General features: G+C 45.9%; 13 protein-coding genes across 13 annotated transcripts; 2 read left to right on the forward strand and 11 right to left on the reverse strand.

Moving 5' to 3' along the window:
• Positions 1-231: 231 nt before the first annotated feature.
• F5J12DRAFT_724348 (uncharacterized protein) lies at positions 232-507 on the forward strand (the record flags this gene model as incomplete). The annotated part of the gene is made up of 1 exon (XM_051741532.1): positions 232-507. One exon carries the CDS (start codon positions 232-234, stop codon positions 505-507), a length of 276 nt encoding a protein of 91 aa, XP_051597757.1.
• Positions 508-823: 316 nt separating this feature from the next.
• F5J12DRAFT_784634 (uncharacterized protein) lies at positions 824-4,111 on the reverse strand (the record flags this gene model as incomplete). The annotated part of the gene is made up of 15 exons (XM_051743080.1): positions 824-936; positions 1,095-1,123; positions 1,362-1,393; positions 1,425-1,613; positions 1,832-1,881; positions 2,120-2,170; positions 2,213-2,574; positions 2,620-2,693; positions 2,741-2,867; positions 3,056-3,080; positions 3,267-3,350; positions 3,386-3,508; positions 3,563-3,613; positions 3,661-3,907; positions 4,013-4,111. The coding sequence occupies 15 exons, from the start codon at positions 4,109-4,111 to the stop codon at positions 824-826; spliced, it is 1,656 nt and encodes a 551-aa protein (XP_051597758.1).
• Positions 4,112-17,522: 13,411 nt separating this feature from the next.
• Positions 17,523-18,882, reverse strand: F5J12DRAFT_895119 (uncharacterized protein; the record flags this gene model as incomplete). The annotated part of the gene is made up of 2 exons (XM_051747807.1): positions 17,523-18,304; positions 18,360-18,882. 2 exons carry the CDS (start codon positions 18,880-18,882, stop codon positions 17,523-17,525), a joined length of 1,305 nt encoding a protein of 434 aa, XP_051597759.1.
• A 436-nt stretch (positions 18,883-19,318) lies between these two features.
• On the reverse strand, positions 19,319-20,793 carry F5J12DRAFT_784636 (uncharacterized protein; the record flags this gene model as incomplete). Its single annotated transcript, XM_051743081.1, has 5 exons — positions 19,319-19,612; positions 19,660-19,703; positions 19,863-20,206; positions 20,632-20,710; positions 20,769-20,793. 5 exons carry the CDS (start codon positions 20,791-20,793, stop codon positions 19,319-19,321), a joined length of 786 nt encoding a protein of 261 aa, XP_051597760.1.
• Positions 20,794-22,470: 1,677 nt separating this feature from the next.
• F5J12DRAFT_271205 (uncharacterized protein) lies at positions 22,471-24,322 on the reverse strand. Its single transcript, XM_051738687.1, has 3 exons — positions 24,229-24,322; positions 24,166-24,174; positions 22,471-24,106 (listed from the first exon to the last, which is right to left on the reverse strand). Exon 3 carries the CDS (start codon positions 23,855-23,857, stop codon positions 22,493-22,495), a length of 1,365 nt encoding a protein of 454 aa, XP_051597761.1. The 5' UTR covers positions 23,858-24,106; positions 24,166-24,174; positions 24,229-24,322; the 3' UTR covers positions 22,471-22,492.
• On the reverse strand, positions 23,500-24,323 carry F5J12DRAFT_847319 (uncharacterized protein). Its single transcript, XM_051746377.1, has 3 exons — positions 24,229-24,323; positions 24,166-24,174; positions 23,500-24,106 (listed from the first exon to the last, which is right to left on the reverse strand). The coding sequence occupies exons 1-3, from the start codon at positions 24,308-24,310 to the stop codon at positions 23,862-23,864; spliced, it is 336 nt and encodes a 111-aa protein (XP_051597762.1). The 5' UTR covers positions 24,311-24,323; the 3' UTR covers positions 23,500-23,861.
• Positions 24,324-26,493, reverse strand: F5J12DRAFT_271204 (uncharacterized protein). Its single transcript, XM_051738686.1, has 12 exons — positions 26,066-26,493; positions 25,975-25,988; positions 25,770-25,920; positions 25,461-25,711; positions 25,360-25,400; positions 25,282-25,300; positions 25,202-25,229; positions 25,132-25,153; positions 25,041-25,076; positions 24,947-24,971; positions 24,766-24,883; positions 24,324-24,708 (listed from the first exon to the last, which is right to left on the reverse strand). The coding sequence occupies exons 1-12, from the start codon at positions 26,204-26,206 to the stop codon at positions 24,619-24,621; spliced, it is 936 nt and encodes a 311-aa protein (XP_051597763.1). The 5' UTR covers positions 26,207-26,493; the 3' UTR covers positions 24,324-24,618.
• Position 26,494: 1 nt separating this feature from the next.
• On the reverse strand, positions 26,495-28,564 carry F5J12DRAFT_271203 (uncharacterized protein). Its single transcript, XM_051738685.1, has 4 exons — positions 28,554-28,564; positions 26,904-28,496; positions 26,777-26,851; positions 26,495-26,722 (listed from the first exon to the last, which is right to left on the reverse strand). Exon 2 carries the CDS (start codon positions 28,305-28,307, stop codon positions 26,949-26,951), a length of 1,359 nt encoding a protein of 452 aa, XP_051597764.1. The 5' UTR covers positions 28,308-28,496; positions 28,554-28,564; the 3' UTR covers positions 26,495-26,722; positions 26,777-26,851; positions 26,904-26,948.
• Positions 28,565-30,604: 2,040 nt separating this feature from the next.
• Positions 30,605-31,613, reverse strand: F5J12DRAFT_895123 (uncharacterized protein; the record flags this gene model as incomplete). Its single annotated transcript, XM_051747808.1, has 2 exons — positions 30,605-31,233; positions 31,391-31,613. The coding sequence occupies 2 exons, from the start codon at positions 31,611-31,613 to the stop codon at positions 30,605-30,607; spliced, it is 852 nt and encodes a 283-aa protein (XP_051597765.1).
• Positions 31,614-34,872: 3,259 nt separating this feature from the next.
• F5J12DRAFT_784642 (uncharacterized protein) lies at positions 34,873-36,339 on the forward strand (the record flags this gene model as incomplete). The annotated part of the gene is made up of 8 exons (XM_051743082.1): positions 34,873-34,890; positions 34,937-35,023; positions 35,135-35,296; positions 35,347-35,477; positions 35,499-35,594; positions 35,631-35,835; positions 35,985-36,039; positions 36,227-36,339. The coding sequence occupies 8 exons, from the start codon at positions 34,873-34,875 to the stop codon at positions 36,337-36,339; spliced, it is 867 nt and encodes a 288-aa protein (XP_051597766.1).
• Positions 36,340-37,916: 1,577 nt separating this feature from the next.
• Positions 37,917-40,204, reverse strand: F5J12DRAFT_784643 (uncharacterized protein; the record flags this gene model as incomplete). Its single annotated transcript, XM_051743083.1, has 12 exons — positions 37,917-37,997; positions 38,090-38,125; positions 38,209-38,286; positions 38,318-38,470; positions 38,536-38,637; positions 38,691-39,070; positions 39,144-39,218; positions 39,274-39,426; positions 39,682-39,753; positions 39,804-39,849; positions 40,095-40,133; positions 40,172-40,204. The coding sequence occupies 12 exons, from the start codon at positions 40,202-40,204 to the stop codon at positions 37,917-37,919; spliced, it is 1,248 nt and encodes a 415-aa protein (XP_051597767.1).
• A 2,241-nt stretch (positions 40,205-42,445) lies between these two features.
• On the reverse strand, positions 42,446-43,639 carry F5J12DRAFT_952083 (uncharacterized protein; the record flags this gene model as incomplete). Its single annotated transcript, XM_051749822.1, has 5 exons — positions 42,446-42,694; positions 42,752-42,864; positions 42,896-42,989; positions 43,076-43,160; positions 43,260-43,639. 5 exons carry the CDS (start codon positions 43,637-43,639, stop codon positions 42,446-42,448), a joined length of 921 nt encoding a protein of 306 aa, XP_051597768.1.
• Positions 43,640-64,018: 20,379 nt separating this feature from the next.
• On the reverse strand, positions 64,019-64,718 carry F5J12DRAFT_724288 (uncharacterized protein; the record flags this gene model as incomplete). The annotated part of the gene is made up of 2 exons (XM_051741527.1): positions 64,019-64,474; positions 64,545-64,718. The coding sequence occupies 2 exons, from the start codon at positions 64,716-64,718 to the stop codon at positions 64,019-64,021; spliced, it is 630 nt and encodes a 209-aa protein (XP_051597769.1).
• Positions 64,719-65,345: the final 627 nt, after the last annotated feature.

Here is a 65,345-nt window from a genome sequence, read left to right on the forward strand (position 1 = left end):
AAGCCAAGCAATGATACACATGATCCTGAAATATCACTACTCTTAAAGTCAAAATTGCAACTGAAGGAGGTACACAAATGGCTGCAGTGCATGGCTGGGCTACAAGCCATCCTATTGGGAGCACTGCATATCATGCAGCCGAAAATGTACCTGCATGGATGGGAGGCAATCAGATGACTCAGATCAAAGGCTGCTGAACAGCAGGATGAAGATATGGAGGCCATCTTGCCAATGTGGAACTCAGTCTACAGTTCTATGTCAGTAATGGTGAATTGCACTTCACCTGCACATAAAGATATGAATGGCCAGAAGGTATGGCTGGATACCTTGCTTACTGTCAGCAACTATCCATGGCTCCACTTCTTGGTGCTGGAGCTCAGAATACAGCTGCAGTACAATCCAGGCACTGTAACTGCACTTGCAGGTTTGGCATTGATTCACCAAGTTGATGGAATAGATGGTGATCAGGCATGCCTGGCATATTACATGCAAGAGAATGTCCATTGATACATTCAAGTTCCACTATGTGAAAGGTGCACATATCAGACATAGCAATGGATTTGCAGGCAATGCAGATATAAACACATAGGCATATCAATTTATTGAGGCATATCAAAAGATCATTCTCAATGTTCAGGGTTGTCATTTTGCCAAAATCATGGTTCTTTGCATATCAATCTCTGTCATGCCAGGTGCAGTGGGAGATGATTATATCTACTCTACACAAGTACACAATTTGCATCTAGCCCCATTGGTGTACAATCCCAACATCTGCACCATGCATGTCAACCCCTCAAATAATTCTTCTACTTGTGCATTAAGGTCAGGGAGAAGTGCCTCTACTCTGCATGCATTGTTCTTGTAACTCTCCACCTATGATTCCAATGTCCCATGGAGGCCATCCTTGATGGGGGACTTGTCCAGTGACCAAAAATCCTAAGTATATTATCAGTATGCCCTGCCTATGACAGTTGAAATTCGGAGCTTGTACCCTGAAATACCTTTGCGCAATGGTCTGCACCTCATTGGAGCACAAAACATGCAAGTTGCTTGCATAGTTTGATGCAGCTGTCAACTACCACAGAAGCACAAACCTGCCATCTTCCTGCAGGTGGGGAGTCCACTGCAGCAGTAATTCCATAACATGTGAGCAGGTATCAGACATCTGCACCTCTGGAACTCAAGACAGGGCATTGCGGAAGCTTTCTTCTGTCCATCCCCCCATATGATGCAGCATGTATGATGTGAGAAATGGGAGCTGATAACAACTCTGCATGACTGCTATCAGGATGAGACAGTCCAGCATACTCTGAATAATAGTGTGTCAATGCCTTGCAATCTCTCTAGCACAGAACACTCACCATATCAATGCAGAGATTGCAATACCAATTTGCTGGCCATTTGGCCACAGTCAGCAGTTGTACTAGGTGCTGAATGGCAGTATCAATGCAGCAGCCCATGTACATGAAGATCATGTCCATGACTGACTGCTGGGCCAGGTATTGAGGTTGTGCTGCAAACTGCTGAAGGCCTATCGCAGTGAATGGGTCATAGAAGTTGTCCAAATCAGCAATTTGACAGAGGGATCCCTCTGCTTCCTCATGAAGGTCCATCTGTCATAGTTCCACATAGGCAAAATCTGTTGCCACCCATGCCATTGCATCCATAACTGCTGGATCAAACCAGTCATTTGGGTGGAAAGGGAAATGATACTGGATGGGATGACAGGTGAGCCTAAGCTGATGAACAGCCCAATATACTGCATGGGAGTCAAGTGAGGATAGGAACATTGTCTGGGGTGCTGACTGGCATGATCAGCTCCTGGACATACAAAACCATGCACCTCCATTTCCCACTTCTCCTCATCAGTCAGGTCATGGCCTGTACTGTGTTGAGCAGTTGAATTAATTGCATTCCATGAAATGAAACTTGCCCATTCAGGTGGAACATAGGTGCATAAATTTCTGTTGCAGTCAGTGCTGTTCCACATGGAATAAAACATCTGGCTGATCTTCAAGAATTGGCACCTGGGGATTGCTGATGTCTTCAGCCAAGAATCAGGTGTCTATACTATCAATGAGAATTACCAATGGGGTTGAATGGGCCAATGAACACTTACTGTCAGATGGGGGTTGCAGGGGTAGTTCTGAAGATATGTCCATGTCCATTGCTGTATTTGTCAGATGGCAATCCCAACATGTACAGAATCAACTTGACATATGGGTATCATTTCCATCTGGTGATGTGACTGAATGGTGGGAGTCAGATTCTTGCAAGGAGGGGGGTGGAGGTGGGATGAGGGCATTGTCAGTCTCATCTTCATCAGACTGTGGCAGGGGGGTTTGCTCCTCACTATCATCACTGGCTTCACTAGGTTGTGGCAGTGGCACCTCCTCAGCCATGTCCTCAAGATTGTTAGGAGGTGGTGGGGGTGGTGGAATGTCATCATCAGGAGGCAGTGGGGGGTGGTGGTGGAATGTCATTGTCAGGAGGCAGCAGGGGGGGTGGAAATGGATCAACCATTGATGTGGAAACCTCAGAAAGCCATGGTTGAGGTGGAAGGTGCTCTGGCATCTGGTTATGTTGACCATGGCTTGTCAACCATTGGATGGTTCCTACCTTTTTACCCCTCCTTGAGGGGCCTGCAGATTGCAGAGGGTCCTCCCCCCTGGCTTTGATTTGCCAAATATGAACTACAAATGATTAATGGAATTGTGGTATGAAATCAAATGAACCAAACCTCTGGGATTGAAGTGTACTCCATGGGGAATTTGGTCTGCCATAGTGGATGGATGCTAAACAATTTCACGTGTTGGAAGCTGTTGCCACTCCAAATATCAATGTTCAACACCCAACCATGGGAACATCTGCCACAAGGTGGGAGTTGCAAATGTCATGTTTCCATGCCCAGTATGAAAGATAAATGCTGGCTGCCTGGCATATAATCCAGTAGAAATGCCAACAACTACATAGCAATGGCATGTGTGCCCACAAATGCATGTGTGAGTCAAAATGAAATGATTGGGGCCCTGCATAACAGGGGTAGGGCATGCACCCTGACATGACCATTGCAGCCTGAACTGAATCAATGATTTCATCACCTCTATAATATTATATGTACATGCAGATCCAAACTCCATCTGAGATCATTGCATCCTTGCCCTCTTTCCTGGAGAAACACCTGGATCTGCCAATGTGTGCTTCTGCAATCACTTGGATGGGGGTGAAGGGACATCCACATCTGGCTGGGCAGGGGCCTGACAGACCTGAGGGGATTTCCAGATGCCCTCCATCATTCCATCTCCACCACTCACCACCAATTGCCTCTGTCCTGATTTGGAATCCATACCCTTGCCATTTCATAAAGAAATTCAATGGCCCTTACTGGCAGTTGCAGAATGAGGTTGGGCTACATCCTGTTTAGCATGTCCAGGGTTGATCCATGTCTGGCCTCCTTGCTTCAAGGAAGGCTTCAGCCTTACCTCTGGTTGCTTGTTGCCATGTCCAACTGGATTTGGAGGTGCATCCTGGGTGATTGGAAGACTTCACAAATGATCATCACCCTGGTGCTTGGAACCATCCTTAATCTTTGCAGTGAACTCAATCATCTCAGCTAATAAATGATAAATATGATAGCCTGTCAATGTGATGGAAACAGACCTGGCCTCCTTTTGGAAAGTGTTGGTAATTCATCTGCTGCACCTAGACCTTCCAATTGATTGACTCCATCGGAATCAGACACTTCTTCTTCAACATATGACACATTGGTTTCCTTCATTGCCCTCCCAGGGAATGGAGTTTTATTGTGGACCTGGCAGGTGTCTTTCCAATGCACATCATTGGGCCAAATCAGGGCAGTTGTCTTGTGCAGGAAGGGGGTTGCTTCATGATGTTGGTTGGCCTGTGGCTGCCCATCATCCAGCAGGTCATCATCATGGTCAGTTTCAATGTCTGCAGCTAACTTCCTTCAGTGGAGACATTTCAGGTGGGATGACTTTCCTCCATTACTGACCCAGCCATGCCAATCATGGCTCAGACCAGGCACATCTGCAGCTGTGAAGACAACCAGAGATGCCTGTTCAAAAGTCATCCATGTCACTGCCTTGGACATTTGGCTGCACTGTGTTTGTGCTGCCCTTTCCATTTCCCTGCTGATCTGACTTTTGAGTCCTCCCAGCTGGGGCTTTGGATTGGGCTGGAGCAGTTGCAGGCACGTGGGACCTGGATTTCTGGTCCCTTACAATCTGAAGGGGAATGCCACTGTCCTCTGCTGGTGGCTGCAACTTTCCACCTTGATCCAGCCACTTTTCAAAGTGAAATACATCATCCATGTTCTCTTCCTGTCATTGATGCCAGAAGCTCAAAAGGTCAGTAGCTGCTGAGACTGACATATGACTTGGGTCAATGGTAATGGAGAAATTTGGTGGGAGATGTCAGGTTGCAATCATTGCTTTTTGATGTGTTCTGAGCTGTTTGAATTGCACAGTCGACATTGCATTTCTGCAAGCTCATCCTTCAGGCTGCTGATCAGTGCAACCTACATCTATGGATCTGACACTCACTGTAGTGGGCAGTCATGAACCTGCACACTGTTTTCTGCAGTAAATTGCATGCCAGACTTGTGATTTCACCAATTGATACTGTGCCATCTTTGTTTGTCACCAAAGAGACAGCATCAACTTTCACAGTCCTTGTGGCCTTCTTTCCCAGCCATCTGTCACCTTGGGCATCTTCATCTTCATCTGAAATTCCAAACTCCTCAACTGCTTTGCCAAGGTAATCCTGCCATGGTCCCTCTAGGTTCCAAACCTCATTAAACAAGGTTCCATCTGCAATATCTTGGTTGAAGTCCATGCTAGGAAGGGATCAGTGGTGCACAATGATGCTTGATAAAAATCAGGACCCACATGCATGCCTCCACAGTACCTTCCACATTTTTCCACCCAGCAAAACACATGACCTGCATGCCACAATACCTCCACATCTCTTCTGCAAAATTGTGGCAATACTTGTACCCATATCTTGCTGTGTTTCTAAGGACCCACATTCTTTCAAAAACACTGTGACAAACTGTGCATCTGAGAACTCACCTGGCTTTTATTTTGGGGGTGGGTCCTTCAATCCCATTCCATTTGTCAGCTATGTCCTCTGCTGCTGCCAACTGCTCATTGGAGAGGTCCTCCTGCATGAATGCAGTGAGTGCCTGCTGATAGACACCAATTTGCTTGGTGCTTTCTTCATTCCCAGTGTCCTCCCTCATGCTGGAAAGTTTTCTCTGCACACAGTCATGATACAATTCCTGAACCACTGACCACACAGAATATTTGTGTCTGGACTGGAGCATAATTTGGGGCTTCCAGGCATGCAATGGCTTCTTCAACCAAGCTGTGACAAGCTACAAGTGATTTTTTAGTCTTAGAAGACCCATTCAGAGCTGCAACTGCATACCCTGGCCTTCAGCTGCATTTCTGCATGTGACAACTCCATGTTCTTGTCTAATTCATGCAGCTCCCCCAATATTGACTGCAAGATCATCGGTTTTTTTGTCTTTCCAGACTCTTTCCAATCCTTCTGTCTGTGAACCAGCACCTCCAATTCGTTGATGTCAAAGTTCTCCTGGTCCCCATCCCCAGTTACTGACTGCTCAGTGCCTTGTCCAATGATGTTACTCCCATCTTCTATGTCTGTCAGGACCCAATCATCATAGCCATCATCTGCATCATACTGCAAATCCATGAGGACTTCTGGAATGGAAGGAGGGTATCTATGAGCCCTACTACAATAAGTATTATATTGGCCTGAAGGAAGGCATTATGGTATCCATCACATCATTCAAATTGACTCCCAATTGCATCTCCTGCCTTGCTAATTGACTTTGCACCATCTTTCCACATTCATTATTGGGGTTTCAGCAGCCATTAATTCCATCATGGGTGAGGTGAGCCAATCACACTCATTCCATTGACTACTCTGAGCCCTAAAAGGTTAGTGCAAGATGGGTTTAAGTCAGCTGCATCAGCTTCACATTGATACTGAATCTTCAATCTATCATGCTGGGATCATTGACTGTGAAATGACTGTCAAGCTCTATCCAAGATATCTAAGATGATTCCTACCCACATCTGACTCAATCATACTTACCATCAACACCATAGCCATGGCCAAACACAGTGCAGGAAAGCACATGAGAATGATCAGGCATACACCTGGCCATCAGGTCAAGCAACTAGAAGTTAAAACTTGGACAACCAGCAGTTGGAGCAGATTGAGATTGGTTGAGGTTGTGATTGCACAACCCAATGCCACCTCCACTGTCCATTCACCCCACTCTTCACCATCCAAGCACTCCTGCTTGCCCTCCAAACAGCACATGCATACTGATGAAGATGCTCTTGACATGGAATATGATGATAATGCTCCTCCTGTAGAGCCATTACAGTTACCTCAAAAAAAGGTACCAAGGGATCCTTCATGCAACAACCCAAGCTCATTTCCATTGTCAGACACAGAATGATTACATCTGTGAATGGCTTCTGCACAAAGAGGAGTTCATGAGGGTCCTGTTGGAGCTGGAAGCACCTCCTGACCCATGGAACTGCATAAGTTGTGGAACAGATGGGTTGTACAGATGTGCAGATTGCTTGCACCAGCCCATGTTCTGCAGGGAATGTTGTAGAATGACTCACCAATGCTTGCTTTTTCACAGAGTGCAGCACTGGAATGGGGAGTTCTTTGAGGAATCAGCACTCCATATGGTGAGAGATGCCCTCATTACTTTGCATTGCATTTACAGAGCAGACTCAGACTGGTGCTCAGCTGCACCTCAGGCACACTGGAGCAGCTTGCCTTTCAGATCCATCCCATGTGAATGGCACTGGAGGGCCTGTCAAAATGAATGCCCCTGAATGGGAAGATGTTGATGATGTTCTACCCCACATGCATCAGCCCATTGGGTTGAAATATCTCACTGTCATCAATGTGACTGGGGTGCATTTCATTCCAGTACATTGGTGCCAGTGTGAAGCTGCAGAAAGCTTCCAGCTACAATTACTGTGAGCCAAGCTGCTTCCTGCTACATTTGAAAAACCAAGTACTGCATTTACATTTGCAGTCTTGGATGATTTTGAGAGACAACCTGGAATTTGGCAAATCCAGGATGAACTATTACTCAAAACTGTGACAGATGACTTCTGGTGTCTTTCCTCACCTAGTTCCAGTAAGTTGTCAGACCACAATGGTCAATTTCAGGGCATCTAAGGCAGTAATATGACCAGGACAGATACCAGCAGTTGCTGTGAGTTGCAAGGCAATGGCAACTCCTGAAACTATTGAAATGGAACAGCTTCCTGTGATGTGAGCAGGCTTCTAAAAAAAGGGGAGTTGGGGTTATTTTGTGTGGCATGTCCACAGCCTGGGATCAATGTCGACCTGGCAGAAGATCTGGATCAGTAAGTGTTGGGATTTGGCTCATCCCCTGTCATTAACCTTCTGAAGCTGGAAATATACCCACACACTAGTGATGGATGGAAATTTCAAAGCCAAACATATGCACAACAGGCATCCTGCAGATCAGGTGTAGTTGATGGATGGCCATGGATTCATGGTCACAGATCCAGATTATTGGGCATACCTGAAGGCCACACCCCACATCACAGAGGTACATTTGTTAGACTGCTTCTGCCATTCAATTACTCATGTGTTAGCTAGAAATTGGCATGCAACAATCATAAGGCAATTAATCAGGCCAATGCCCAATGGGGCAGACTTCACTCAGCTGGAATTGGTGCGACAGCATGTGCCTAGCACAGGTGTTTTTACCCACATTCTGTGGTCAACTTCCAAAAAGGGAAGGGTAGGATATCACATCAATGATGTGCCTCCAGCTCATGGCAGTTCAGGCAATTAAACATGGATTACTCATTGGCAAATGCATTGAGCTACAACATGGCAGGAATCAACCATGTCCTATGCTTTTATGATATCAATGCTCATACATGAAAAATTTACACACACAGGTCAGAAATAGTGCATTCATTGACATCCCAGATTCAATGCAGATTATGCTGTGAATTGGAATGTGGCATGTGAAGTTCTTATGAGACAGGTCCAGCATCAGATACAGTATTTTGCAACATGCTTAAGAGCACCTACTGATGGAAGTCCATCTCACTCATCTTCAAGTAGTGGCTCATTGACACCGCAATGGCCATGTCAGCACATATTGTGATGAATAGTGTAGATATGATAAACCATTGCCATGGCTGTAGTGACAATTCTCTGGCTGTGACTGTAGAAATGCCAACCATCAGGGTGAAAATGAATTGAGTAATGACAATGAAGGAGCAGAAGATGGGAAGAGCTTTCTTGTGTGAGAAAGTGTATAGCCTGAAGACAAAGAAAGCCTGCCAGTACATAAAAATAAGTTTAATCTGCTGGCTTGCAATCATCATTAGATGATCTACCTGTGTACAGAATGTGATAGGCCCACTGAACACAACAGTAATAGCAGTGATGAGTGCAAGGCTGAGTATTTGTGGGCTGCTGAGCATAGTTGGTCATCACTGTCTGCCACACACCCAGGAGGAGTAATGTCAAGTGTACAGACTGAAGGGACCTTCAAGCTGGTCAGACAGACATGGGAGAAAGAGAGGAATTAAGATTACATACATCTCAAATGTGACCTTTAACCAGTGGGATGATAAGCAGATTGGTGAAACACAAGAAACTTGGGCTGTTAAACCAGATGGATGAGTAACATACCAGAGTCTTGAATTTCCAGCTGTCTTTTGGAAACAATGAACATTTTGAGCAGTCTCCATATTAAATCTTTTGATAACCTTTTTGACATAGGGAATTTGATCAAGATAAAGTTCCTTTCTTGATTGATCTTGGTGAATTTGAATTCTGAGATATTCTTTTACTTCTCCTAAGTCACAGGATTCCCATTTCTTCATGAACTTGTCTTTCTTGGCTTTAAGAAGATGTTTGTCTGATCCTAGAAAAAGTCCATCATCAACATAGATGAGGAAAATGACAATGCCAGCTTTTGAAGGGTAGATGTAGATGCCAGCATCCACTTTTGATTGAATGTAGCCCATGCAAAGTAAAGATGTGTGCAGGGCTTTTTTCCATGCAAGTGCCACTTGCTTGAGACCATAAAGGGCTCTAAGCAGCCAATATACCTTGTGTTCTTGACCCTTAACTTTGAAGCCTTCTGGTTGCTCCATATATATTTCTTCATCAAGATTTCCATATAAAAAAGCAGTCTTAACATCCAGTGCTTCCATTTCCCAATTCTTCTGAGCAGTGAAGGCAAGAAGAATTCACACAGTCTCAAAGCAAGCAACTGGAGAGAAGGTGTCTTCAAAGTCAGTTCCAAATTCTTGTGTGAAGCCTTTAGCCACAAGATGAGCCTTGTAATGACCATCACTTTTTATAGCAAAAACCCATTGACACTTAACAGGTTTCTGATCTCTAGGGGGATCCACCAAAGTCCTAACTTGTCTTTCTTCTATGGATTTTAACTCATCCTTCATTGCATCAAACCATTTCTTTTGTAGGTCAGGAGTAAGTCTTAGAACATCTTTAAAATGTTCTGGGGATTCTTTGACTTGAGCAGTAAGGGCAAGTTCGAAAGGATGCATTTGAAACTCTTGATCTGGCATTCCTTTCAGAGATTCTGGAAGAGGAGTAAGAGGAGAAAGTGGAGATGGAGGAGTTTGAGCAGGATGTTGGGTCCACTCTCTAAGAACCTGAGGAGGTTGCATCTGAGGTGGTAAGACTGGTGAAGGTGGTCTTCTTTCCTCTTGTAGTCTCCTTTCATACTCTCTTGTATTTTGTGCATGTCTTTTGGCATTTCAAATCCACTCTTGAGCAGTATCACAATTTTCACAAATATCCCTTTCAACCTGAACCAGAGGTCTAGCTCCATAAAGATTATCAGGTCTTGATACAAGGATTATTCTTCATTTTGGACAAGGTTCTCAGTCTTCAACATGTTCAAGATGAGCTCTCTGAAGATTTTGGGAGTCTCCAGGAACAGGATAAGGTTGATGTGGGTGATGAATGACATGAGGGTTGACTGGTGAGGGTCAACTGGTGGTGCAGCAGCAGGTGCTCTTCTTGGTTGTTGAGCTCTAGGCTGGTCTGCAGCTCTACCCTGCTGTGGGTCTGGTGGAGTAGTAGGATGAGGTGGATTAGGCTGATGAGGCTTAGGTTGGATCTGATCAGGATCTGGTAACAAATGTAGGCTTTCAGAGTCAGAAGTGGAAGTTTGGTCATCTTTGGAATCAGGGTCAAAGGTTTCAGTCTTTGAATCCAAGCAGAAAGGAAATGAGTCTTCTATGAATTTAGCAGTATGAGATAAGATGATTTTTTGACCATGTTGGAATCTGTATCCTTTGGTATTAGGTTCATAGCCTAAAAATATCATCTCAATTGTGTGAGGTTCCAATTTATCTTTTTGTTGTTCTTTTGTAACCCAAACATAAGCTTTGCAGACAAAGGTGTGGAAATATAATATATCTGGAACTTTTCCCAAAAAGAGTTCTGCAGGAGTCTTAAAAAGAATCCATTTAAGTGGAGTCTGATTGTACATGTGGAGTGCACAGTTGAAGGCAAAGTTCCAGAAGCATTTTGGAACACAAGCATGATGATGTATAGCACCAGCTTTCTCCAAAATGGTGCAATTAAATTGCTTGGCTTGACCATTCTGCTGTGGTTGATCAGCAATTGACAACTGATGAGTAATACTGCACATTGAAAGGAGCACCTTGAAGGTATGACCCATAAACTCTCCCCCTTGATCTGAACAGAGCACAAGAAGATGGTGGCCAGTTTGGTTCTGGGCAGAAACCATCCAATTGGCAAAAGCAGTGTATGTGTCAGGATTTATTGCAGAGGTAGAGGCAAAAGCTGAAAGAAGAGTAGTCATCCAGCAGAGTAAGAATGTACTTGGAGTGGAAATAAGATTCCACAGGTAATTCCAACAGGTCAGCATGAACCAATTCAAGAGGTTTAGTAGTACATCTCCAAGAGGGTTTAAATGCTTCAGAAGACATTTTGCCCTGTGCACACCCTTTACAGGAAGAAGTCTCCCCCTGTGTAGATATTTCTGGAAGACCCAGTCAGCAAAGGTGATGAAGAACTGCATTCACCAGATGTCCAAGTCAATTATGCCATAAAAGTGCTGGCAATAATGACTTAACCAGAGGGCAAAGGACTGCAAAAGCATTGGTAGGTGGAAGTGGTACACCCACAAACCAGTGTAGTGGCAAAGTCCAAGAGGCTAATTTCACCTCTAAGACAATCCAGCCATCAGGTGCTTGGATCACCTCATTTGTTAATGTTGCTGTGCTCCTATACCTGTTTTTATGGAGCACATTTCTTGAACATAGCCTTTTTGAAAAGTAAGGGCTATAAACAACATTATGGAGAGTAAGGTTATGCCCTGATTCAAGGCAAATAACCACAGTTCCTTCTCCAAGAAGTCAAACTCCACTCAAGCCAGCAGTTCTTGCTTGACTCAGAGTTGCAAAGTAAGGAAATCAGTTTTAAAAGGAGTCACATGGTGTGAAGCTCCAGAATCCAACATCCAAATTGACTCACCCTTTGGTATGTTCTTAAAAGACATGTTAACACCCAAGGGATAACAGTCAAAGGCATCATAAGCATTGCAGTCAAATTCACCAGGGAAATTTCCCATGGTGGATTTGTTAGGGTCATACCCTACATCAGGAAATTTGTGAAAAAATGAAAAGCATAATGGTTTTACAGGTTTAGGATTAGGAACAGAGTCATGAAATTCTTTTAAGGACATAGGGCAACATTTTAAATTTCATCTGTGAGAACAATCATGTCCTCAAAGTCCTCAGGCAGACTGATCAAGAGACCTGTCTTCCTGCAGAGCCTCAATGCCATTGTCCTCAACATTCCCAACCTGAACCATGTTCTCATGAGCCAAAACAGAAGTTGCCACTCCTGTTGTGGGTTCCCCAGAGTTGCAATTACATACCCTGTCCTCCCTAGAAGAGGGAAAGGGTATTATCCCCTGTGAAGGGTTCACAATCTTCCATTGAGATTGTTCCTGTGGGGGTAAGTCCACATGGAGTGCACATAGGGCTGCTCAGCAACAAACAGAACATGTACAGGGTGAATTAGCATGTGGGATGTTGACTCAAATTTTGACTGACTCAACTCAATCAACAAGGGTTCCTTGAATTTCATCAAGGTACCAGGAGGAGAGATTTCCAGTAGATGTGTCTACCAGAAGCATTGGAGAGTACCCAACATTTTCCATAGCCATGGAGATGTCTTGTTGGTTAAGGTCAGGGTCATATGAATTGGACTCTCCAATAGTATGAGAGCCAATAAATGTTTCAAGGTCTGAGGTGTACACATTCTCAACTGCAGGAGGTGCAGGAGAATATTCAGGAGAGGGTTCATGATTAATTTTGATAACAGTAGCCTTGAAATTTTCAGCAGCATTTTCATAGTAATCAAGAGGGAATTCTTCAGGTATTTCCTGAACAGAAGCAAAATTAATTGCTTCAGCTCCTTCCCCTTCAATTTCAACTGCAGAGGCTTGGGCTTTGCCCTTGCCTTTGCCACAATGGCAGTTTTGGTTACCACCACCTTGGTTCTGTGAGGAACCTTGCTGCTGTTGTTGTTGTTGTGGGTAAGGTGTATATCTGCCATGTCCATGATGAGAACCTCCTTGACCTTGACCACCTCAACCTCTATGGAAAGATCCTGATCCTCCTCCTCTGTGATCTTGAGTATTATGAGAGCCTCTGCAAATATTACAGAGCAAGGGTTTGTTCATCCTAGCAAGAAGCAAATTTGATTCTTGCTTAACCATAATTCCTGAAGTAGATGCTTTTTCCTGTTGTGGCAACAGGGTTTTTCCTGATTTATGTGCCCAGATTTCTTTCATTCTTGGTATGACCATATCTGGAGATAATTGGTTGGCAGCAATGGAGGAAAGGATATTGATGGGTGCCTGATCCCAGGCTTGGGACATGGAGTAAACTAAGATGAGAGCTCTCATCTTATTATTCAGATCAATTCCTTGGCCATGTATGGCAGCCATTATCATGGTGATCTCAGAGATTTAACCATGATGTCATCTTTGGGCTTGATCTGGATTCAGATCAACCTCTGAAACTCCATAAAAGTTGTCATGGCAGAGGGATTGCCATATTTAGCCTTTAGTTCATCCCATTTTGTTTTAGAAGGTGTCTTTTCCATCAATAGACATTACAATCATTGGATCACAATATAAAGTAATAATCCCTTGAGCTCAGGTATCAGAGATAACCCAAGGCTCCTGCTGTGCAATGTCCATGGGTTTTGGCTTTGCACCAGAAATGATATCCATGATGCCAAGTGTTTGGAAATACACTTTCATAAGAACCAACCATGAGGCATAATTAAGGCCATTAAGTTTGGGAATTTGTTTTCCAAGACCTTTGAACATCTAATAGAGGTCCAGAATTAGATGATCGTATAAAAATGATTTTGAAGGATGTAGAGTCAAATTTGGGGGATTCAATAGATGATTTGCAGTGCATTTTCGGTCTGCAAGCAGCAGCTCTAGCAGATTGTGACTTTCAGGTTATGACAAGGTTTCAGAATGTGTGGACAAGGATTGTGCCAAGTTTTCATTACTTCAATTCCTCTCTCAGCAAATCACCATAAAGGGATGCGAGAGTTGTTGCATTCAAGGAGATCAAAATCTAAGGGACCAGAATAGTGGTACCCAAAGAAGCTCCACTTGACATTGTGTATAGGACAATCATCAGTGAATCCTAAGTAAGGATTCTTGCAACTATAAGGAATTGGAAAGTAATCATAGAGACAAAAACCAGGGCAATGAGATTGTATGAGTATTTCAAGAACATTATATGACTCATCTAAAATACAATCCTCAGTTTCCTCATGGTAATGGCCTCTGGACACATTACAGTATGTCCATTGTACTGGGGAGAGGATAATTGTGCATGAGTGGCATGAGATTGGCAAGCTCATGCAAGAGCATTGGTAGGTGAGAGGCAGCTTCATGGTTGCATGAAATAATCAAAAGTTCCTTCCTGAATGGTACATTCAAGGTCCCTAAAAACATCCTCCAAAGAGGGCCAGTAAGAGATGTTTCTGTTACCAGTTCCATCAACCCATCCAAGATGTTGGCTAGACTTCTCATATCTGATGACATGACCCATATTGGCTTCTCCTTTAAGTCACTGCATGAAAGCAAGTAGCTCGCTGTCAAACCAGTCTCCTCCTCTTCATCTTTGATGGAACCACTTGGGGACACACATGATGTTGGTGCTTCCATCAACCCAAGTTCCTTGGAAATGGCACTCAAGATATTTGTGCCAAACCTGAAGAGGCAGGATGAGCCCACAGAATGGGTTTCTGGAGTTGTGGAGGACATGGGTGTTATACATGATGTAGATGAAGGTGTCATGGGTGATGGTTGATGTGGGGATGGTGAATAGTGCAGGATCTTTATAAGTAACACTAGGCAAATTGCAACCATTAAAGTTAGCAATTGCATGTGGCAAAGATGAATGGGTGAGTTTAGGAATGAAGTCAGTGAAATAGCCATGATAGGAGATGTGGATGCCAGGACAGAAGTAAGGTGAGTTGAATCCTGGGAAGTGTGGCATTACCTCCCAAGAGGTTTTGATGATGGTTAATGGGACCAGGTAGGTAGCTGGATTCAGCCTTTTGAAGAATGCCATAGACAAAGGTACCACCTCTCTCCAAGACACATGATCTCTAACATACAACATCTCCATATACTCAATAACTTCCTTTACTGCATACTTTCTCCATTTTGCCCCCTCATACATTCCATCATGATGTTCAGTGATTTGAGTTTTGGTACACTTTGTGACAACAAGAGACATTCTTGTAGCAAATAGATTAGTTCCCATAACTGATTGAATTGAAGACAAACAAGATTAAAGTAATTCAAACTTGGTGAGGTCAGGATTGACCATGAGAAGTTCCTCAGTGATGAAGTCACCTCCATGAAGGAGGTCTTCAGTGAGGATCTTGTTCATCTCCTCAATCTCCTGATGATCAGGCATTGGAGCACAGCAAGGAGGCAGGGGATTGACCACACCTTCAACCATATAAGGAGGTATGGGATCCAAGTCTGGTTCTCGATCAATATTGTGAAGATGAAAGTGTAAGTAATGAGGTGGCAGAGGTGGAAGCATATGTCTAGCAAATAAAACATGGTGTAGCTCTCCATGAGCAGCAAATAGAGCATCAGCTTCTAGCTCTGTGATCCTGGCTGTGTAGCATTGATAGATTTGAAGCCAGGTAGGAAGTCCAAGTAGCATCATCCAGAATGTCATTGAAGTGACAAAGAACCTATGCAAATCACCTGCACCAAACTCTCCATAGTAAACTAATAAAATGGACTGATAACAGCCTGCAAGAAGTGACAATACAAAGGTGACTACCACCCAACTGAGTGCATCTAGGCCTACTCAATCCATAGTGATATGCCTGTCAGCAGTGATCAATCTATGCAAATCAAGTAAATAGCTCACACACCTAGAAGGTGGGGCTCATAACCTATTGCACAGAGGAATGGGAAGGGATGAAGAGCAAGACAGAACACTTGCCTTTATACTTGATTGAAGTGGTAGATTTGAAGTAGTAGTTCTGAGTTAGAGCTGGGGCTTGATAACAGAGTAGACTGTTCTATGGGTAGAATGATGGGGAGTACAGCAGAAATCCCCAAGTTTATATACATGTAGACCTATGCATGGACCAGTAGCATAAAAGGAAGGTACTACTATGTAAGGTAAGAAATAGTGGAGAATGTCATGGAACATGACATAGTGAATGATACCACACTGATGTCATTGTGGAGCTGCATGACTGAGCATGTCATGTGACATTACATGTGTATGAAAATGTGTAAGTCTAGATGTGTCTAGATGATCAGAACTATTAAATATTTCCAACAATATCATCCTCAGTCTCTGTTGTATATCTGTCTGTATTCAGTAAACATTGTGAAGAGTCGACTGCTGGCGAGCTGCAAGAACGGTTATGCTTGGCCTTATTGGTCTGATGAGTCTGGGATCAAATGTTTACCGAGACCGTACTATAGAAGAAGCACAACTTTGATATAAAATTGGTGAGCAACTACACACGGACTCGGGTCCGAGTCCGGTTTCAATCCCCGACATCGGTCCAGAGACAAATGTTCCAGGAGTCCCGATTGAGTCGTTCACGTTCGAGGCTCAAGCAGTCATCCTCATGTTGAAATCTGGTCTGCATTTGAGTGAATTATCCATGCAAGTTACTGCAAGGAACAGAGTATTGATGAGGAGCGGTCTACCCAGGACGTCAGAGAAAATAGAGGAATTAATGCTGCATACATCTCAGACGCGACCTTAAACAAATATGTAGGACAATAAAGCGAATCGGTGGAAATACAAGGAACTTGAGCCATTAAACAAAGTGCATGGGTAACATACCAAGGCCCTGAGTTCCCAGCTATCTTTTGGAAACAGCTTATAGTATACGCAGGTTTGCACCAGTGCACATCCATACAGGGTGCCTGAAAGCATGAGCGAAACAAGTACAGGTCCCAGTTGCGAAGTCACAAAATTTGTCATGGACGGTGACAATCTGGTGACAATGCTCGTTAGACTTACAGTCACCGACACAGTCATCACTGAATAAAATATGTGCCAGGCTCTGCAGTGCATGCAATTGATGTAATGATTTCAGCGCTGGCAAGTTGGGTGACACCTACAGCCAGCCAAGATGCGGCTGTAGGGCTCCAGAACTTACTGCAAGTAGCCTTCCTTGGACATATTGTGGGCGATATCGGCGTCCGATCCATCGTACACGTATCGAAGCTGGTACGAACAGGATTTTCATAAGAACTAATAGACAAGGCTCCTTGACAGTACTTCTGTCCGTCTGACTCCTCTTGCAACATTCGCATGCAATAGCCTACCTTCATACAAGGAGAAGATGGACAGTCAGTCTCAGACTGAAGCTTGAAGGTTCGGTTAACATCACGACTGCCTTCGGTTTAGCACTACCCACAATCATAGGGTGTACTTTCTGTGCGTAGGGCCGGGACTTTCCGCCCAGTACGGGCACTCGACACCACTTCGATATCAAGGAATGTGTGTATGTAAGTAGCTGTGATTTCATTGGGATGAGCCGAAGAATCGACATACTTATCGACCGTTGGCGAGAAGTTATGTTTGGGCTTAGCGACCTGATGAGCCAGCTGGGGTCAGACGGTAGCAAAATGTTCGAATAAACGATCCATGTGAGCTACTGCAGGGAACAAAGTACTACCAGGGAGGTTTGGGGACAGGAGGTAGGGACACAGCCACATGATGTCTAGTCGGATGGACGAGGAGTCAGATACATCATCCTAATGCTTGCCACGAGCTCAGCTCATCGCTCGGAGGCTCTCTCCCATTGTTCCACCGTGGTAAACAGAAATCATGTAAATAGATCGCAGAAACAAGTTATTGTATCTTCGAATAGGAAAGTATCTGTTCTTCGTGCTTCTTAAAGCCTTCATACGCATCCTGGGCGTCCTTGAAGAGCGTCTCCAACATCTGTCGCTCCTTGTCTGACAGGGACGAATCGTCCCAGTCGGAGGCGTCGAACTCGAGTTTTTTGTGACTCCTAAGTCGCCTAATGACGGCCGCCTTCCATATTTGCCAAGCCCTAGTGCTTGGAGGCAGGAGGAAATTCATGATATCTTCGGGATCGTCCAGGTCCAAAGCTAGGAGAACGAATATCACCATGCTAGTGCGGGTGCCCAAAACGTATTTTGGAAGGAGTGGTTTGCCGAGAACTTTCATCAGAAGATCTCTCTGAACTTTCTCCCTATCGAAGGACCACAACCACAAGTTGTACAACCATGAGACTGCCACAGAAGCCACGAACATGAATTGCCCAAAGAGTGAACTTTGAGGGACGAGGATCAGCTGTGCGATGGCCTGAATCACAAGAATGATAGAGCACATTCGAATAAGCCTGACACTTCGGCGAGCATCTTTGCTCCTGAAAAGTAGTGAGAACCTTCCCCTCGTAACCGCATTGACAGCACCCTCCTGGCCCTTTAACAGGGCAATTCCTTCTTCGCAGCCTAAAATACCGTCCCCCGGAGGCGAGCCTGGCGCTGGCTCTGGATGCGTAAAGCGGAACGTCCCAGAGCCGATTACAAGACACGATATGCCGCTAACGATGATGCCGAACAAGATCACTACGAAAGAGAACCAATCGTGATACCAGCCGCACGCTACACACGTGCCCAAGCTGACAAGGATGGGTACGCTAGCAGTAGAAAGGAGCACGACGCCTATGCAACGTGGGACATTCCTCATGGCGGGGAACGTGATGGAGGTTGGCGATGGTGACGCTGACAGGCTGGGTTTGCCTGCCCTCGATCGGGATGGCGTGCAACTCTGTGCACTCCTTCATGAACAAAGCGGCCAGATGACCCGTTTCCTGGAAAGTAGCTCCAGAGTGAACAGCTCTAAACTTGGGGCCTTTCCGGCCGTTATACTCGAAGAGCGAGCCCAGGTCAGTTTGCACCTGTTTCCGCTTATCTCGGGATAATGAAGGAACAGCCGAACTGGCCAGCCGGCTAAAACGCATCCCCATAATGTAGGATCCAGGGGAGTTGTACCAGCCAAACCATCTTCTCCCTTCGAAAACGTGAACCAAAGCTATGGATGCGACAGCTTCTTCACCACCGAAGAGACCAGCTACACCAGTGCTATTCAGAACAAACTTGGTGTTTTCGAGTGGGGTGTGGCCAGTTACCATAGCACGAGGGAGGGCTTGGATGGCGTTGGAAAGCGGGGGAATGTACATTGTAGGGATATCGGAGCGTACGCCAAGAGTACCAACTGTAACCGACTGCTGCCCAAGTCGTTGCAGGACCTTTTAACTCGCGGACGGATGAGGAAGAGACGTACGAAGCGCGTTGCGGGGCTGATGAATTGAGTCTTCAAGGGCGATTTATAAATGCAAGATGGACTATCACACGTGTATGCCATCCAACAAATTATTACATTGTACCATGCAATCAGCCGTCCGGACGACTTTAGACAGGGATATTCCCACCTAGTATTTGCGATTGATAAGGGTAAAACGTGACGCTCAACGTAAAGCTGAGCAGCGGCGGCTTTGCCAATGAGTCCCCCAAGCCATATATTCTAGGAATGATCGTGAGTACGAAATTCGATGCATTCCAATACACATGACCCCTGCAGGGTGCAGTTCGCGCGCTTACCACACCACCACATGATCATGAGGTCTTCATCCAGCTTCCTGCTGTTTTGCCATTGGTTATGTCATCGCTTTGCAGCCTATGTGGGCGCCCGCTTCTGGCGCTCGAATTATTACCTGAATGCAACACCTCCAGGCAGGTTTGCAAAGCCGAACGACAGCTCAACATGACATCAACACGAGAAACATCGATAAGGCCTACGTAGGTATTTGGCATCTGGAGATGCCGGATAAACCATCGCCGTTCAGCCCCTAGACCAGTACTTCGTCCGGCACAATTCAAAGTTGCCGTGAACGCACGCCACACGGTCACCTGAGAGACAGTGGGTCAGTGGACTGGAATCAACAGAAAAAACGTACCCTGCTGAGTTTTGTGCTAGGGAGAGTTTCGCTTTCCGAGGGTTCTGGGCATTAGAAAGGTAGCCTATCACTGTGACCGATCTTCCGGGCACAGCTTGGCCATCTGTAATGGAACGCCAAGCCGCATCAATCAAAGACCGCTCATCATGTGATCAGACACGTTCTTTGTGAGACGATGGAATACTTTAGAGTGATGGACGAACTTAAACCTTGGCGGTCAACGATGACCCAGCCTGGTGTAGGCCTTGCTCCAATTACTACACGTTGATACCCACCGAAGCATGGCATATGCATTTGTAGGGCTTGCGCTGCCTCGTGCCGGCATCCCTTGTCGGATGACATTTTGAGCTCAGAGACAGGGAAAGAATGGTCCATGAATGATCCCCACTGTTCCAGAAGAGTATCAGAATAACGTATGAGCGTAGCTTGCAGGGCGACGACCTGCACGGTGATAGACATGTAGCCTTGTCCGGCTGAGAGTGGTACAACAAATAATACTAGCCACTCAGGCATGTCATGCGTAACCATACTCGCGAGGACGGGTACCCTGACGTGCACAGAATAAGACTACCGTGAGTCGAGTGACGTTGCCGACTTTGGAAACGCCAATAGTCCTTGTACAGCGACTTCGTCATTGTCGTACCCCATTCGAATCGGACGGAGGAGGCAGTGAGACCGAAGAAGGCCAATCGGCAATCCGAGTGGTCGTGTAAAAATGTTGAACGTTCGTCATAAAACTCGTTTCTCACCTTTTACCAGCACTCGAATTGTATCACGACAGGATGCATGATACTAGTAACACGGATTTTGCAAGCTGACGACGTCGGGAATTGACGGGGGGCAAAGTCAAGGTGCATGCCGACTCGGAGGATTCACGCGAACCACCAAAAAGTTGTCCCTGCAACTTTCGCTCCAGTCTGCAGACACCATATCATCCTGGTCTGTGCCCTCCTTTTCTTTATGATGACGTACACTAACCAGATATCTGCCATCAGCATGACATCTTCCATGCCAAACTCAGAGCTCGACGAAGCCTTGCTCGACATGTGTACTGACGAAGAAGTCGTATATCATGTTAACCAGTCACATATTCTCACCACCACACGCACGGAATCGGTTTGCGTTCTCACACATAACCTGGTGGCAATGTCAGTTCCGTGCCCTGAGAATCGCCGCAGCAAAATCGACGCGTTGAGAAGGTACGCTCAGTCGGTGTAAACGTGCCCGCCATACGCCGTATACTACCTCTTCCAGAAGAAGACCATTTTATCGCCATGAAACATATACATGGTGAGACCATGGAGCAGCTATGGCCGCGTCTCGGACTATGGGCCACCGTCCACATCCCTCGGCAGCTCAGGTCGTTCGTATCTGCTCTGCGCACCGTCACTTCGCAGAAGACTGAAGGTTAACACCCCAGCCGGGTTCATTCGGAGTGGATCCAAGGGATCAACGGCCCCGTACCACACGCTTCGCCTTCTCTTTTCTGCGACTATCTCAATTGGTGGTTCGTGAAGGCCCGGCCGTCCAACTACCTACCCCCCCACAACGTCTGCTATCTCCACCTCGCGAACACCTTCTGGTCCATTGAGACCCAGCCCCGTGAAGCATGATCCTGGATTCGGGCGGCCGTCTATGGCTTGTTGACTGGAGTCATTCGGGCTTCTATCCGGCTTTCATGGAGTACTTGGGAATGGAGGAATCTGAGTGGGCGATGCCGTGGCTCGCTGCTCGGAGTCTCACATCGCGGCGGGATCGCATGTGCTGGTCTTTGTTTTGGTTGATCGCTTACGGATATTCTCGCCCGCATTCTAAAGGACGAGCTGCGCTTGCTATTGTATGACAACGCTCACTGAGGTACAAGCTGGAGAAGCTGGTTCACTCTGCGCTATTGACCTGAGCTACATACTAGTGTTATATCCCTGGCACTTGTTTCTCTACCAAAGCTTGCGCGTGCCCGAGAAAGAAGCCGTGGAATCGACGACGAAGAGAGAATGAACTGACGTTGTCAGACTGTTTCGAATTAAATCCAGTCCATATTGCGGCTGGTGACACTTTCCCCACTGAAGATATCTGACTGAAAGCTGAAACGTTTTGCAGGCCCTCGAACGCCTACAGTCCAGCTCCGGGCTTTCTCGTGGTACTCCTTCGTGAACAAGATGAATTCTTCGCAGCCCAACGAACGCCTGAGTTGCATCGAGAGAGAGAGAGAGAGGGTTGGACACTGCATCGCTTCCCATCCTCAACAACCCCAAATTGATCCGCTCATTGAAGCAAATAACCATGATCTCTGCGAAGCCTGCAAGAATAACATATCGCACGGAATCGGGTATGTCTTCCACCTTCCATGACGTCTCGTCCCAGAAATACTATGTTTCACATCCAACTTGATGAAGTCGACCGATCGCTGCCCATTCGTAAATGCGATACAAGCAGCGCAGCGGAGTATCGCGGGCACGGAAGGGCAAAGTATAGCGTATCTCGGGGAGGCCAGCATCGTCCATTCTCTGCTGCACGATGGAGTGATTGGACGGGATGGTCATGGTATGACATAGTTTGTGAAGAGCAAAAGAGCATGGTATGCGAGGATAGTTACTTGTGGGGTCAGATAGTGAAACATTGTATCAGATATGTATGAGTATAAACTATAGTAATTCCGATGAGACAAGCGATGAGATAGCAATAAGACAGGACAGCGAAGCGTCAGCAAGAAGACATGACTACCACTACTCTACTGGGTATATATATATGCTCGTGCCGATAAGAAAAAAGTCACGCGTGTACGATTGATATTGGATATCATGGAATTCCTACCCATGCCCTGCTGTGATGCTCAACCAGCAACCTCCTTCTCGCTACCAACAGTCTCCTCGTTACCAACAACCTCCTTCTCGTCAACAACAATCTCCCCCTTGTGCTCATCGAAAAGCTTGTATGCTACCATGGCATCCTCAAGAAGCGTCTTCAACAAGGTCTTCTGCTCCACAGAGAAACCGTCACAGTTCCAATCCGCATCCTCGAATTCAAGATTTCGCTCATCCCTGAGACCCTTGATCACAATCTTCTTCCACTTGTCCCACACTAAAGTGTCGGGAACCAGGAAAACCTTCGTGATCTCCTTAGCGTCCGTCAGTTTTAGGGCGAGGGCGACGAAGACGAGCATGCTAGTGCGAGTCCTGAGGATGAATTTGGTGAGTTTTGGTTTCCCAAGGACCTTTCTTAATATTTCGCGCTGGATTTTCTCCTTGTCGAAGGTCCAGAGCCACAGGTTGTACCCCCAAGAAGTGGCCAAAGAAATGACGAACATCAATTGGCCAAAGAATGAACTCTGTGATATGAGGATTAACATCACGAGAGACTGAGTGATGAGAAGGATGGAGCAGATCCTCAAGTTTCGGGAAGCATCCTTGGACTCGAAGAGTAAGAAGAACCTTCCCCGCGTAACCGCATTGACCGCTCCCTCTGCTCCTTTTAACAAAACAATGCCCTCGTCACAACCAAGAATGCCATCTCCAGGAGGTGAACCAGGTGCAGGTTCTGGATGAGTGAACTGGAATTTACCGAAGCCGATCACCATAGAAGCAAAGCCGTTGGCAATGATACCAAAGAAAATGATGGCAAAGCCGTACCAGTCCTGGTACACGGCGGAGAGGACGCAGGTGGAAACGCTGACGAGAATCGGTATGCTGGCGAAGAAGACGACGTAAGGTCTGGGGGACGGGACCTCTACACTAGCCTTGGGCGGGCTACGAAGCCTTGCAATAGTAACGCCAAAAGATTGTGTTTTTCTGCCCCCCGCAATGGCAGCTGCTCCTAGTTCTGCGCATTCCTTCATCAACAAAGCAGCAATATGACCCGTGTCTTGCATGATAGTTCCAGAATGGACAGCTGTAAACTTGGGTCCCCTCCAACCATTGTACTCGAACAGCGTTGCCAGATCGGCCTGCACCTCGCCATCATCATATGCAGGGACCGCTGATCGAGCGAGTTGCATGAAGCGTAGACCCATGGTGTATGAACCGGGGGAATTGTACCACCCCAGCCATGTCTTTCCACCGAAGACGTGAACAGCTGCCATGGACGTAAGGGCCTCTTCGCCACCTAAGAGACCAGCTACTGCGGCGCTATTGAGGATGAAATCAACATGTTTGAGCGGAGTGGGACCCGCAACCAATGCTCGAGACCGAACGGCAGGCATTAGGTTAACGATGTGCGGATGACAGGTACGGAGGGAGTGGGGTCCACCTTGAGTCTTTAGTCGATCGGCCCCAGCAGAAGCTGGCCTTTATCCCATCGCGCGCTGGCACAAGCCAAGACAATGAACAAGTGCTGTGCGAGCCCCCACGTGTTGCCGGCCAACTGTGGCGGTATATCGTGTGATTGAGTTTTCTCGTAATCCTTGTACAAGTTCGAAGTAACTTTTCACGCAGGAAAAGCACGTCTTGGTCTGGAGGGCATCAGTGTTGAATATTCAACTGCAAAGGAAGTTGTAACATTGGCACATACTACTAGCACCTGTAGGTAGTTGATCAGTGAAAGTATTACGGATCTTACCGCCACAGTCCACACCTGTGCTTGCTGTACAATACTCAATCAAAGCCCCCCCCAACCACAGCACGTTCTTGACCGCCAGCCGCTGTAATGTCTTCATGGACCAAGAGCGATCTCGTGCAGCACCTTGGTTTTCCGAATCGGATTTTATATGCACAGGTCAGAGGTAAACTAGTGTGTATGAAAAAGTTGTGGGTCCAAAACAAGCGAAATCCGACTTTCTCGACCAGCAGTACCACATGGATGACTGTTCGTTTAGGCCGAGACCGAATACTTAAGTAAAGCACAAACTTGAGGAAGATAGAAAGTTCTGAAGAATGGGAAAAGGGACTGGCTATACTCCAAATTTGGTTTCCCCAAGATTGGTACGGATGTAAATGTTGCCGTACTGTTCGAAATGAAAATCTTTTACATCCAAGGTCTAGAAACGCCTTCGAACTCTTCACACTCCTCATTATCAGCCGCCAGGGTTTCCTTGCGAACAGTGCAAACGATCGTCTGAGCCAATATGTCAATACATGTGGTTTCCTCCGTGACGATATGCTGAAAAATCACCTGTCCTTGAACAGGTGTCTGGTGGTCTAGTACGACGGGTCTACTCAACGACACTTCTAAGCCGTCTCCTGACCCTGGGTGCTGCGGTTCGTGAGAGAATTTGGCACGGGCATTCAGTCTGTTCATCCAGAAAGATTAATTGAAATGTGGATTAGAACGCAGAGGAACACGGAGTACACACGCTGCTAACAATGAGTTGGTGTACACTGGAGTTGCATGACATCAGCACCAATCACATATGAGACAAGCTGTCAAGACTGCAATGATAAACTTACAGCCAGACCCGACGATGAAGAATCCCAGCCAAATATCTGCAAATATTTGTGATGAGGATGTCAAATAGAACATTATGTAAATGCGACATACAGACGCCAGGCGCGACCAAGAACTGCAGAGCGGCTTCAGAATTTAGCGGGTGATGTTAGATTTAACGTACAGATATGCCAGAAGCAAGTGCAGATATACTTGCAAAAGACTTGGTTAAAACGATTGTTATACTATTGAGATGTCCCTCACCTGGTTATTATGCCCGTTGCTAGACAGGGTGGGACCGGGTCAGCAATCGGCAAGGTATCAGGACCGTCCTGTTCTCACCCGCGATGTAGAGAACCATCCGATCTACCACACGTGAAGTTCTTGTGAGACAGGGCCAGCATCAGACAAAGTAATTCATATCCTTTCCTTTGATCACCTACTGACGAGAGCCAGGCTCACTCGCCTTCAAGTAGTAACTCATCGACACCGCGATGGTTGTGTCAGCACATACTGTGGTGAACAGCAGGCACACGATAAACCATTTCCACGGCTGAGGTGACAATCCGTTGGCCATGATTGTGGAAATGCTAGCCGCCAGGGTGAGCACAAACCGAATCACGACAAGGAAGGAACAGAAGAGGGGGAGAGCTTTCTTGTGCGTGAAACTGTATAGTCTGAACACAAAAAAGGCCTGCCGGACACAACGGAAGTTTAATCTGTGGATTTTGATTCACGACTGGATGGTCGACCTGTGTACAGAATGCGATAGGTCCGCTGAACACTGTACTAATAACGGCGGCCATTGCAACGACGAGTATTCGTGGGCGCTGAGCATAATGGGTCATCACCGTCTGCCACACGCCCAGGAGGAGGGATGCCAAGTGTACGATTTGGAGGGTCCTTCGAGCTTGGTAAGACGGATGTTGGATAACAGCATGAATTAATGTTCCATACATCTCAAATGCGACCTTGAGCCCATGGACAACGAGCAAGTCGGTGGAGCTTATGAACTTGAGTCGTTAAACAAAGTGCATGGGTAACATACCAGAGTCCTGATTTTCCAGCTGTCTTTTGGAAATAGCTTATAGTACACGTAGGTCTGCACCAGTGAACATCCACATGGGATGCCGGAAAGCACGAGCGAAACGAGTGAGGGCCCCAGCTGCGAAGTCATATAATCTGCCATGGACGATCCTCAGTCTGATATCTGTGGAGCCTTGCAGTCATCGCTATAGTCATCGCTGAATATAAAAATGTGCCGTGGGTTCAGGTTCCGCAGTGTATGCGCATTAATAGACTGGTGTAATGATTACAGCGCCAGCGAGTTGCGTGGGCGTAGCAGCTACAGCCACAGTGTGGCTGGATTGCGGGCCGCCCGGTGCAGGGGAGAACAGGATTATCATCAGAACTGATAGACAAGTTCTCCTTGGCAGTACTTTTATTTGACTCCTCTTGCAACGTTCACATACCTTCATACAAGGAAAAGATGGGCAGTCGGGCAGGTTCGGTTAACATCACAGCTACTCGCAATTTATCACCACCCACAATTATAAACTGTACTTGCCGTACATAGGGTCAGTGCTTTCCGCCCAGTATGGGTACGCCAATAACTCGACGCCGCCTCGGTATGAAGGAAAGCATGTATGTATGTAGCTGTGATGTCAATGGGATCGGTCGAGGAATACGATACTACTAGTTGTCACTTGGCGACCTGATGAGTCAGCTGGGGTCAGGTGTTCAGTGCGGAGGTAATTACAGTAAATGTTTCCGGACGCCATGTTCAGATTGAACTGATCATTTATTCACGTTCATCCTCGTGTGGAAATCTGGTCTGCGCTCGAATGAATGATCCATGTGAGTTGCTGCAGGGAACAAAGTACTACCGTAAATAGAAACCATGAAAGCTTGTAGGATAACTCGCTACGGGCCTAGGGCATCTTCGGGCAAGGAAGGATTCGTTCCCTGTGCAGTTGAAAGCCCTCATACGCATCCTGGGCATCCTTGAAGAGCGTCTCCAACATCTGCCGCTCCTGGTCCGACAGGGACGAATCGTCCCAGTCCGAGGCATCGAACTCGAGTTTTTCGTGATTCCTAAGTCGCTTAATGACGGCTGCCTTCCATATTTGCCAGGCCCTGGTGTTTGTAGGAAGAAGGAAATTTATGACCTCTTCGGGATTGTCCAGATCCAAAGCTAAGAGAACGAATGTCATCATGCTGGTGCGGGTGCCCAGAATGTACTTGGTAAGGTGCGGTTTGTCGAGGACTTTCGTCAGAAGATCTCTCTGAACTTTCTCCTTATCGATGGACCACAGCCATAGGTTGTACAACCAAGAGACCGCCACAGACACCACGAACATGAACTGCCCAAAGAGTGAACTCTGAGGGACCAGGATCAGCTGTGCGATGGCCTGAATCACAAGAATGATAGAACACATCCGAATGAGTCTGACGCTCCGGCGAGCATCTGTGCATTTGAAAAGCAGCGAGAACCTTCCCCTCGTAACTGCGTTGACAGCTCCCTCTTGGCCTTTCAACAGGACAACCCCATCTTCACATCCTAAGATACCATCCCCCGGAGGCGAGCCTGGCGCTGGCTCTGGATGCGTAAAACGGAACGTCCCCGAGCCGATTACAAGGCACGATATGCCGCTGACGATGATGCCGAACAGGATCACAACGAAAGAGAACCAGTCGTCGTACCAGCCGCACGCTACACACGTGCCCATGCTGACAAGGATGGGTATGCTAGCGTAGAAAGGAGCACGACGCCTATGCAACGTGGGACATTCCTCATGGCGGGGAACGTGATGGAGGTTGGCGATGGTGACGCTGACAGGCTGAGTTTCCCTGCCTTCGATCGGGATGGAGTGCAACTCTGTGCACTCCTTCATGAATAGAGCGGCCAGATGACTCGTCTCCTGGAAAGTGGTTCCAGAGTGAACAGCTCTAAACTTGGGCCCTTTCTGGCCATTGTACTCGAATAGTGAGGCCAAGTCGGTCTGTACATGTTCCCGCTTATCTCGGGATAATGAAGGAACAGCCGAACGGGCCAGCCGGCTAGAACGCATCCCCATAATGTAAGATCCAGGGGAGTTGTACCAGCCAAACCACTTCCTCCCTTCGAAGACGTGAACCAGAGCTATGGATGCAACGGCCTCGTCGCCGACGAAGAGACCAGCTACCCCAGTGCTATTCAAGATAAACCTGGTGTTTTCAAGCGGGGTGTAGCCAGTGACCATAGCACGCGGCATAGCTTGGATGACGTTGGAAAGCGGAGGAATGTACATGGCGGCGATATTGAACCGTAAGTCAAGAGCACCAACGGTAACGAACCGCTTTCTAAGTTGTTGCAGGACCTTTGCACCCAACGAACGATGAAGAGAAGACGTACGAAGGAAGTTTTGATCAGCCTCGAGTATTCAAGGGCCCATTATAAACGCGAGATGAACCAGTACGCCACTTGATCGGCAAGCGTACTGAATTGTATCCATGTAGTCAGCCCTCCGCACAATTGGAGACAGTGATATTCCCACCTATAATGTCTGATAAGGCTAAAATACAACGCTTCAACGTAAAGCAGAGCAGCGGCACCGGATGTCCGTACATACGTGCCGTGCCCATATACGAAACTCGCGGCATTCCAGGGTAGTGGGCGGAATCTGTTTCAACAAATGCACTTGATCATGAGAACTCCATCCAACTTCCTGCTGTTTTTCCATCTCATTCCTTCATCAACATATCGTTGTTAACATCGCCTTGCTGTTTTGCTACCCAGGCGCGGTGATAGCGTGCCTTCCATTTTCTCGGGCCATTTGAGAAACCGAACAATTGCTCGGCATAAGGCCATTAGCACGAGACGTATTGATACGGCAGAAGCCATTTATCATTTGGAAATGCCAGACGAACCATCACCATTAAGCCCCTAGGTCAGTCGTCCTGCACAATTCGAAGTGGCCATCAACGTACGGCGAGACAATACATAAGTGGCATCAGCAGAAAATATGTGCCCTGCCAAGTTTAGCGCTGAGGAGAGTTTCACGTTCAGAGCTTTTGGGCTTTGCGCTACGGAGTGTACCGCACGTGTCATTCCATGGACGAGACAGGCTATCAATTTGACTGATCCTCCGGGTGGCTGTCTGTGATGGGCCCATCAAACGAAGACCGCTCACCGCGTGATCAAGCAAATTCTTTGTGAGACGCGTGACATATGCATGCTTGCGCAGCCTTTTGTTGGGATCCCCTACCTGATGATACTTTCAGGCTCAGAGACAAAGAAAGAATGGTTGGAAGATGCTTAGAAGAGTGCCAGCATATTGTACAAGCCTTGTCCAACTGAGAGTGGTCCAAACGTTCCAGCAGTTGAATCATGTCAAGGAGTCGTCACTCCGTGCACGCCACACGTAGCCATACTTGGCCATACTCAAGAGGACGGCAATGCAAACTTTGAAGACACTGACGCCCATTGATGGGAGCACCACCACCACCACCCTAACGCGTTACTTTTTACCATAGATAGTATCATTCGTCACTCTTTTGTCACAGCTGTTTTTCTTAAAAGCACGCATGAATTTGATAATCAGCGGGACACCGAACACCGCAGTGGTAGTACAAGGGACTATGCAATAGCACGAAAAACATCAACAGGGCATGAAACGGACAAAGAACGTAGCAGTCTTTGACATCAGCGAGTGAATGTAGACGTAAACGAGAACTCTGGCGCAAGAATAAAAGGGATTTTCGACGTGCACAGCAAGGGAAAGCTGAACAGAGCAAGCAAAAGCGAGAATGGTGATTCTACTTCGAGTGACGAGCGTGTTTACCTCCTCCAGCACCGGCAGCAAAAGAATTTGCATTGGTGGACCTGCACTTCTCACCAGCGGACGTGCCTTCAGTATTCTTCTCGATGATGTTAGTAAGTGCAGGGTGCTAAGGGACACCAAGCTTCTCCTCCTCACAGGAATCCAGAAGGGTAGCAGCAGCAACCTCATGCAGAAGAGGAAGGCCAGAAAACTTGCCAGGGTGCACATATTCCAAGTGGTAGAAGTTCAGGTGCTGTTCCATGTTGTATCTCCAGACCCCATCTTGCCAATCAGTTTGTTGAGCACATGGAGGGAGTGGGCACAATGGACAGACCACAGGGATGTTTTGACACAGACACTTCTTCAAGCCTTTCTCTGCATATGCAAACTTGATCTGGACCTGGTAGGGACAGTGTGTATCCATCTCTACTCCACAATTGTGATCTTCACCTTGATCATACACTCTGGGTGTTGAAGCTGAGAACAACTGCAGAAGCCACAAGGGAAGAGGTGATTGATGGGAGAGACAATTATTTCTTCAACCCTGTGAATGGACTGGAGGATATGCCCACCCATGTGGGACCATGGATTGTTGGTTGAATCATTGCATCATGGACAGATTACTGTAAGGGCTGTGCCCATTGAAGATGACAACTGTGAAGTTGCTGGCTCACAAATGAGAGCAGCAGAGCCTAGAAATGTTTGAGATTATCACCACAGAAAAGGAGACTTCAAAGTTTACTGTCTGTCATGCAGTAAGGGAACAGCTTGCTTGCAGTATCCACTCAAAGTAAGGCAATGTTTGAGACCAGGATCTTCATCTCCAGCATGCATTTCCAAATGAGATCCACTGCCACCTTGAGGGCCTCATTCTTGAGTGACCATGTAAGGTCTTGAGAGTTGATCTCCTTGGTCTTCTCAGCAGCAAGGTGGGCAGATGCCAAGACAACACTGGGGTTGACAAGCTCAACAAGTGATCCAATTGCTGTGACTTCTACCAGCTTCTGAGTGGTGATGGTGGGCCCAGGGACAGTAGAAGAAGTTTTGAGATAAGCACCAGTCCAAATCCATGTCAGGTTGAACTCGAAATCAGGGGACCTTGAGTTCAGAGTTGATTCAGAGGGGACAAGCACAAGGATGTTACCAGAGATCTTGATCTTTGACCCATTTGCCTGCAGGGTCTTGGTATGGATGTCATTGCACACAGCACTATTTTCATAGATGCTTGTGGAGCAAACCAGCACTAATGAAGTCATGTGGTCACTCAGATGGACAAGTGTGACGAAGGGATTGCCAACAATGAAGAACAGACCTGAGTCAGAACCAGATGAGGAATGAAAATTCTTTGTGAGTTTGTTGACTGGGGTGAAACCACAGACACATAGGAGTTGGTCATGCAATTTGGCAGAGAAATCTTTGTTGAGCACAAGTCAGCACACAGATGCTTTATGAACCCACTTCCCCTTATACAAGAGGTAGTTGAGAGGGTGGATGTCCTTGCCAGAGGGGGGAGGTGGATGTAATGGATCATCAGGTGACACCTATCACAGCTTCAGTGGGTGATGACAGACCTGTGAAGTCTTTTTGGTGACACCTAATCATAGCTTCAGTGGATGATGATGGACCTATGAAGTCTTTGCCAACAAATCCATTCTCCATCTTGTCCTCGAGCTGATCCTCAAAAGAAAGCACAGGTTCTTCATTGTCTTCATCAGCACTGACAGTTTGAAGTTCTTCATCACCAAGAGTATTGACCTGTGTATCAATGGACTGCAACTGAGGGGGTACATCCATTGCTCCTGAATCTGCTGAGTAGCAGCATACTCCTGTCTTTGCTCTCATCCCCTTGGTTGATGCTAGGACACTTCCCTGTGCTGAACACACACAATAAGTCAATGCCTTCAATGGAAAAGATAGTGTTGAAGTCATATTCTTCTGGGAACAAGGGAGAGGCAGAGAGAAAAGAGATTGCTGCCACACATCCCTTGGACCACATGACCTGCAAGTTGCAATTGTGGACAATGGTATCACCCTGCCACATACCATGGTTTAAGTGGTCAACATGTTCTGACCGAGTTCAGCCTATGATGACTCTGGTGTAGATCAGGATTTCACAAGTAGATGCCACTGATATTGCAAGCTGACTGAAGGCAGTTGATACCTTGCTTGCAGTTAAGGGCATTGTTGTGTCTGCTGCACATCTGGATCAGGTGCAAACAAAACTTCAATTTGATCCATTCTGGCATCAAGGAGGGAGAACTTTGAGGATGAGTCAAGCCACATTTGCTTTGCAATGCAGAAAATGATGTTCTTCAAGGCTGTCATGATGTTGTAGTAAAGCTGGTTTGGTAAGAAAGAGGTATGGTTGAGGCAGCACTGACAAAAGAGCAAGTGAGAACATGTGCTGATATAGCTGACCTGTTGAGACAGTGAGAGCACAGGATTGATGAAGGGCTCAACCAAATGATGTAAAATTTGGGCAAGCATCTTGATGGCCTTTAAGTCAATGACAGCATCGATGTCTGGGATTCCCCCATATCAGGTATATGGAGGTTTGGCTGGATCAATCTCTGTGAGGCAAATGATTTCCTGGATGAGTTCAACAGTGCAGGGAACATCCTGGGGGTCATCAGGGAATAACAACTTGTTTGCTTGATCCTTGTCCATGTCATTCGAGCCAAGTAAAGTAGTGAAGGAATGTCTTGGAATTGAGAAGTCACCCATTGTCAAGCAGGATTCCTGCAGGTTGAGTGAAGTGCTGTGCAGGCACCTTTGAAAACATGTTAGTTTAGTCTCAATTGTCATGCTGAGTAGCAGGGGAAACCATATGTTTAAGAAGATGCTTGTAATCGAAATCCATTGTCATCTTGTGTGGGCCAGTATGCAGATTGAGTCCAGGAAGTCCAGAGAGAATGCTGTAGAGTGGAGATGCAAGAGTTAACTTCATAGCCATGGAAACCTCATGACCAGCTTTGCAATGTGTTGTGTCACCATCAGTTGCAAATGACCACAGTGGCCCAATCAGTCTTGTGAGCATCAGTCCTCATACCAAGTATTGATGAGCTTGAGCATAAGGTCCTGCCAATTGATGTGGTCCTCCTCTTCACACAATGGCACTGCAAGGAGTGGGTATGTTCAGTCTTCACTGAAGCAGTGGGCAATGACAACCAACATTTCCTTACCAAGATGGACATCACCTGTGGAGAGCTTTGTGGTGAGCTGTTTGGCAGACTCATAGGGTTTCAAGGAAGGGGTATATGTTTCTGGCATGCTTCCAGCAGTAGCCTCTAACCCCATTTTCAGCCAGATGGTATGTGGCAGCCTCTTTGAGTACAATTTCATCTGTGAGAAGGCTTACCCCATGGAGACAAGTAAGACCAGCAGCAGTGTGGGGCTCAATTGCAACCATTTGAATATTGTTGGCAATAGTCATGCAGGTGATGGGGCCAATGGTTGGGGTTATCTTGACTGTGCTTGATTGGTGGTGAATGGTATGCAGAGTGGGACCCCATGTAGTCCATTTAGTCACAACATATAGGTAGCCTGCATGCCAAAATGCCAACACTTATATAGACCCCATGATGGGCCCATCTAAATAGATTAGCCATGACACATGGACAGGCCTGAGGGCCTATAGTGAGAGCAACATATGTATGGGCCTGTAAGCACAATTCCACAACATATGGGAGGGCCTGTGGAGGGTAAGGATGCTGCAACATATAGACAGGCCTGTGACCAAGCAAGTATGCTGAGCTACTGTAAGATGTGGATGGGCCTGTCCATGGTAGGGTGCACCCCAGTCACAATATCAGGATGGGCCCTACCTATTGTATCATGAAGAAGGTTGCAACATAAAGAGGGGCCCCTCTATGATAGATTACAGAGTTGGAAACATATGGAAGGGCCCATCTTTGGGATAATATATCCCTGTCACAACATATAGGACAGGCCCTATCCATAGCAAGATGTATGCACCTGTTGCAACATAAGGATGGGCCTGTCAGTAATATCATTGACAGCATCACAACACATAGACAGGCCCATCTAGTAAGATGCATCCCTGTCACAACATAAAGATGGGCCCATCAGTAATGTCATTTATAGCATCACAACATATAGATGGGCCCTTCTGTAATACCATTTATACCATCACAACACATGGGCAGGCCCATCCATAGTAAGATGTACCTGTTGCAACATAAAGATGGACCCTTCAATATATATCATTTACAGGGTCACAACACATGGATGGGCCTGTCTAGTAAGATGCACCCATGTCACAACATAAAGATGGGCCAGTCAGTAATATCAATTACATTGTCACAACGGATGGATGGGCCTGTCTAGTAAGATATGCCCCTGTCACAGCATAAGATGGGCCTGTCAGTAATATCAATTACATGGTCACAACACATGGATGGGCCCATCAGTAATATCATTTACAGTGTCACAACATATAGATGGGCCTGTCTAGTAAGATGCACCCCTGTCACAACATAAAGATGGGCCCATCAGTAATATCATTTATAGCATCACAACATATGGAAGGGCCCTTCAGCAGTATCATTTATGTGGTCACAACATAAGGATGGGCCCTTCAGCAGTATTATTTATATGGTCATAATGTATGGATGGGCCCTTCAGTAATATCTTTTATATCACCATAAAACAAGGACAGGTCCATCTAGTAAGATCCACCCCTGTTGCAACATAAGACAGGCCCAACACCAATAGCATGTATAGCATCACAACATATTGATTGGATCACAGTAAAATATTGAGGCAAGCATCCTGACATGCCATAATTTTCCAACAAGCTGCAAGCAGCTCACCCACTATACAACTCTGACCTCATCCACCCCAAGCATGAATACTATGCAAGACACATCTAAAACCCCCCATGGATGGTGAATGGAACTAACAGACTGCATTGTGTCATACATGAAAGCCAGATTTCAAGAGGAGGTATTCAGCAGACCTTGTGCCCTTCCAGATATATCAACTCCATTTCCAGTGTTATGTGAAGTGGATCACATATTGTCAGTAATCTCACATGCCTATTGCTGCCCAAGTAAGTCCATCATAATGGTGTGATGGAAGTTTTCATCTTTCTGCAGTCAATGTCAGGAAAAAATTGGGGTGGAAAAACCTGCAATGCAGAAGCTGCTGAGAGATACACAGAAGTGACTGAGCCATCCATTCTGGTGACCAACTCAAACACCATCCATGTTTGGTATTTGCTGGATGCTCTCAGCCCAAAATGAAGGGTAAGGGAATGCAGAATCTCATATTCTACTGACTTAATGGAATGGCAGGCTGATGTATGGAACTGCCTTCATCTTCTGAGGGAACCACTGCAGGAGAGTATAAAGGCTTCCCCACAGGCATGGCAGATGGACAAGTCATATTTCTGCAATAATGCTGAGTTGAAAGGTGCCATCAACCTGTCACCCACATGGTTTCAACAGGGTCATGGGGTGGGTGATTATTTCTTGCCTTGTGAATAAAGTGCTCATCTGTCTTGAAGCCCCAAAATGGTTTCCCAGAAGCCTCATGGCTGCTCAAATCCAGGATGGAAAACACTTCTACAAGGGAATGGGTTGACCAAATGTCCAACACCAATGCCCTGTTATCTGCAATCCTGCATGTCATCCATCTGTGAATGTATGCAGATGGCAGGGAAGCATTGATCTGCCTTGGTGAACAGGCAGAACAGCAGGCAGATTCAGATATGAGCTTCATACTGCCAATATGGAGCTCCACATATAGCAGCATGTCCGTGATGGTGAATTGAGCAACTTGTTATCACAGGGATATCAATGGATGGGATCCATGGTATGACATGCTGGTAACCATGGGTGACTACCCACCCTTGGACTTTGTCATTCCAATGTTGAATCTGCAGCTGCACTACAACCCAGGGACAATCATTGCATTTTCAGGTTCAGCATTGGAGCATGGGGTGGGAGCTGTAGATGGTGACAGAGCATGCCTGGCATACTATATGCATGCCAATGTACATCAATTGGTGCATGTTCCCATGTGTCAATCACTGTGGGTGGATGACCTACTACCTATACCAGTTGCAACTGGAGAACTGTTGATTTGAAGCTGCAAAATTTAATGTAAGATTTAGTAGGCAATGCAGATCTTGTATTTTATTAGGATATGCTGGCTCTTGAACTTCAGACAGGTGGTGTTGCCAAGATTTTGCAAATGGGTGGGTGCTTTGACATCATAGATTAGGCAGGTACTCAGAGCTAAAGGGTGTGCATCATAAACTGCAAAAAAAGTAAACCTACTCAGGCCATCATGCAGATGGGCAGATTGTCAGACATTGCATGGATGGGTGGGGGTTCAGACATCATGTGAATGGGTCGTATCTCATAAATGATTGACATTCATAGCAATGTATATACAACCAACTCCACAGTCAAAAACATGTAAACTATTGAAGTGGTGTCACACACCAAAGGTGTTTGGTGAGGTGGACATGGATGTAGCTGATGAATGGAGGTGAAGACCATAGCCCTCATGCGAAGAAGGACAGCCAGCAATGTCAGCAGTCATCCCTCACACAAGAACAAGTTGTCGATGCCAAAGAAAAAGGAGGAGGCAAGTTAAGTGCCAATAAAATTCTTAAGCGCCTGTGTATGGCATTCCAGTTTTTGACATATCTCCACCAATTCTGCAGACACTGAAACCATTCCCACACTCGCTTGTAGTGCTCAGCCATGTGATCCTACCTTCCGAGATTGGAAAGGATTTGCACACTCCACACGTTTCTACAGCACTCCCTCCAAAAGATGCTCATTTCACTAATTCTTCTGATATGGCTGCCTCCACATCAGTCATTTTTCTTGTCCCCTTTGCTAGGGACCATGGCTACATATATCTACCAGGAGTTCCTACCAGCTTCTGTCCTGAAGCATCCTGGTACATCCCACCCTCATCTGCCCCCTCTCAGCCCATCCAGCTTGGACAGTGTGTTCTTTTTGTCAGTATGACCTCCAGGAGGATGTTCTTTGGTCGCCTCAGGTCTGTCATTTGCTTGGAAAGGTCTTATGTGGTTGTTTCAGTCTCTCCAGTCCAAGAAGCATATGGATCCTTCCTCCCTGCCCCCTGCAACATCTTCATACCAGTCTCATCTGTCATTCTTCCAAAATTGTGACAGCTACAGTATAATCTACTGTTCTCCACTCTCCCTGATCACATCCATGATGAGTATGATGCACATCTTGCCTCCTTGTTGCAAGATACAGCAGAAGACACTCCCCCTTCATCCTCTCTTCCAACAGAGCCTCATTCATGAAGTTTTTATTTGCTTCACTGAGAGGATGGTTTGGGGGGGAAAGTTGCAATCCCCTATGCTCCTGTCACCCCACAGACCCCCAAAGCTTGACCCCTGTTGACATCTGACTCACCCTGTCTGCTTTTGGATGTACTATATCAGCATCAGATCAGCACTGCCTCTCTGTCATCCCACTTTGGCCTAGAAGTGATCTCTTTGAGATGTGACATGCACAGCCTCCCCCTAATGTGATTCCAGTGCACTTTCCCAGTTCCTGACATTGCTTGACTCATACTGTGACATTCTGACTGTCTTTGACTCACCTGTTGCCAATACTTACCAATCTTTTGACTTTGCTTACTGATTCTTTGCTTTTTGGCTTACTTATCCTTACCAATGCTTACCAATGCTTTCCAAGATGATTACCCATTGCTTACATTCCTTACTCATCAGTTACCAATCACTTACCAAGTGTTTGCACCTTGTTTTCCATAGGCAATGCCCCTGTACTGTATATAAGTCACTGTACTTAGGTAGCAAAAAAAAAAGAAGACATCAGAGAGCCCCTCTTGCTTGCAATTTATCATCTCTCAGTAAATCATTCATCAGCTTTGATAGTTGAGACTTTATTAAGGGTCTAGCTATCATCTACTTCGCTTATCATCATCTATCATCCATATACTTCACTCCAAGCCCTCCCTGAGCTCAGTACAGCTTAGGACATTGAATTAAGTCACCATCCATCCTTCTGTAGGCTGACAGTGGTCTACCCTATCGCTTTCTATCACATTCTTGCTCCGTCTTCATCAGGAGCACCCCCAACCCTCAGCACTCATCTTTGAGTGTTGTAGCTTGCAAAAACCCTCCCAAAGAACAGGTTCTACCATCTAGGTACCGCATAGGCACACCACCACTCGCTTTCATTGTCTTTTGTGTTGGTTTTGGTTGGTTTTCACCACTGAACCTCACTTTGACTCACAGTGGCATGCCCAACAACCTGTGCAATGCCCACCACCTAGTGTAGAAATGGTCAATTTGTCAACCCCAACCATTGACAACATCAGCATATTTCTGAATATTTTTGATGCAGTAGTTTACCTGCTCCTCAATATGGCCATTGAGATGGACTGCAATTGGCACCTCAGGCAATGGCCATAAGCCCTGGGCCATCATCAACTATTTGCAGTGACAAGAATAAGCAGCATACCTTAAAAAAATCCCAGGCCACAGAAAACAATCCCTTGCCTTGCAATCTTTGGGAATCCACTGTGTATTCCTCAGAATGATATAGCCACCAAGGGACTGCAAAGCCAGAATTGGGATCAGCTGTGTGTGTGGGGTCCAATGCAGGACAATGGCACTGATATTGTTGGTTATGCAAAATGCACTAAGGGGAATTAGCTGCATTTGATTGTGGAAGCTAACCTCATCATCTTGGTGTCTGAGGTATGCATGGTAGCATGCCAGGAGGGGAGGAGTATAACTGGCATGCAACACCATCACCAGAATCAAGCTATTAAGCTGATTCTTAAGGAATTATGTATCAGTCCCACATTGTGAAAAATTGATGTAAAACCTACCAAGTCCATTGCTGGGTTTGCAAACCAATGTGTGGGCCATCCTGTGATATTGGCAGTCTGCTTCAGATGTACAGAGGCCACCTCGATCTGGCCTGCCAAGTAGAGGATACCCATCTCTACTGCAGACTGGTGAGATGGGTGTGATTGGCTGGTGATGAATGGCTTGGGACAATTTTCAAAGGCAGAACATGGATAATGAATGACTTCCATCAAATTGAGCATATTGACAAGTGAAAGGCCCTGAGAGGCTGCACCATACTGGTCCCTTGCAGCTGTGCACAATTCTCTCACAATGACATTTGCAGCCTGCACAAGGTGCCTATTGAGGGTGGGATTGAACAGCATGTCACTGGGAGTGGTGTTTCCATGGTAGTGAGATACTGCAGCATGTAAGGCATGCAGGACTAAAATTATCAATGTCAAAGGTGTATCAGATTAAGTTCATGCCCATACCTTGATCACAATGCAGAACAGGTGCCAATCCCCATTGTTCCATTTGAAGAGATTGCTGTGTGGATGGAAGTTCACCTACATAATCGATGGATATCACTGATCACATGAATAGAACCAAATAAATGCTCACTGTTGTATATTTCTTTGAAAAGATCCCTCATCTCTGATCGTTTGGGCATGCCAAAAGTCAAACAGTTTGTGCCATTGTCCTCATCTGCTGCCAAGTCAAAAGATTTGATGGGTACATTTGAAATGAGTGGGGGAGGCATTGGTTCCCTCATATCTTGCAATTGAGCAAGCAGGTTAGTCAGAGAATCAGGTTGAAGAGATCAGTCCCTCAGATTTGATGATTTGCAGGTGATGGGCAGAGGAGACAGTTCCCACACATTCTGCAAGTCTGCCAGAAAATTGACCTGCATAGTAATGTCTTGTGCAAGTGTTGAAGACCCATCCATCCTGTTTAATTTCTTGTGTGTGACTGGTGGTGCTGATGGTTCCCATGCATTCAGCAATTGCTTGAGTAGATCCACATTCATACCATCTGCTGGGGGAGCAGTTGGTTCCCATTCATTCAGGAACCAATTCATCAAGGTGTTGTGTGGATCTATTACTAGAAAATTAGTTTGTTTGTTAGCTTGAAGGGCAATTGTGCCAACTCACTGGTGTCACACACCAAAGGTGTTTGGTGAGGTGGACATGGATACAGCTGATGAATGGAGATGAAGACCATAGCCCTCATGCAAAGAAGGACAGCCAGGAATGTTGGCAGTCATCCCTTGCACAAGAACAAGTCATCAGTGCCAGAGAAAAAGAAAGGGAGTGAGTTAAGTGCTGGCTAAAGTTCTGAAGTGCCCGTGTATGGCATTCTGGTTTTCAACATATCTCCACCATTTCTGCAGATACAGAGACCATTCCCACACTCGCTTGTAGTGCTCAGCCACATGATCTTACCTTCCAAAATTGGAAAGGATTTGCACACTCCACACATTTCTACAGCACTCCCTCCAAAAGATGCTCATTTCACTAACTTCTTCTGATATGGCCACCTCTACATCAATCATTTTGCTTGTCCCCTTTGCTAGGGACCATGGCTACATATATCTACCAGGAGTTCCTACCAGCTTCCATCCTGAAGCATCCTGGTACATCCCACCCTTGTCTGTGCCCTCTCAGCCCATCCAACTTGGACAGTGTGTTCTTTTTGTCAGTATGACCTCTAGGAGGATGTTCTTTGGTCGCCTCAGGTCTGTCATTTGCTTGGAAAGGTCTTATGTGGTTGTTTCAGTCTCTCCAGTCCAAGAAGCATATGGATCCTTCTTCCCTGCTCCCTGCAATGTCTTCATACTGGTCTCATCCATCATTCTTCCAAGATTGCAACAGCTACAGTATAATCTACTGTTCTCCACTCTCCCTGGTTGCATCCATGACGAGTATGATGCACATCTTGCCTCCTTGTTGCAAGATACAGCAGAAGACACTCCCCCTTCATCCTCTCTTCCAACAGAGCCTCATTCATGAAGTTTTTATTTGCTTCCCTGAGAGGATGGTTTGGGGGGGAAAGTTGTGATCCCCTATGCTCCTGTCACCCCACAGACCCCCAAAGCTTGACCCCTGTTGACATCTGACTCACCCTGTCCACTTTTGGATGTACTATATTGGCATCAGATCAGCGCTGCCTCTCTGTCATCCCACCTTGGCCTAGATATGATCTCTTTAAGATGTGACATGCACAGCCTCCCCCTAATGCAATTCCAGTGTGCTTTCTTGGTTCCTGACATTGCTTGACTCATACTTTGATGTTCTGACTGTCTTTGACTCACCTATTGCCAATACTTACCAATCTTTTGACTTTGCTTACTGATTCTTTGCTTTTTGGCTTGCTAATCCTTACCAATGCTTACCAATGCTTTCCAAGATGATTACCCATTGCTTACATTCCTTACTCATCAGTTACCAATCACTTACCAAGTGTTTGCACCTTGTTTTCCAAGGGCAACACCCCTGTACTGTATATAAATCACTGTACTTAGATAGCAAAAGAAAAGAAGACATCAGAGAGCCCCTCTTGCTTGCATTTTATCATCACTCAGTAATTCATTCAGCAGCTTCAATAGTTGAGACTTTATTAAGGGTCTAACTATCGTCTACCTCACTTATCCTTGTCTATCATCAATATACTTTGCTCCAAGCCCTCCCTGAGCTCAGTGCAGCTTAGGACATTGAATTAAGCCACCATCCATCCTCCTGTAGGCTGACAGCAGTCTACCCTATTGCTTTCTATCGCATTCTTGCTCCCTCTTTGTCAGGAGCACCCCCAACCCTCAGCACTTGTCCTTGAGTGTTGTAGCTCGCAAAAAACCACCCAAATCAAAGGTTCTACCATCTAGGTACTGCATAGGCACACCACCACTCACTCTTTTTGTCTTTTGTGTTGGTTTTGGTTGGTTTTCACCACTGAACCACACTTTGACTCACACCAGCTGCAATTCTGCCCTCTGCCAGAGTGGTTGGCTCCCTTTCCTGCAGGAACTGATCCAGCAAGCTTTTACATGAATCTATAGCAAAAGAACATTTGTTGTTTAGCTTGGAGAGAAATCATGTTCACTCACCAGCCACAATATCCATGTTTGACCCTGCCATATCTGCCCTTCCACTTGAGACAATTGGTGGAGAGGTTGGCTCTCACAACTCACACAGTTGTACTAGTGTCTCCTCCAGATGTTTAGACTGCTTCATGCAGGAGCTAGATTGCCTTGGCTTGATTGGTCTTACATTAGCTGTGGATGGCTTAGGTCACTGGATCCAACAATGAAGATAACCTCACCTTGATGACAGAAATGAACTTGGTGGGACTGTTTGGTGGACATATTCAACAATGATGGGTTCACTGATAGGTTGATGATCAATCAAGATTTAAACTTGTAGGAACAATGGTGAGAATATCATTCACACCATGGGAAGCAAGGTTGGACAATGGTGGACAGAGCCAAATTTTGGGTAACAGCAATACATGGGAGATGAGCAGCAATATCTCCCTACATAGATAACTACCAGTCACTTCCACATGCCAATACATAGACCTGTCCCACTCAGCTCTCCACTCAATTGTCTTGCTCAACCATCCTGCTTAACTATCCCTCTCTCTGATATCAAAGACACCTCTCACAACCACCATGGTGTCATGAGCTACCATACATGGCATACACTTGTATTCTAATGTGTCACACTAGCCTAAGCCCTCTATAGACTGTACACAAGTTCCAAAAAAGGTTTCTGCTCTGACTGTTTGAGGGATTCAACAACTACTTCTGCTTCTGATTGCTGCCTGTTTGCTTGCACAATCTCTTTGCATCAGGAGATGGAACATCTGCATCTGGCCTTGCAGGGGCCTTTCTGACATGAGGTGATTTCCAGGTGCTCCCAGGGACACCCTGTTTCACATTTGTGGATGTTGCATTTGCAGTCACAGATCCATTACAGTTGGACTTGGATGAGTATTTGGCCCCAGGTTGATGTTGATTCATGTCTGGCTCACTTGATTCTGACAGAGCCTGCTTAATATTCAGTGCAAACTTGTTAGCCATAACAGCTGATTCAACATGACTGACCTCAGTTGGGTGGTCAGTGAAAGGAATGCTCTCCAATCCATCTTCATCTGCATATTCTGAGTGGTCCTGTAGTTCAGTTGTGTACTCATTCCCTGAGTGCAGATCAGGGTTTGCTGCAAATACAAGTTACAGCAGGAAGCTCACTATTCAGGGATGTTGCTGATTTCTTTGAATTGGATAGGGTGGGCAAATAAGTGTCTTCATCAGCTTCATCATTGGATTCATGGCTGTTGCTTTCCTGCCCATTATCATCAGTTAGCACTTTATTTCATGGACAATGCACTGGGGTCTTTGCATGGGCTGGAGGTGCAGAGAGCCACTTACTATGGGAACCATCAGCTGGTGGGGGATGTGAGCAGGAATGAGAAGGGAATGGTGTCTTGGCATGGTTTTGCCTCCTGCCAGATACCTGAAGACCAGAATTGCATTAGTGCTGATCTGTCATGCATGAAAATCACACATGGTGCACCTTTTCAGTGGAGGGACCATCTGTTCCAACATTGCTCACCTCAGCCTTGCTGTGATCATCCAAACTGTCATCCATGCTGTTGTCCATGCTATCATCCACACTATCATCTGCCACTCCCTCTTCCTACACTTTACCCTTGCCCTTGACATTTTTCCTTCCAGGATTCTTTTTGCATTTGGGGGCAGGTGTCTTTGGTATTTCTGCTGCCTCACAACCTGGAGGGGTACCAAAGTTCTATCCACTGGTGGCTGCAGCTTGCCAGAATGATTGATCCATTTCTGAAATTGAAACACATCATTTGGATGGGATTCCTGTTGCTTGTGCCAAAAGGACAGCAGCTGGGTAGCTGTTGTCATCCACATGTGACTTGGGTCATGGTTGAAGGTAAATCCTTCAGGAAGATGGTGGGCTGCTATCATTTCCACTTGATGATGACTGAAATTCTTGAACAGCACTGCTGATGAGGGATTTCCACATGCTAATCCTGATAGCACTCATCAGAGATTGAGGACACTAAATACTCCAGCCACTCATGGTAGTGAGCAGTCAAAAATATGCAAACCATTTTTTGTAGTTGGTCCTGGCTAAGGCCTGTGATTTCTCCTATCCAAATCTCTCCATCAGCATTTTTCACCAATTTAATGGAGTCAACCTTGCCCATCCTCATTGCTATGGTTGCTGTCTTTTTCTGAGCATGTTCAGGACTTGACTCACTGTGAGTCAAAGTGTGGTTCAGTGGTGAAAACCAACCAAAACCAACACAAAAGACAAAAAGAGTGAGTGGTGGTGTGCCTATGCAGTACCTAGATGGTAGAACCTTTGATTTGGGTGGTTTTTTGCGAGCTACAACACTCAAGGACAAGTGCTGAGGGTTGGGGGTGCTCCTGACAAAGAGGGAGCAAGAATGCGATAGAAAGCAATAGGGTAGACTGCTGTCAGCCTACAGGAGGATGGATGGTGGCTTAATTCAATGTCCTAAGCTGCACTGAGCTCAGGGAGGGCTTGGAGCAAAGTATATTGATGATAGACAAGGATAAGTGAGGTAGACGATAGTTAGACCCTTAATAAAGTCTCAACTATTGAAGCTGCTGAATGAATTACTGAGTGATGATAAAATGCAAGCAAGAGGGGCTCTCTGATGTCTTCTTTTCTTTTGCTATCTAAGTACAGTGATTTATATACAGTACAGGGGTGTTGCCCTTGGAAAACAAGGTGCAAACACTTGGTAAGTGATTGGTAACTGATGAGTAAGGAATGTAAGCAATGGGTAATCATCTTGGAAAGCATTGGTAAGCATTGGTAAGGATTAGCAAGCCAAAAAGCAAAGAATCAGTAAGCAAAGTCAAAAGATTGGTAAGTATTGGCAATAGGTGAGTCAAAGACAGTCAGAACATCAAAGTATGAGTCAAGCAATGTCAGGAACCAAGAAAGCACACTGGAATTGCATTAGGGGGAGGCTGTGCATGTCACATCTTAAAGAGATCATATCTAGGCCAAGGTGGGATGACAGAGAGGCAGCGCTGATCTGATGCCAATATAGTACATCCAAAAGTGGACAGGGTGAGTCAGATGTCAACAGGGGTCAAGCTTTGGGGGTCTGTGGGGTGACAGGAGCATAGGGGATCACAACTTTCCCCCCCAAACCATCCTCTCAGGGAAGCAAATAAAAACTTCATGAATGAGGCTCTGTTGGAAGAGAGGATGAAGGGGGAGTGTCTTCTGCTGTATCTTGCAACAAGGAGGCAAGATGTGCATCATACTCGTCATGGATGCAACCAGGGAGAGTGGAGAACAGTAGATTATACTGTAGCTGTTGCAATCTTGGAAGAATGATGGATGAGACCAGTATGAAGACATTGCAGGGAGCAGGGAAGAAGGATCCATATGCTTCTTGGACTGGAGAGACTGAAACAACCACATAAGACCTTTCCAAGCAAATGACAGACCTGAGGCGACCAAAGAACATCCTCCTAGAGGTCATACTGACAAAAAGAACACACTGTCCAAGTTGGATGGGCTGAGAGGGCACAGACAAGGGTGGGATGTACCAGGATGCTTCAGGATGGAAGCTGGTAGGAACTCCTGGTAGATATATGTAGCCATGGTCCCTAGCAAAGGGGACAAGCAAAATGATTGATGTAGAGGTGGCCATATCAGAAGAAGTTAGTGAAATGAGCATCTTTTGGAGGGAGTGCTGTAGAAATGTGTGGAGTGTGCAAATCCTTTCCAATTTTGGAAGGTAAGATCATGTGGCTGAGCACTACAAGCGAGTGTGGGAATGGTCTCTGTATCTGCAGAAATGGTGGAGATATGTTGAAAACCAGAATGCCATACACGGGCACTTCAGAACTTTAGCCAGCACTTAACTCACTCCCTTTCTTTTTCTCTGGCACTGATGACTTGTTCTTGTGCAAGGGATGACTGCCAACATTCCTGGCTGTCCTTCTTTGCATGAGGGCTATGGTCTTCATCTCCATTCATCAGCTGTATCCATGTCCACCTCACCAAACACCTTTGGTGTGTGACAATGCTCCTTCCTGATGGGTTTCTGAGTTGCTTTGGCATATTCACATGAATTGCATGCACCCATGGTGGAATGCACTTTGTCCAGTTTAATTCTGGTGATTGTGCCATCCTTGAGCATGCACCAGATGGCTTCAGGAGTGATATGGTTGAGCCTGACATGTATCTCCTCCATGGTGAGGGATTCCATGGCCTTAGCTAGGCCTGCAAAGGCATGACAAGCTCATTTGAGGCAGTAGAGCCCTTTTTGCATCAGAATTTTGGCTACTTTCTTTTTTTGAGTGTCAAAAATATGACAATGCTTGTCTCAGAATAATGCTGCATACCCAGCAATGTCAAGTTTGCTAACAGAAACAAGCATAGTTCCCATCTTGGGGGCATCGAGCATGTCCTTGAGTTGAATGTGGGTTTGCACAGTGCTGTTTGGGAGTGAGATTGCAAGATTGCCTTTCTTGATGGCATGGAAGGTGTGATTGTCAGCAGTGGTAATAGCTTTGGGAATAATTGGCTTGTAGTCTAGGAATTTGCTGTGGTAGGAGGACATATGATGTGAAGTGCCAGAGTCAAACAGGATGGTCTCCTCTGCAGAATTTAGGCTTTTGCCTGCAAGCAGAGCATGATCAAAGGTGTTCATATATGCATCTTCTTTGTCAATAACAATATCCTGGGGGTTTGGAATTTCTTCCTCCATGATTTCTGTTAGCCAATCATCATCCTGTGGGTGCACTAGCCAAACTCCATTGGGTTTGGAGTCAGCACTGGTCTGTGTGCTCGAGCTGGCTGATGCACTGGCTGCAGTGGCTGCTTTTCCAGAGCCTTTCTCCTTCTTTTTCCCTTTTCCCTTGTTCTGGAACCACTTGGGTGCTTGCCCAGCTCTTCTGCCACCCTCTTCCCAGCATTGCTCTTTCATATGACCTTTCTTTCTGCAATTTTCACAAGTAGACTTCTTTCCATCCTTTGCTGAATAGGCTGCATCTTTGGAATTTCCAGAGTTTCCAGAATTCCCTCTCTTTGTCTGTGTTTTGTGCCTATCATATTCATCAGAAATTACTTTGATTATAAAGTCCAGAGATAGGTCCTTTTGCATGACTAGGGCTGAAGATGTCATAGCTGCAAGGTTGGAGTCATATGAAGCAGGAAGTGAACTGAGAATGATTGCTGCAAAGTCATTGTCTGTGATAGATTGTCCAAGTGCAGCAAGTTGTTCACACAGTGCATGCATCTTCTCAAAGTGAGCATGGACATTGCCTTTTTCTGCACAGCAGGATTCTTGGAGTTTTCTCTGAAGATTGATTGTGACAATGTGAGAGTGGTTTTGGAAAAGATCAGTGAGGACACCCCACACACTCTTTGCAGTCTCTTCCTTCAGAACTCAAAGGAACAATGATTCTGGGAGTGACACAGTGATCACTTGCTTGACATATCTGTCATCCTTTGCCCATTGCTGGAGTTTTTCTGGGTATTCACTGACAAGTTTTTGCTCAGTGGCTGTGGGCTTCCAGGAGGAGTCTTTTCCCACTGAAGGGTCCTCTGGTTTCGCATCCAAGCCAGTCAGGTGTCCAATCAGCCCTTTCAAGCTGACAGCCCATTCAACCCAAGCCTTGTAATATAACCAGTTGCTTCCATCCACATTTAGGGTTGGGACTTGTAAGGAATGATCGTCTTTCACCATAGTGGGTATTCTTGCTGTGTAATAACTCTTTCAGAATTAGAGTGTGACGGTGGGGCTCATAACCTAATGGAGGTATGAGTCTCCACACTATGTCAGTACCAAGTAAATGAGTGGGAATCTAGCTATACCCTCCTCAGTGTATGAAGTAGTCACTGAGGTGGAAAACAACAGTGCAGAAAATTTATGGTATGGTAATTGGTAGGCATAGTGACATCAGAATTTAATTCCAAGGGACAGGGAGAAACTCTGGGAGGCTACCATAACTCCAGAATGCATTCTTGACAACCTCATCACTAGGATGGATGAGGTTCCCATGACCCTCATTGGCATGGACATGTTCTTAAAGTGGCATGAAGACATTAGCTTGATCAACCACCCATGGCCTGAGTGGAAGACCACCCTCTCCCCTGCCAAAACTGACATTGCCAACCACAAGTAGCTCAACATTGTCAAGAACTGATATGACTACCACTGCTTGGGCCTCCCTATGCCACATCTTCTGCTGACACCACCACCACCTGCTCATGAGACCAAAATGCCTCAGAATGACAAAGGAAAACAGAATGCTACCAAGGCAGAGGTTGAGCAGATGGTAGCTGAGAGCTCATGCAGGATGGAAGTGGACAATGAGGGTGAAGATGAGGTGCCAGAAAAGGAGGAGGACAAGGAAGAACCAGTGCAAGGGAGGCAGAAGTGCAAAGTGGCCATGACACTGAAGTCCCATCAATCCAGAGGTTGATCCCATCCTAGGAAGCAGGTAATGATGGAAACCGACAAAAAAGATGACATTCCCACTCAAGGCAAATCAAAATGCAAGCCTCATCCACCATTGGATGGACTATATGGCCATGCTGCAACTGCTGTGAGAACAACTCCTCCCCCCAACCCTGATGCCTGCAAGTTGTGCATCAGGTGCAAAGTCAAATGTGAGAAGAACCCTGGAAAATTGTGCATCCCTTGTGATTGTCACAAGATTCAATGCAGCCATGCCAATCACAGCATTCCCACTCCAACTCAACAGAATCCATCACAAGCCAGGACCAAAAAATGAGCTCAAAGTCTGTCCCCAATTGTGGATGCCCCAGAAACACAAATACAGATGGAACATCCCTCAAAGTGACATGTTTCGATGGCTTCTAAAGCCATCAATGCTGGCATTGGGTCTGCCAACCAGGGAGAAATGATCACAGAGGGATCTCCACTCAGTAAGTGCTCAATTTCCAGGCCATTACCACTGACTCAAATTTTATTCAGAGATTTGTATCCCTGCATTCAAATGCAAGGACTCCTGCCCAATCCCAGCTGCTGTACAAGTGGAATTGATCATTGATGCTGGCCCATCTGTTGTGCAGGTGGGAATGGAATATATGGTACCAGGTATGTGTAATCACTCCACATTATCACTAAGTGTGATCATTAACCCTTGTATTTGACACAGATGCCCATGCAAACAACACCAGCACCCATCCAACTCCCAATTGCTGCAACTCCCAGCACACTGCCACACATCTGCACCCCAATCACCGAGGCATCAGCAACCTCCAATGCATTCAAAGAGTGAATCTGAGACTTGGAATGCAAACTCCTCAATGCCAAGGCCCACCACCAGTACTACAAAGATTGAATGTTGGATTTCCAAGTACATCAGGATGAGACTGAGCAGAGGTTGGATATGATGGCTTGGGAGCTTGAGGCTCTGTGCATTCAGGTATGTGGATGACCAGTGGGCAAACACCTCATTGATCTCTTTGGCCTGCTGGAAGATGAGACAAGGGTGGATAGGACAGCAGGATGAACAAGGTCATCTATAATGCTACACCCCCACAGTATATATGATGTTGTGGTTACATTTCACATTTTAATTGACCACTACAGCTTCATTGTAAATACAACCATTATTTCAGAGTGAGAAAAAGAAGATAATGGCTAGACAGCCAAAATCTCACTCTACTAAAACAGCTGCTGATGTATCCCAATAGATGGAAGCTTAAGCAAATGAGTGGACTTTGCGATATGCAAATGCTCACTTGGGGCTTAAAAAATGAGATCTCATTCTGCTAAAACAGCAGTTGATGGATCCCAATAGATGGAAGCTATTTGGATAGGCAGAACCTTGGCAAATGAGCAGATAAATGTTTCAGTTAGTTGCTGGTCATTGCAGCCCACAGACACATGAGCCTTTCAAGACAAATGATATGCATACCCATGTCAGACCAGACATGTCCATGATGGAAATCAAATATGCTGAGGGTGAGAGAATGGGCTAGCTTGCCACTGGATGTCTCCTGCAAATTACCTGCTGACCTGCTCATCAGGTACAGGGCAGAATGCAAGGGTGGGGGATGGAAACTGCAGGTTCACATTGAGTTAACATTTAACTACAAATCCTCATCCAGGAAAAACTGAATATCAGTCACATTCATGGCCTGCCATTTGCACTTGGCATGCTCTGCCAACCTCGAATACATTGCCCACTGCCTCACTGCATAACACCACACCCCTGGAGCTCCAATGTCACTGCTTCCCATCTGTATCTTGTGCCATTCTTTTGCTTGAAATCTGAAGAAACTTATAGCCCATTGGAACTCTGCTTTTACAAGCTCTTCCTCTTCTTCCCAACACTCTTTGACTGATTTTGCTCACAGCCAATGAATGTGATAAACTAATTGAAGCAAATTCATCAATCTTTCAGCACTGTTAAATGGGAAGGGCAACATACATTCAGACATCCAACTCTTTGATTCTCTGTCCCATGAGACATCAATTGACCAAAACCATGGAAGATGGGTTCTGTGGTGCTCATGTGCATTTTGGGAGAAGGCCACTGTCTGCACAGCAAGGTCTTCTTTATGCAGCTCTAGATAAGATAATGTCCTAAGATATCTGCACCCACCCCGAGTGCAACCATTGCATCTCTGCATCAACTATAAATCTTGGCCTGTTTGTTAACTGAGACATTGATAGTGCAAATCATATCCCAGGCCTGCATTTTAGTAGAATAGCTCTTAGCTGTCCACACCACCCCCCAAAAGACAACCACCTTGTCTGCCAATGTAAGATGAAGGCCATGTAGCACATCATTAGCTTGACCTGTGTGAAGCTTCAGCTCCATTTCTGCAAGATTTTGAAGCCCTCAAGTTCAACATGTGTCAATGCCAAGAGTGGATGGAAGTGGCAATTTGTCCTGCAGTCCTGCTGGGGTTCCATCTGAAGCTGGCAACTCATCCCCCATGTCATCCAGCCAACCATCATCCAAAGCATATTCCTGGTCTGAATTTGCATTGAGAAATGCAGTCTGCTGTATGGATTTGCCTGCAGATGCATTGGATCCCACTTCAAGGTGCAGCTTCAAGTAAATTGCAGCATCTGTGATAAAACCCAATTGTTTGGATGCAATGTGATCAGCATGGCATGCCATAGCCAATTTTTTCAATTCCAATGCCTGTTCCCCAACATCCTGTCTGTCCATGTGAAGTGAGGTTATGGCCTCTTCTAAGCATAAACCACATGCTAGCCAACTAGCTGCTCCATGTAGGCTTCTGCTGGGTCTGGGTTTCTCCAATAACTCTAGTTCAATTGCATGGACTGTTGGTGCTTCTTGAGATATGTAAGTATTTTGCATGTATCCAAAAATGCAGACACCATACCCACCCTTAATTGAACTTTGAAGATGTCCATGGCAGATGGGTCATCCATGTGATCATGCAGTGCACAAATCTCTTGCATTTGCCAGCTATTTCACTGCTCTGCAGACAAGGCTTCATCTAGCTTGATATATGCCTGCCTCACCATTGGCACTGCTGCTTGAGTGGCTTTGAGCTTCCACAATAGGCTATCCACTTAATCTGGGATGTCAGAGGGTGTGCTGCAAGTGGACCCTCAGACTAACCAATCTGAATAATCTTCATGAAGTTGGAATCATTCATCTGGAAATCCAGCAGTTCTTGGCAGTGTGGTGAGGTCATCCCACATGCAGATGTGGATGCCACAATAAGGATGGACCACAACATTTCAATAATTTCTCCATCTACCCATCTGGCCCCCTTGATGAACAGTGGGGCATACTATGCATAACATTCCTTCTTGTGCCTGTGCACATGCCAAATGCTGATTCCAGGAATAATCCAAAGAGATGATGGGATATCAATCAACTCACTTCGACCCACATGCTTCCACAGATTCATCATGCAGGAGCAGTTAATGTCATAGAAGCAAACCACTTGTTTGATCCCTTCCAGTATTGTATCCCAATGCATTTGCCAAAGAGTAGTCCATGTTCAACTGTCTGCAGCCCCATCAGTGGGTGTCAAAATCAATAATTCAAGCTCTTACCTTTCTCCTTTTTGGAAGTCAACAACACAATATGGATAAAAGCATCCATGCTGTGCACATGCAGTCACCCCAATTCCTGCTGCATGAAGCTTTCTGCAGACAGTGTTTGCCTGACTGATAGCTCTATGGTTGTTGCAGGTGGATTTCTGTGCCTGAGCTTGGATCATGTTTTGCATGGGTTGAATGAATTCATACCTCTGCCATATGCAGAGTGGCCTTCAAATAGTCCATGTACTGCAGATTGGTCACCATATATCCCAGTCCATCCATCAACCATATTTGATCTTTGGATTTCCACTCATGCATGTGTTCTGCTTTAAAGTTTCTGTCCATTACTATTGTGTGGGTGAACTGCCAGCTGGAGAATGTTGGACATATGAGGATTGCATGATTGGCACTGCTTACTGATCCAAATCCTCATTGGTATTGACATTTATTTCAGGCTGGGGGCATGCCATGCAAAATAATGCCAGACCACCTTTCTCTGCTGACCTGGCTGTCCCACAGAATCCATTCCATTTAAGTAGATTGAGGTATCACCATTTCCATGCAACCCATAGAAGCTCACAGTATCTATCCTGATTGTCCCTTCAGACATTCCAGCACTCAGAACCAAAATGCCAAATCTTACTGGAATGAAGTGTGGAAACACACTGAGTGTGATCCAATGCAACTTGCTGTAATAGTTCATACTGGATGTTCCACATTCCAGGTTGTCCCTCAGGAAGTCATCCAAGACCATGAATGTGAATGCAGTGCTTGGCTTCTTGAATGTTGAGGGAAATAGCTTGGCTCTGAGTAACTGTATGTACCAGGTTTCTGCAGTCTTGCATTCACACCAATTCACTACAATGAAATGAACACCTGTGACATCCATGATGGTGAGATATCTTGTCCCTGCTGGAGGATGGAGGTGCTTGGGGTTTTCTTCAATATCTTCCACATCTTCCCACTCTTGATCATCCATGGGTAGAGGTTCACCTGCTGCTGGCTGGGCTTGTGCAATCACTTGGGGACAGGGTGCTCTGCCATGTCCCAGGTGAAACTGAATGCCAGTCTGTGGCTTGATGTGAATGTAATTCTGGGCAACCAACTGATCTCTCACCATGTGGAGGGCCAATTCCTTGTAGAAGTCCCCTGTCCACTGTTGGATCCTGTGGAAAGGCAGGCTCTCATGACTCTTCTGGCAACATTCTGTGCAGAATAGGGGCTGATGCAAGCAATCTGGACATCTGTATATCCTGTCATTGCCACACCAGATGCAGTTCCTTGGCTCCAGGGGAGGCTTCCAGCTCCAGGAGTATGTTCAAGGACTCCCCCTTCCATGGAACCCTTTGCAGATATAATTGTTCTGCATCTGACACACCATGTGAAGTCAGCTTTTGGGTTGGCAAACTGCTGCATACCTTTTTCCTTGGTAACTTCAGTTGCTGGACTGGTGGGCTCATAATTTCATGTCCATCAAAGACTGAATCTGCCCATTTATTATAGTACATGTTGGAGTGAGACCTTGAATGCTTGGATGGTGAGGATTGGGGAGAATGGACAGGGGTTGTTGGATCTGGCTGTTTGATCACAACTTCTACCAATCATGATCTATATCTACCTCCAGTTCTCTGAGTCTTAACTTCCAGCTGCTTCACCTGATGGCCTGGGGTAGGACCAATCATTCTCATGCCCTTTTGAGTGCTTCCCTTGGCCATCTGGAGGTTGCTGATTTCAAAGTATGATGGTCAGTTGTTAGAAATGCTACTGCTAGTGCAAGTTGCTTTATCATTTAGCTCTATTGATGTCAGTACCTTAATACATGTCAGGGCATAAATACAAATGCAACTACACTGGCCTTGCACAATGCACAGTGCTGCCTTCTTCATGCACATTACCACTCAATCCCTGCCTGCACATTCCCTTCCTTCTGCAACATTACCTGGCCAATTTGCCTGGATTATGATGATGAATTTGGATGCTATATTAACTGATGCAGGTGAACCAAGATGTTCAGTATCAATATAAGTATGGATATGATTGGGCCAGCTAACTGACAGCCCAGATGCAAACTGGGAGCTAATCTGCCTTTGGTCAGGATCCTGTCAAAGAGATCAGCCTCATTGGATATTTTGGTCACTTCATGGAAGTCTGAACAAATTCCTTGGCCTGGCCACACTAGCACTGAAATGCATTGAGACCAAATGAGGGCACAAAAAAACTTAGTGGCCAACCATCTATTATACATCATTATACATCATACCACATCATACTCCATGGAGTCACAGTATGAATCAGACACCTGGGATCAGATGGAAAGAGATGATGCTGATGGTGAGCAAGACATGGAACCATCAGATGTGGGGGAAAGGGAGGAAGAAACATTTGATGTGGAAGAATTGGAAATCCTTGGGCACTGATGGCAGGAATGGAGGCAAGCAGGGAAGAAGAAGAAGCCTGCAGTCCTTGCTATCCATATGGGAGGAGATGCAGGGATTGGACAGGAACAAGGAGTTGAGAGAGAGTGAAGTCCAGACCAAGTGCAAGGTATGCTCTAAAAGTTCTGATGTGGATGCTCACAATTCAAAGCACCCTTGTAGCTAATACAAGGATTGATTGAAAAAGCCCCTCTGTTCAAAGAAGCCCCACATTACCCTTAGATCTGGTTACAAATACTCTGTGTGGGCAGTGGTCCACAAATTGTACCAAGTGCAAATACAGGAGAAGCTTGCAAAAATGAAAGTAGAAGAAGGGGATACTCATGGAACCAAGCAGATCCAACAGCATCAGAATGTGTTGACAGCTTTTATTCAGGATGACCTGACCAAGGAACAATTGGCTGCAGCTGAAGATATAGCAGAAAAGTGGAATGGGCAGGAAGGCCCTACACCAGAGATGAAAGCAAGGTGCAATTGTATGGGGTCAACTTCCCAGTCTTCAACTTATTCTGGTCCCCAGGAATGCAGCCAAGGTATGGGTACAAGTATGTCTGAAACTTTGCAATGGAGATGTGGAGGTATTGCAGAATGCACATAGTGTGTATGGCCAGGTGGAAAAATGAGGAGGGGACTATACAGGCATACACATGAGTCCATCATATTCTCCTCTAGTCCTAGGTGAGACTCATGCCATGAAATTATGGACTTCAATAATGAAATTGAGGATGGGATTCCCTTCAATGATGTCTGCACACTGGAAGGAAGCTGGTGAGATTACCTTGGGGAAACATTTAAGGAACCAGGAACACTGCCCAAGCATGATGGTGAGTCAAGTCCCAAACATGCTTGGAAAAAGATAGCTGCCAAAGTGATGAAGGCAGGCAAGGTTGACCCCATGAGTTTGGTGAAAAATGCCAATGGAGAGATTTGGATAGGAGAAATTGCAGGCCTTAGCCAGGACCAACTACAAAAAATGGTTTGCAGATTTGTGACTGCTCACTACTGTGAGTGTCAAGAGCATTTAGTGTCCTTCTCAATCTCTGATGAGTGCTATCAGGATTGGCATGTGGAAATCCCTCTTCAGCAGTGCCATTCAAGAGTTTCAGTCATCATCAAGAGGAAATGATAGCATCCTGCCATCTTCCTGAAGGTTTTAACTTTGACCACAACCCAAGTCACATGTGGATGACAACAGCTACCCAGCTGTTGACTTTTTGGTATAAATGACAGGAATCCCATCCAGATGATGTTTTTGGATTTCAGAAATGGATCAATTGATTTGGTAAGCTGCAGGCCACCAGTGGATAGAACTGTGGTACCCCTCCAGGTTGCGAGGCAGTGGAAATACTGAAAGATAGCTGCCCTAGAATGCAAAATGAATCCTGGGAAGAAAAATGTCAAGGGCAAGGGTAAAGTGCAAGAAGGGGGAGTGGCAGATAATAGTAGTGGATGATAGGGCAGATGATAGGGTGGATGACAGTTTGGATGATAGTGACAAGGCTCAGGCTAGTGATGTTGGAACAGATGATCCCTCCCTTAACAAGGTGTGCCATCTGTGATGTTCATGCATGACAGATCAGCACTAATGAAATTCTGGTCTTCAGGTATCTGGTGGGAGGCAAAACTGCACCAAGATGCCAATCCCTCATTGTTCCCACTCAAAGCCCTCAGCAGCTTCTGGTTCCCATAGTAGGCAGCCTTCTGCATGTCCAGCCCATGCAAAGACCCCCATGCAGCATCCACAAAATACAGCACTAACTGATGATAGTGGCAGGGAAAGCAATGGACCATGATTCTGATGATGAAGCTGATGAAGATGCTTCTTTGCCCACCATATCCAATTCAAAGAAATCAGGCAACATCTCAGAATAGTGAGCTTCCCACTATAACTTGTATTCCACAGCAAACCCTGATCTGGACTCAGGGAGTGAGTACTCAACTGAACAACAGGACTACTCAGAATATGCAGATGAAGATGAATTGGAGAGCATTCCTTTCACTGACCACCCAACTGAGAAGGGGTCAATGAGCTGATGAAAAGATGGACAGCTGAAATCTGCCCTGAAGTACACATGCAAGGCAAGTTCAGTCATGTTGAATCAGCTGTTATGACTAACAAATTTGCACTGTGTGTCAAGTAGGCTCTGTTAGAATCATGTGAGCCAGACATGAATCGACCTAGGGCAAAATACTTGTTCAAGTCCAACAATAATGGATCTGCAACCACAAATGCAGCATCCACAAATGTGGAACAGGGTGTCTCTTGGAGTACCTGGAAGTCACCTCACATCAGAAAGACCACTGCAAGGCCAGATGCAGATGCACCTTCTCCTGATGCCAAGAGATTGTGGAAGCAAACAGGCAGCAATTGGAAGTGGAAGTAGTTGGCAGCTATCCTTGTCTGGGGAACAATGCTTTTGTAAAGTTTTATGGCATGTATGGTAGCTAATGACACCCTGATGGTTGTGAGAGTTGTCTTTGATATCAGGGGAGATGGATAGTTGAGTGGGAGGGTTGAGCAGGATAATTGAGTGGGAGAGTTGAGCAGGACAGGTCTATGTATTGGCCATGTGGAAGCAGCTGGTAGCTATCTATGCAGGGGGCTATTGTTCTCCTGTGTATTGTTGTTCCTAAACTTTTGGCTACATCTGCCATTGTCCAACCTTGCTTCCCACAGTGTGAATGATGTTCTGGCTATTGTTCCTACAAGTTTAAATTTTGGTTGAACATTGAGCTATTGGTGAACCCACAGTCATCATATATGCCTGCCCAACAGTCCTGCCAAGTTTGTTTCTGTCATCAAGGTGAGGTTGTCATCATTGTTGGATCCAGCAACCTAAGCCATCCACAGCTACTGTAAGACAAATCAAGCCAAGGCAATCTAGCTCACATGGGACAGAATCTGAAAATCTGGAGGAGATGCTAGTACAACTGCATGGGCTGCATGAGCCTACCCCTCTGCCAATTTTCTCAAGTGGAAGGGCAGATATGGCCAGGTTGAACATGGATATTGCAGGCAGTGAGTGTGTGCAATGTCTCTGCAAGCTCAACAACAAACATCTTTTGGCCATAGATTCATACAAAAACTTGCTGGATCAGTTCCTGCATGAAAGGGAGCCAACTACTCCCCCAGAGGACAGAATCATGGGTGGTGGTGAGTTGGCAAGATTGCCCTTCAAGCTAATGAACAAACTACTTTCCTGGTAATAGATACATATGAAAACTTGATGAATTGGTTCCTGAATGAATGGGAGCCAACTGCTCCCCCAGAGGATGGTATGAACCTGGATCTATTCAAACAATTGCAGAATGCATGGGAACCATTGCCTCCACCTGTCACTTGTGAATCATCAAATGTGAGAGACAGGTCTCCTTGACCTGATTCTGGGGCTAACCTACTGGTTCAATTGCAGGATATGAGGGAACCATTGCCTCCCCCACTTGTTTGCAATGTACCCATCAAATCTTTTGACTTGGCAGCAGATGAGGACAATGGTGGCCACCCTCTGACTTTTGTCATGCCTGAATGATCAGAGATGAGGGATCATTTTGAAGAAATATGCAATGGTGAGTATTTCATGTTTTCCATTCATGAGCTGTTATATCCATCAATTATGTAGGTGAACTTCCATCTGAAGAGCAATCTCTTCAAATGGAATGTTGGGGATTGGCACTTGATCCACATTTCCATCAAGGTATGGGCCTGAGTTTGAGCTGATACATGGCTGACCTTGATAATTTTAGTCCTGTGCACCTTACATGCAGCAGTATCTCACTGCTGTGGAAATGCCACTCTGAGCAACATGCCATTTGATCCCACCCTTGATAGGCACCTTGTGCAGGCTGTGAATGCCATTGCAAGAGCATTGGGTGAGGCTGCAAGGGAACAGTATGGTGCAGCCTGTCAGGGCCTTTGTCTCATTAACATGCTGGATTTGATGGAAGTCATTCAATACCCACATTCTGCCTTCAAAGATTCTCCTGAGCTATTCATTGGTGGCCAACCACACCCATCTTGCCAGTCTGTGGTAGAGATGGGTGTCTGTTGATGCACATTAATTATATTTCTTACACTGGTAATATCTTACATAAGCACAGTCATTTCAGCACATTGTTTTTCCTTCATGCACCTCAGTCTTCTCCCAATAGGAGCCTGAGTATCTTCTCTTGTTAGTCTGTCACTACTCAGAAACACCCCTTCAGAAGGTTATGAGCCCCACTCAGCTCTAACCACTGCAGTTTTAATTCCAGTTGCTCTCTAGTTCTACAAGGTCATGCTAAACAATGTTGAATCCAACTCCATCTATCTCAGTTGGTCCTCAGACAGGTCCTTCTACTGCTACAGTCACTACTCTGTCATCATCTAGCAAGGTTGCTGCTCCCTTGAGTCAGCTCCATGATATTCCTTCACTTGCAGATGATGGAGGAAACTTTCAAATGTGGAACTTCCATGTACAGAGGGTTCTCAAGATTCAAGGCCTGTGGGAAGTGGTTGGTGGCTCAGCCACAAAGGCTCCTGATGCTGCCACTCACCCAGACAAGCATGTGGAGTGGATGATGAAAGATAGGGAAGCCAGTGCACAGATTACCCTGGCACTCAAGGACAAGCCTCTGAGTGGGGTCATGTATGCAAAAACTGTGTCAGAGACCTGGAAGCACCTTAGTGAACAGTACAAGGGAAAAGGGAAACAGACAATTGCCTACCTCATTGGAGAACTTTTTCATGGAACCCTTGTCAATGATAACCCAATGGAGACTCAGCTAAATGCAATGCAACAGAAGGCGCTCATACTGAACTCACTTGTACAGACTCTTGATGAGTCACTGGTTGCAATTGCAATGGTGATCTCCTTACCTGCTTCATACTCAGTCCCTTGAACCATTCTCATGTCAACAAATGACAAGTTGACTGTGGACTCTGTAATCTCACAAGTCCTCATAGAGGAGAGGACATGCCAGGGCTCACAGGGTCACTCAGCCCTCACAGCCAGAACTGGTGTGAAGTCAAAGTCTAAAGAGAAAGGGAAGGAAAAGTTGAAGATAAAGTGCTACAACTGCAAGGAGGTTGGGCATATGAAGAACAACTGCCCAAGCCTGAAAAAGAAGGCAGATGATGAGAAGACTCCATCCTTGTCAGAGAAGAAAGAGAAGGGAGCAGACAAGGCCAACCTCACAGTGAAGGTTGCCCAGGTAGTTGAGGATCCAGCTCTTTGGCTGTTCATGGCATGCATGAGTCCAGAAACCAGCCCCTCAGAGTGGGTGGTAGACTCAGGTGCATCAGCACATATGTGCTGCCAGTGGTGGTGGTTCACCACATTTAGGGTCTTGGAACCATCACAACCAGTCATTATTGGTGATGGGAGATCCATCATGGCAGTAGGGAAGGGCCAGATTGAACTCAACATGCAGGGGACTGGTAGTGGGGGTGGACAAACTATTCTACAGGACATCTACTATGTTCTGGCCTTGGACACAAATCTGGTGTTGGTTCCATCCCTCATGTCTAGAGGTCTCCAGGTGATGTTTGAAGGAAATGTCTGCAAGGTGCTTTCAGGAAACAAGGTTGCAGCAGTTGCAGAGAAATGCAAGTTGTTGTATGTCCTGGACACAACAGTGGTCTCAGGCAGTCACTCTGCTTATATAGTCAGTGACCCAGAAAGACTTGATGCATCAGAACCACTTACAGCCCTTGCAAGCTTTGTTGTCACATCAAAGGCATCTCTCGCCACCTGGCACTGCTGCCTTGGACATTTGAACATCAGGAATGTACTGAAATTGCTGGATAAGGATATGGTTGCTGGGATGGAGATAGCAGGACCTTGCAGTCATGAGACCCATAGCTGAAAGGGTTGTCTTGAAGGGAAGCAACATCAGAATCCTATACCACAAAGGTCAGACATGGAGAACCCAAAGGTTCTGCATCGGACATACTCAGATGTCTGTGGTCCAATGGAAACTCTTGTGCATACTGGACACAGGTACTTTGTAACTTTCATTGATGGAAGGTCACACCATCTTGTGGTCAAACTACTGAAGTCAAAGGATGAGGTCCTTGGAATGACCAAAGAATACTTTGCATGAGCTGAAGCTGAAACTGGGGAGAAGGCAAACTACCTTTGGACAGATGGTGGAGGCAAGTATTGCTCACAAGAGTTTGATGCCTACTTGAAGTCAAAAGGAGTGCATCATGAAAAAACCAATGCATACACACCTCAGGAAAATGGAGTGTCAGAGTGCATGAACCATACCTTGGTTGAATGTGTGAGGGCCATGCTAAGTGATGCTGGACTCCCCAACAAGTATTGGGGAGATGCTATACTACATGCAACCCATATTCTAAACTGACTGCCTACACAAGCTATCCAACAGCAAGTAACTCCATATGAGGCCTACACTGGAAATAAACTGACCATCTCCCATTTGTGGGTCTTTGGATGTGTTGCCCATGTTCATGTTCCAGAGGAAAAACATCAGAAACTTGATGCAAAATCACTTGAATGTACTCACCTCAGGTTCATGGAAAATTGCAAGGCCTATGTGTGCCTGCACCAAGCAAGTGGTCAAATCATCAAGTTTTGGGATGTTGTGTTTGATGAGGGTGACAGCAAACAGCCTACTCATGTTGCATTTGGTCAGAGTGAGCTGGTAGCAAAGGAAATGGTGCAGTCAGTCACAAACATGCAGACAACTGGTGGGCAAGTGCAACTTACCACACAGGAGGATGAGGGAGGCTCAGACAAGGTAGGGGAAGTGACAGATTGACCCCAAGTTGATTCTACAGGTCCAGCATGGTAGTCTGATGCCACAGGGAGCCAGGGAGGTGCTTCAATGGGTCATGATCAAGGACAATCAATGCTCAAGCCCACAGAGGCTGAAAATGAGCCAAGTCAGGCAGATGAGCAAAGTTCTGGGGTAGAAATGCCTAGAACTCACCCAGAAATCTTCCAGAGGGCAAATCGAACGATGGAAAGACATCCTACAATGTCCAGAGGTCCTCCAGTGACATATCCACAGCCAGTACCACCTGCTGAGGTCAGGAGATCCTCTAGGGCCAGAAAGGCTCCAGTTCAAGATGATGACCCAAGATATTTTGTCAATGCTTACCAGAGGTCAATGTTGATGAGGGAAAAGGGCCAGGGGAATGCTGAGAGAGATGATGGAAGGGCAGAGGTTCATGGTGGGGGTGTGGCCGAGTGCGAGGTTGAGGTGTGGCAGTCAGGCAAAAGTGCTGACTCAAATCAACAAGACCACACAGCTTACCAAGCAAATTCTGCATGTGACAACAAGCCTACAATGTTCAAGGACACTGTAAATTGCCCTGATGGCAATTGTTGGTATGCAGCAATGGCAGATGAGCTGAATATGTTTCAGAAGCTCAGGCTGTATGAGGAGGTTGAATGGCCCTCAGATCAAAAGATCATCAATTCAAAATGGGTATACAAAGTAAAGTGAGGACTGACAGGTGACATCAAGAAGTACTAGGCACATCTCATTGCTAGAGGGTTCACTCAAGTTCACAGAGTGGACTATACTGATATGTTTGCCCCTGCTGCAAAGTTTACTACTATTTGAATCTTGCTCACTCTCACAGCCAAGTATGACCTCGAGTTACACCAAATGGATGTCAAGTCAGCCTTCCTGAATGGAAAACTGGATGAAGAAGTCTTCCTTCGACCTCCTCCCAGGTTCCATACATCTGCAGATGTAGTTTGGCACCTTCACTGTGCTCTTTACAGCCTAAAAAAAGCTCCAAAGGCTTGGTATACCTGCTTGAGGGAAGTTTTCAAAGCCCTAGGCTTTGTACACAGCAATGCAGACCACAGTTTGTTCTACAAATTCAAAAGTGGAGTTCTGATTATAGTCACTGTCTATGTGGATGATAAACTTATCTTGTCAAAGAGTCATGATGCTATTGACCAGCTCAAGACTCAGCTCTCCTCAGAGTATGACCTATCAGATTTGGGCGATCTTAGGAATGGAGATCATCCAAGACCATGATAAAGGAGAAATCGAGCTCTCACAGGAAAGATATGTCAAGTCTATACTCTGGCACTTCAGGTTGCAGGATATGTGCCCTGTGGGTACACCTATTGAACCCAGTGTTGGAACATAAAATGCCCCTGTGGTACTTGACCACTGTGTGATGTTTTGGCTGCTTACATGAGCTGAAATAGCACACATACTTGTAGTATTTTCTACTAGTATTCCCTCAGTAGTTTGTTCACTACTGAGGTAGCCTACAGATATTTCTACACCCAGTCTCAAACTTGAGAAACTTGATCAGGCCAAGTTGGATGTTGCATGCTATCAGAGTGCTCTTGGAGCCCTGATGTATTCTATGTTGGCTACTTGCCCTGATCTTGCCTATGCAGTGGGCATCCTTAGTAGGCATGCAGCAACTCTGGGTGAGTGCCACTGGGTGGCCCTCAAAAGAGTCTACCACTACCTTCATGGGACTGCTACCTTGCATCTCTGCTATTCTGCAGCATCAGGACCCACTCCAGCTGGGTATGCTGATGCAGACTGGGCATCTGATGTAAATGATTGACCTTCTATCACTGGCTATGCTTTCATCCTATGTGGTGGTCCAGTGAGCTGGTCATCAAAGAAGCAAACCTCTGTTGCTCTTTCAAGCATTGAGGCTGAGCATATGCTATTTTGGCAGCTGCAAAAAAAGCTATTTGGATCTGCACACTGCTTGGTGAAATAGACATGGCTGCATGAACTGACCCCACCCCTCTCCATGTCAACAATCAATCAGCAATTTTGTTGGTGAAAAATGTGATGTTTCATGACCATATGAAACACATTTCCATTTGCCATCACTTCATTCAAGAGAAGATCAAGTCAGGGGACATCTCCATGGTGTACTTGCCTACAAACATGCAGCTGGTGGATGTCTTAACCAAAGGACTCTCTAGAGATAAGCACACTCATTTTTCTATTGGCTTAGGGGTTACTTATTGAGATATTCACTGTTGAGTGGGTGTGTTGATGCACATTAATTATATTTCTTACACTGGTAATATCTTACATAAGCACAGTCATTTCAGCACATTGTTTTTCCTTCATGCACCTTAGTCTTCTCCCAATAGAAGCCCAAGTATCTTCTCTTGTTAGTCTGTCACTACTCAGAAACACCCCTTCAGAAGTGTCCTCTACTTGGGGTGTCAGATCAAGGCAGCCACTGTACACCTGAAGCAGACTGCCAATATCACAAGATGGCCTGTGCATTGGTTTGCAAACATGGCATTGGACTTGGTAGGCTTTGAATCAATTTTTCACAGCATGGGACTGATACATATTGATTCAGAATCAGCTTAATAGCTTTATTCTGGTAATGGTGTCATGTGCAAGTTTTACTCCTCCCCTCCCAGCATGCTACCATGTGTACCTCAGGCACCAAGATGACAAGGTCAGCTTCCACAATCAAATGCAACTTATTCCCCTTAGCACATTCTCCATCATTAACCATATCAGCACAATCATCCCACATTGGACCCAGCATGCAGCTGATCCCCATTCTGGCTTTACAACCCCTTGGTGGCTGTATTGTTCAGATGAATACCAAGCAGATTCTCAACTATTACAAAGCAAGGGGTTGTTTTCTGCAGCCTGGGATTTTTTCAAGGTATGCTGCTTATACTCATCACTGCAAACAGTTGATGATGGCCCAGGGCTTATGGCCATTGCCTGAGGTGCCAATCACAGACTGTCTCAATGGCCATTTGGATGAGCAGATCAACTACTGCATTGAAGACATTCAGAAATATGCCAATCTTGTTGACACTCAGGGTCAAGAAATCAACCATTTCTATGCTAGGTGGTGGGCATTCCACCTCAATAGTTTACCTGTTTGCCAGGCATGCTCTGTCCCTGTCTACAGTGCCCACCCCATGTTCCAATGCTGAGCCTGAAAATGTGATGATCATCCTGGGGTTGTAGCACAGCCACAGATCCAATGTTGGAATGAAGTCCAAGGGTGGGTAGTCTCCCACAGTTACAAGCATGTCATACCACAGATCCTGTCCATTGATATCCCTGTGATAACAAGATGCCTGATTCACCATCATGGACATGCTGCTATATGTGGAGCTCCATATTGGCAGTATGGAGGTCATATCTGAATCTGCCCACTGTTCCACCTGTTTGCCAAGGCAGATCAAAGCTTCCCTGCCATCTGCATACACTTGTGGATGAATGACATGCAGGATTGCAGATAACAGGGCATTCATGTTGGACATTTGGTTGACCCATTCCCTTGCAGAAGTGTTTGCTGTCCTGGATTTGAGCAGCCATGAGACCTCTGGGAAGCCATTTTGGGGCTTCATGATGATGAGTGCTTTATTCACAAGGTGGGAACTGATTACCCACCTCATGACCCTGTTGAAACCACATGGGTGACAGGTTGATGGAGCCTTTCAATTCAGCATTACCACAGAAATATGACTTGTCAATCCACCATGCCTGTGGGGAAGCCTTTATGCTCTCCTGAAGTGGTTCCCTCAGAAGATGAAGGTGGTTCCATATGTCAGCCTGCCATTCCATTCAGTCAGTAAAATAGGATATTCTGCATTCCCTTACCCTTCATTTTGGGCTGAGAGCATCCAGCAAATACCAAACATGGATGGTGTTTGAGTTGGTCACCAGAATGGATGGCTCAGTCACTTCTGTGTATCTCTCAGCAGCTTCTGCATTGGAGGTTTTCCACCCCAGTTTGTCCCAACATTGACTGTGGAAAGATGAAAACTATTGGACCATTATGATGGACTTACTTGGGTGATGATAGGCCTGCAAGATTCCTGATGATATGTGATCCACTTCACATAACAGTGGAAACAGAATCAATATATCTGGAAGGGCACGAGGTCCACTGAATTCCTTTTCTTGTAATCTGGCTTTCATGTATGCTGTGATGCAGTCTGTTAGTTCCATTCACCATCCATGGGGTGTTGTAGATGTGTCTTGTGCAGTATTCATGCTTGGGACAGATGAGGTGGGAGTTATATAGTGGGCAAGCTGCTTGCAGCTTGTTGGAAAATTATGGCATGTTGGGAAGGCCTGTCTTATGTTGCGACAGGGGTGCATCTTACTAGAGGGGCCTGCCCATGTGTTGTGATGATATAAATGATATTACTGACAGGCCCATCCATATGTTGTGATGATATAAATGAT

The sequence above is a fragment of the Pisolithus orientalis genome, assembly GCF_024613125.1.
Source record: "Pisolithus orientalis strain OTSU chromosome Unknown F5J12scaffold_27, whole genome shotgun sequence".
In the NCBI taxonomy this organism is placed as follows: Eukaryota; Fungi; Basidiomycota; class Agaricomycetes; order Boletales; family Pisolithaceae; genus Pisolithus; species Pisolithus orientalis.

Excerpts from the sequence above, each read along its gene's own strand:
- F5J12DRAFT_271205 (XM_051738687.1), bottom strand. The coding sequence starts at position 23,857 with ATGCCTGCCGTTCGGTCTCGAGCATTGGTTGCGGGTCCCACTCCGCTC.
- F5J12DRAFT_847319 (XM_051746377.1), bottom strand. The coding sequence starts at position 24,310 with ATGAAGACATTACAGCGGCTGGCGGTCAAGAACGTGCTGTGGTTGGGG.
- F5J12DRAFT_271204 (XM_051738686.1), bottom strand. The coding sequence starts at position 26,206 with ATGGCAGATTATATGACTTCGCAGCTGGGGCCCTCACTCGTTTCGCTC. Across the intron at positions 25,077-25,131 it reads CTTGGTCGCGCCTGGCGTCT|ATATTTGGCTGGGATTCTTC; the intron begins GTATGTCGCATT and ends AAATATTTGCAG. Across the intron at positions 24,884-24,946 it reads ACCAACTCATTGTTAGCAGC|ACTGAATGCCCGTGCCAAAT; the intron begins GTGTGTACTCCG and ends CTGGATGAACAG.
- F5J12DRAFT_271203 (XM_051738685.1), bottom strand. The coding sequence starts at position 28,307 with ATGTACATTCCTCCGCTTTCCAACGTCATCCAAGCTATGCCGCGTGCT.